The 72,089-nt window shown below is 38.4% G+C and overlaps 1 protein-coding gene and 1 long non-coding RNA gene across 3 annotated transcripts; one reads left to right on the top strand and one right to left on the bottom strand.

Annotated features, from left to right (window-relative positions):
* Window positions 1-20,214: 20,214 nt before the first annotated feature.
* LOC137850882 (uncharacterized) lies at window positions 20,215-46,316 on the bottom strand. The gene is made up of 3 exons (XR_011092879.1): window positions 46,217-46,316; window positions 45,560-45,667; window positions 20,215-20,624 (listed from the first exon to the last, which is right to left on the bottom strand). It is a non-coding gene; the product is annotated as an uncharacterized lncRNA (long non-coding RNA).
* A 161-nt stretch (window positions 46,317-46,477) lies between these two features.
* On the top strand, window positions 46,478-51,623 carry CBLN2 (cerebellin 2 precursor). 2 transcript variants are annotated; one of them, XM_068671374.1, is made up of 3 exons: window positions 46,478-46,858; window positions 48,901-49,020; window positions 49,344-51,623. In XM_068671374.1, the coding sequence occupies exons 1-3, from the start codon at window positions 46,532-46,534 to the stop codon at window positions 49,539-49,541; spliced, it is 645 nt and encodes a 214-aa protein (XP_068527475.1). In that variant the 5' UTR covers window positions 46,478-46,531; the 3' UTR covers window positions 49,542-51,623. The 2 variants fall into 2 exon arrangements, with proteins under 2 accessions (XP_068527475.1, XP_068527476.1); XM_068671375.1 differs by lacking the exon at window positions 48,901-49,020.
* Window positions 51,624-72,089: the final 20,466 nt, after the last annotated feature.

Consider the following 72,089-nt stretch of genomic DNA (forward strand, 5'->3'; position numbering starts at 1 on the left):
TTACTCTGTAAGGGTCTTCTGTGTTTTATCTGTATGTGCATAAATTAATTTATGTGTCCAGTCACATTCCATGCCAAGCCACTGTCTGACCCAAGGTAATGTTATTGACATCTTTTCCACTTTCGAGCAATTAAGTTTCTTCCCGGACAACATTGATAAATCAATTAATTGTCTAGTGATTTAGTTTTAGAAAGGTTAAGAGCTGCAGGTAAACAAATATATTTGTGGTAAGTAGGAAATCTCATTCTTGGCTACTGGGACTGTCAGTAAATAGTTTTTGCCATAACCAAAATGCAGCAATTTTCATATTGCTTGCTGCTGTAAAGCATCTAAGATGTCATTACTTTAACCATGAAATTTATGTTATTTTGACTGTGGTAGGACTTTTTACAGACTTAAACTTAAGCTTATGCCTTTACTGAATCTAGGTCAAAATGATGCTAGGAAGGAGTCTGCATAACTAACACTTTTGTGGCACATTCCCTCTGCCTCCAGCTTCAGGAACTGTCAGGTATTTCTACACAGCTGCCCTTGGTTCACGTTGACCAATCAGAAAGAGGAAATACATTAGAAACGAATAGTCTGCATGTTGGGAAATATTAACTCTTATGTCCCTTTAAAGCACAGTAAGTGCCCATTAGTGAGGAAGTCATCCTCCTTCAGTTGTTCTCAGGAGGAATATATCAACACTCACTGCAGTGTTTGTGTTGCAGATGCTGACCTTGTAATGTGATCCATCCCTCAATTCCTTATGACTCTCTCACTGATCTGGAGCTCATGTGATTGGGAATGTCATCAGAAAGAAAGAGCAGCCCAGATTTGCAGGTGTAGTGAAACACCTACTTTTCCTCATTCTTGATACGTAGGCACAGAATTCCTTCTCAAAAATCTGCCTCTGTCTACTCAAATTATTACTATTCTTCATCAGTTTCAGGCTGCTTCTACTGCACATGGTTATGGCTCATTTTTTACTTATTGTCATTGGCAAGATGTAGGGTTGTTTAGATTGCTAGGAGTGTGGTAGAATGGTTCAGACAGATTGTGGCAGGAAATCACCTGTCTGGGTTTGCATAGCATTCCTGAGACACTGACTGCAGGTTCATTCATGTTACACAAAACTGTGTCTTTGTCTTTAGGGTCTTGGAGACAGTGAAGCCATAAGAAGAGGCTGAGGCAACCACAAATGATTCTTGATGTCAGTGGGGCACGAAGGTGTTCATGAAGATCTTTTAGGGATGGGAAGTGATTTTAAGTAAATCACCTGTTATTTCTGACCTGACAAGAGTGTTTGAAGTGTTATATGGAGGAATTGCAAATTAATTTTGACTGATTTTCAGTTTGGCTGTGGGTGGGATTACACACTGAAAAACATGTCATCCCCCAGTGTTAATGAAATTCTTCATATATTAGTATCCATATGAAATCCTTCAGTATTCGTATCTGACCTTAGTACTTTAAGAAAAGACTGCCCATAATTTGTTAACTCTTTTGTTATTTGTGATGCCTTTTTGCTATAAACAGTACAACTTAATAGGAAGATGCCCATCAGGAGGGATGATATTTAAGACTTTTCCATCTTTATATGTAATTATACATGTATAATGTTAGTTCCTTAAAAACTGGATCAGGCAAAGCCACTTACATGTAAAAGAGGGATTGTTGCCTTTAGTAGCTACAGATCCTGGTCAAATACGGAAGATAGAGGAAATTGAAAGTGGTGGCAGGAACTGTGGTTAATAGTTCAGACAGCAAAATTGCAAGGCTGCTGAAAGGGGTGGGGGAGGCCAATTATAGTGGGGAAGGAAGGGCTTCTCTAAGCAGCTCAGAAAGTTACTGAGTGACTTCCTGCAGCTGAGAAAATTACTGAGTGACTCAAATCAAGTCTGGAAGCCAGACTCATTTATAAGACATTGGGTAAATTGGACATGAACTGAAGCATACATGTTATGCTTGCTCAAGTCACTTTGAATTTTCTAAACTGAAGTTCATGATCTTAGATTACAGACTAATAAAATTGGGCTTTCAGTATTGAAAAGTCTTTCAGTCCTTTTGGAGAACTCTATAGAAGAAGATCTGGATATCTGAACATCCCAGAGCTCTCACCAGCTCAGGCATCCATCACAGGCTTTTAGGACAATTACTGTTTCTGGTCTTTCTCTTTGTATATTTGAACTCTTCCTCTGTATATGTTTTGTCTATGCAGCTTTCATTTCTTCTTCCTTTTTTCCATAAAAACTGGCGGCTAGCAAATGTGACGCCCATCTACAAGAAGGGCTGGAGGGCAGACCCGGGAAACTACAGGCCTGTCAGTTTGACCTCAGTACCAGGGAAGCTCATGGAGCAGATTCTCTTGAGAGTCATCATGCAGCACTTGCAGGGCAAGCAGGCGATCAGGCCCAGTCAGCATGGGTTTATGGAAGGCAGATCCTGCTTGACGAACCTGATCTCCTTCTATGACAAAGTGACGCGCTGGGTGGATGAGGGAAGGGCTGTGGATGTGGTCTACCTTGACTTCAGCAAGGCTTTTGACACCGTCTCCCACAGCATTCTCCTCAAGAAACTGGTTGCTCTTGGCTTGGACTGGCGCACGCTTCGTTGGGTTAGAAACTGGCTGGATAGCCGGGCCCAAAGAGTCGTGGTAAATGGAGTCAAGTCCAGTTGGAGGCCAGTCACTAGTGGCATCCCCCAGGGCTCGGTGCTGGGGCCGGTCCTCTTTAACATCTTCATCAATGATCTGGACGAGGGCATTGAGTGCACCCTCAGTAAGTTTGCAGATGACACCAAGTTAGGTGCATGTGTCGATCTACTTGAGGGTAGGAAAGCTCTGCAGGAGGATCTGGATAGGCTGCACCGATGGGCTGAGGTCAACTGCATGAAATTCAACAAGGCCAAGTGCTGGGTCCTGCACCTGGGGTGCCATAACCCCAAGCAGAGCTACAGGCTGGGAGATGAGTGGTTGGAGAGCTGCCAGGCAGAGAAAGACCTGGGAGTGATGGTGGACAGTTGGCTGAATATGAGCCAGCAGTGTGCTCAAGTGGCCAAGAAGGCCAACGGCATCCTGGCTTGTATCAGAAACAGTGTGGCCAGCAGGGCTAGGGAGGTGATCGTCCCCTTGTACTCGTCTCTGGTGAGGCTGCACCTCGAGTACTGTGTACAGTTTTGGGCCCCTCGCTGAAAGAAGGACATTGAGGTGCTTGAGCGGGTCCGGAGAAGGGCGACGAAGCTGGTGAGGGGCCTGGAAAACAAGTCCTACGAGGAGTGGCTGAAGGAGCCAGACTTGTTCAGCCTGGAGAAGAGGAGGCTCAGGGGCGACCTTATTGCTCTCTACAGATACCTTAAAGGAGGCTGTAGTGAGGTGGGGGTTGGCCTGTTCTCCCACGTGCCTGGTGACAGGACGAGGGGGAATGGGCTTAAGTTGCGCCAGGGGAGTTTTAGGTTAGATGTTAGGAAGAACTTCTTTACTGAAAGGGTTGTTAGGCACTGGAACAGGCTGCCCAGGGAGGTGGTGGAGTCACCATCCCTGGAAGTCTTCAAAAGACGTTTAGATGTAGAGCTTAGGGATATGGTTTAGTGGGGACTGTTAGTGTTAGGTTAGAGGTTGGACTCGATGATCTTGAGGTCTCTTCCAACCTAGAAATTCTGTGATTCTGTGATTCTGTTCTTGTTGATCTTACAGCACAACTGTCAATTACTTTTCAGCATACATCCAGTGGATATCTGTGGAATACAGTGAGATTTCTACATCTAATTTTGTTTTTAACAATCATCAGCACTTTAAACTTAATAACTGAAAGTTATGGTAAGTTGCAAAAACCTAGTCTAATGGAATCTTACTTGTTTCTCTAAAGTATCTATCGAAATGTCTGAAAAAATGAGGAAGACAAAATTCTATATGTAGTTACATTTACTTCTTCTTTATCATTAAGGTCTTCCTTTATCAAAACAAACAAAACAACATATATTAATATGTTAGGGGAAAGATTGAAATGCTACTTTAATCCTGCCATGCAAAATGGGCATAAATTTCCAAGAACCTGAATGACTAAAAATTTTAACTCCATTTTCAAATCCATATTATCTACTTGTCACTTTGTGCCTGAGATACCTACTATGAAATTTTATTCATACTCCTCTCCATGTTTGTAGGCAGTTCTCCATAAAACTTATTTGAATCTACAGAATTTTCCCTCTCTGAAGGTAATTAATCAAAATTTGAATGGAGAAAAATAGGTACAAAGATTAAATATTATTTGACAATTATTTTTACCATTTATTTCAGAATAAAACAATTTATTAAAACCATAAAAACCATATATATATATATATATATATATATAAACTATTTAGTAGGGTTGCAGATTTCATTCTCATCTTCTCTAAAAGTAACTTTAATTATCCAAAAGCCTTGATTTCAGGAAAGGACAATTTAAAGTGGCAAAACCCTGTGTTACATTTTAGGCCAATTGCAAAAAATGTAGCACAAAATGTAAATATATTTACATAATGTTCTCATAAATGATTCAGTGTTTAGACACCAATCTAATTTTGTTTAAACTGTATCACTCGTAGGCTACAAGATTTTGAAATTTGAATTCAACTAATGGGTGACACAGGCATAGCCTGTGGTTGGATTTTTTTTTTCTTGTTTATACATTGTGTTACCTTCATTGTGGAGGAAGAAAAAATAGCTTTTGAAGGAAGAAAAAAATAAAAAGAATAGAGAAAGGTGTTCCTGAGTAAACAGCTTCTCATAAATTTGTCTCCATTTGACAGTATGTCCCCACTTAAAGCAAATGTTCTAGCTTTTTCTTTTGTCTCTCTCCTATACTTAGTATTTTTTTTTTTTTTGGGGGGGGGGGGAGGGGGAGTAGCATTTAGTAAATTCAGCTAAGCTTCTCAAAACACGCTGAAAATAGAAGTGATAATAATGAATATAAATTCTGTGAAAATAAGGTGTATTAATTGCTTTAATTAATGCACTAGCTCTGTGTAGGTGAGTATGATCTGCTGTGTTATGTTCTGTATACTATCCTCAGGGCTGCTCAAGATTTTGAAGGGACACAGTTTTTGCAAGTTTCTTCTTTTGTGGAGTGAAAACCTCTTCCAGAGAGAGAATATCTCCAAAACAGAGGAAGCCAAATGCCTGGATACTTGTCTTTCCTTGTGTAAAAGTAAGTTTCCCATTATGGAAAAAGGTTTCTCATAGCTTAACAAAAAGAAAAAAAATGTTTCACTGAAAAGATATACAGAGGTTTCCCGTCCTTAGAAAGAAATGCACTTCAGAAAATAGAAAGTGCTTCTGGGGACCTATCATTCTTTTGCTTTCAAAGCCACTTGAGTATATATATGCTTTTTAAAAAAGTGTAAAATGCAATTTATTTAATTCATTATGTAAACTTGGTTATTTTTTAGTTTCTAAGAGTCTATCTGTTTCTTGAAATTGTCTCACAACAAGGCTATATTGCTCAACAATATTATTTTTGCTTAATGGACATGTTGGAGAGGTCCATTAAAATGCATTTAATGTGCAAGTTGCATGTGAAGGTTTCCTTCAACTCAATATTCTCTATGTGTTTCTGTTTCCATTGAGCAAAACAGGAGGCTCTGTGTGTAATTGTCCTGAAGAGAATGCTCTGCTACAGCATTCAGTAAAATGATGTCTTCTGCATAATAAAGTCTCAGCAATGGAATATGAATTTACCTTATGTATGAGAAAGTTTAATTAAAATACAGGAAGTGCCATGAAGAAGAACTTTATTTATTTTTTTATTTATTTTAAATTGGCCCTTTAGTCAACTGATAAAAGCACAGAAAAGGTCAAAGGTGGTTCCCATCCAAGTAAAGTCTGTTATTTTTAATTGTTAACATTTTATATTTGTTTTGCAATACTGTCAATGTTTCTGAAGGGGAAGAGAAAATCTCAGCAGGGCTTATTACCTCATCTGCAGGTTCCCTCCATTTAGACAGACATAAAACCTTTTCTTGTAAATTAGGTTGCCTGCAGTGTCTTTCCTCCCAGCTCCTATCCCAGCTTGATATGTGTGCAAATAAGTGTACAGAGTATTTCACTGGAGTTTCCACAAGAGCCTTGTGCAACAGCCATAATGTTTCAGCTCTGAATATTGTATTTTTTTTTTTCATTTTCTTTCCTTTTTCCCTGACTAAAGGAAATGTTTCTTGTGATTTCGGTCATTCAGAAACAAATGACAATGGCTTTGTTGGTCTTTTTTGTATATCCGTTTTTCTGAATTTAGGCTTGAAGCCTTTTAACATCACTTCTGACAGTCTGAAACTTTTCATAAAGGAAAGGTTTTTATCCTTTTACCTTACTGCTATTTTTTTTTTGTGCTCCCAGCATTTTAATTACAGTCTGATTATTACACCTTTTCCTGTTCCACAAAATGAAATCTGTGGGATCCAAAAATAATTGTAAGCATAAATCTCAGAACAAACTAAAACTGAGTATATGATTTTTTTAATTTTTTTTCCTACAAACTCTTAAATCTGACAGACAGCACCTTCAGACATTAACATTTGGCTAGTCTGAGTACTCCTGACATTTGAAGACATCATAAATAACAACTTAACATAACAGGCCATGGAGATTTGAACAACTCCTGAATGAAACTGTAGATGTGTCAAAACTGAATGGATAACATGATGGTTTAACTTTTTTTTTGCTAAAGCTTATTCTATAATATAATCTCATTTTCAACTTCAGACTCAAGATAGGTATTATTTATTAAGAAAAAAATATTAAAGACGTTTTGGTGGGGAGAGGAAGGAGGTCAGCTATTGAAGTGAGAGCATAATGAGTTGAGCATTGTCATTGTAGTGTAACTCCATAATGAGTTGAACATTGCCATTGGAGTTTAATGTGGAGGAATGGTTAAGTGAAGTAGGACATGTGGATGTTGAGCAGTTAGGAGGCAATGGGCTAGTGAAGTACCGTACTCAACTCATATGAGCCTGGGCACGTACGCAGCTGGCTGAGAGCCAATCAGGCTCAAGGACACGATGCCCTTGGGCGATCGGGAAAGTCCCTAAGGCGGGACGGTAGCTAAAAGAAGGAGGAACTGACTGAAAAGCCCGGGAAGTGTAAGCCAATCCTGAGCTTAGTTTCTGCAATATGTATGAGTTGATTATGTTCAAACTAGATAAAAGGCGCCTGAGCTATCCATTAAAGTTGAAGTTCACTGTTCACTCATATTGAGCGTATGTGTCTTCCTTCCGTCGACAACAGTTTAACTCCAGAGATATCTGAGATACCTGGAAAGCTATAGGCTCTGGCAGCTATAGATGACTAGATAAATTAAGTTAGACAGCATTTTATTTAAATTCTTATACAGTTAATATTTTTTGTTTGTTTTTCTTTCAGTTAGTGGTACGTTAATAATTATATGTACAGGGTTAACGAGCCTTGTCATACAGCTGCCTAAAGTCTCACTATACTTGTACCATTATTTAAAAAATATCCTTTCACAATCAAAACAATTGCCTATGAAACAGCAATAAAAGAGGATAGAGAGCATATTTAACAATGTCAGTTTAGGAAAGACATATTTTAATAGAGCTTTATATAGCAAAAGAAATAAACATTATGCATAGAGTCTTTAATACAATAGCTTTTAAGTGTTGATAGTTAGGATTAATGATGTGAAGCTCCATTTTTTTTTTTCTGTCACATGCATAATATGGGGTTTAGATACTGAGCATTTCGATGATGACCTTAATATTCCCCAGAGCAAAATAAAGTATTATGCTGACTCAGACTCCTTCTGTCTTCATGCCTGAATGGCATAGACATTCATTTATATATTTATTTTCATTATATTTACCTAACTTAGTATGTAAATTGCCATTATTTGAAGTTTGTGCTGCTTTCAGCTAAAATATCCTAATGCAGCATTTATAATCATTGCCGAATGTTAGTTCTTTGGCTTAGAGGATAAGAAATAGAAGAGACAAAGGGAAACAAATCATCCCTGTAACTCATGGTAATTAGGTGTTTTATTAAAATAACATAACAATGAGCTCTTAGTACGTTCTGAAGGCAAAAGAGTAAAGTATATGGAACTGCCTTCTTCAAAAGTACTCTAATGATGTCAACCCCTAATGTTCTTCTTATATTCATGTTTCCCTCAAGCACCATAATATTCAGTCTATAAACTCTCATTGTTTCAATCTCATTGAAGACAGAGAAGAGAGGCATTACAGGCTAAAAGTTTGGCTTTCTTGCTTTCAGCACTTTTAAGTATGGTGTGTGAAAGGATAATGGAAGCAAATCCATGTCAGCCTTTCCTAATGTACAACTTTACCCCATGTTATGGCTATGCTGTGAAAACAGCACTAAAGGGTTTGGTCTTGAAGCATACAAGCTTCCACCCTTTTCATAGTATCTGCTCTGAAGATACCAAGTCAGGTTTTGATTGTTAACCACAAAATACGAGGACTAACTCTACAACTTGTAATATTCCTATAGTGAGGTGTTGTGGTAAATCATGGATATCAGTCTCTTTGGTTTCCTTAGTAGCTTAGTCCTAAAATGAAGGAATGCTGTCTTATCCATTGTCTTTGCGTTGCTCTTCTATGTTCTACAATGGTGATTTATAATTCATAAATTATGGAATGTGAACTCTCTGCCCTGATTATTTATAGAACTTACTCTCCATTTTTGATAAGTATTTTAAATTAATAATGTAAAAATCTATTGATTTTATGTAAGGGTTTCATTTAATATACAGGAATATTTGTTGGGGTATTTATGGAATAACAAAAATAACTCACATGGAGAGGTGATGGATTATGTTTAAAGTCTGCTCTGGAGCGGAATTTGGATTGTTGTGACATTAAATTATTCTTGTAACTTTTAATCCTCAAGACAGGGCTACGTACACAGACTATGAAGTACTTTAAAAAGAAGATATGGCAACAGTTTATTCATTCCTTTTAAACTGGTGATTTAGAATTCCCTGAAAAAAAATTCAACCTTACATTATGAAATACAACATCAGAACAAAATGGGTGCTGTTAGCAGTTCTTGCAAATTTATAAGTCCTGTAGTTGTTAGTGTTCTATTGCCTTTATATATTAATTACAAGAACTAAGTGGTCCTTGAATAAAATCAGCACCAGATTTATTTTGAGTTAAAGAGCAGGTGGACATTATTCCATACTCTGAAGAAGGACTGTTTCAGGTGATTTTAAGCAGGTTTATTGTTCTGGCCTCATTGTTTTTTTTTTGGTATGTAAGAGTACCTATTAACCAAAATGATACAACTTTCTTGGCATATTATGATGCATGCTCATCCACTGATACATTTTTCTTGGACCTTATAGGTTGGTATTTCATAAGAGTTAGTATAGCATTATAAATATTTTGGATAGAATTAATTTTAAGCTGTGTTCTTGTTTTCTTTATGTTTTTCATAGTATGCAAGATTAATGATGAATATTTTGCAAGAAATTATTAATTCTAAATCATCCAGATAATCTCTCCAGACAGGTTTGCTGCCAGCCTGGGGCCCACATTCATGATACTACAAAGTGGCTATCCAGACTGGTGGAGCCAAAAGACTACCACCTCTTCCTACTCTTTCATGTAGTAACAAATGAGGCTGCAACAGAGAGACTCTGAAATATCAGAATAGACTTTATGTCCCTTGGAAAGACGTTAAAGGGATCAAGATTCCCACAGTATTCTCCTGAAGAAACTGGCTGCTCAAGGCTTGGACTGGTGTATACTTTCTTGGGTTAAAATCTGGCTGGGTAGCCAGGCCCAAAGAGTCATGGTGAATGGGTTCAAATCCAGTTGGAGGCTGGTCACTAGTGGAGTCCCCCAGGACTCAGTACTAGCACCAGTTCTCTTTAATATCTTTATTGATTATCTAGATAACTGGATTGAGTGCACCCTCAGTAATTTTGAAGACGACACCAAGTTAGGTGCATGTGTCTATCTGCTCAAGGGTAAGAAGATCCTGCAGAAGGATCTGGATAGGTTGGACCGGTGGCCTGAGCCCAACTGGATGAAGTTCAACAAGGCCAAGTGCTGTGTCCTGCACCTGGGGCACAACAACCCCAAGCAGCGCTACAGGCTGGGAGATGAGTGGTTGGAAAGCTGCCTGGCAGAGAAGGACCTAGGAGTATTGGTTGATAGTCAGCTGGATATGAACCAGAAGTGTGCTCAGGTGGCCAAGAAGGCCAACGGCGTCCTGGCTTGCATAACAAACAATGTGGCCAGCAGGACTAAGGAAGTGATTGTCCATACACACCTGTACTCGGCTCTGGTGAGGCTGCACCTTGAGTACTGTGTTCAGTTTTGAGCCCCTCACTACAAGAAGGACATCGAGGTGCTCAAGCAAGTCCAGATAAGGGCAACAAAGCTGGTGAGGGGTATGGAGAACAAGTCTTATGAGGAACGGCTGAGGGAGCTGTTTTTTTTTAGCCTGGAGGAGAGGAGGCTTATGGGTGACCTTATTGCTCTCTACAGATACCTTAAAGGAGGCTGTAGTGAGGTGGGGATTGGTCTGTTCTTGCACATTCCCAGTGATAAGATGAGGGGGGATGGGCTAAAGTTGTGCTAGGGGAGGTTTAGGTTGGATACTAGGAAAATCTTCTTTACTGAAAGAGTTGTAAGCATTGGAATGGGCTGCCCAGGGAAGTGGTGGGGTCACCATCCCTGGAAGTCTTTAAAAGATGTTTAAATGTAGAGCTTAGTGATATGGTTTAGTGGAGGACCTGTTAGTGTTAGGTCAGAGGTTGGACTCAGTGACCTTGGAGGTCTCTTCCAACCTAGACGGTTCTGTGATTCTGTAAAATACAGAGAAGGTCCTAAAAATGCTTCAGTACCAGGGAAAGGATGTAAATGTCTTTTCACTGGCTGTGTTTTTCTCTAGGCTGACAATTTTTTTTTTTTTTTTTTTTTTTTTTTTGGGCATGAGCTGAGATTCTCAAATCACTGAATGTGAAAGAGATGTTAGTGCAAGTAGTTAAAATACACAAACTTATTTTTCAGATTTTAACCATCTAAGATCTCTTGCAAGTCAGACTTCTATCTGGGTGGTATGTATATGTACATGAGCAGAAAGTTCTGTCTTAGTGTGAGTTAGTTCTGTCTTGAGTCTTAGTAGGGTGCAGCCAAAGCTTTTTTGGTAATCAATAAGGTTCCTTTAGAAGGATTCACTTAAAGTATTGTACTAATTTCTTTGGATTCATAAGGTAAAAAAATATTTCTAATTTCCTTTGCTCTTATGACACTGTTTGAAAGGCTCCTTTAATCTTGCAGGAACTAAATATATTACATGGCAATGTCTTGAAAAGCCTACCAAGGAGAGGACTTTCAGTGTTATATGTTTAAACAGAGCATGATGGAACAGAGTTTTTATACTTATTTTTGATACTTACCAGAGAAACAAAGGAAATACTAGTACTTCTAACTTCTCTAATGCTGCATGGTTTGGTCTATATGTGCTTTGTAAATTTTACAAGACAGTATTGTCCTATCATGAATAGTGGAAGTACCAAATCCGATTTCATCCTTTCATATTAATATTGGAGAAGCAACACTAGAGATTTTGTTTCATTTGTATACCATTGCCTAAAGACATTTTCTCTCAAGTCTTAGATTGTTGAATTGATTCTAGGGTAGAAAAAGGTTAATGCAGCATCTCTGAGACCCAGGTATTTTGTGTGCCCCAGGTGGTTTGTGTGCCACTAATCATGGGGAAAAAAAGTCCTTGTTTATACAACAACAACAGAATATTTGTATTGTTAATACTGCTAAATAGCAGGGTTGTTTTTTCTCTTCTCTTCTCTTCTCTTCTCTTCTCTTCTCTTCTCTTCTCTTCTCTTCTCTTCTCTTCTCTTCTCTTCTCTTCTCTTCTCTTCTCTTCTCTTCTCTTCTCTTCTCTTCTCTTCTCTTCTCTTCTCTTCTCTTCTCTTCTCTTCTCTTCTCTTCTCTTTTCTCTTCTCTTCTCTTCTCTTCTCTTCTCTTCTCTTCTCTTCTCTTCTCTTCTCTTCTCTTCTCGTCTCGTCTCGTCTCGTCTCGTCTCGTCTCGTCTCGTCTCGTCTCGTCTCGTCTCGTCTCGTCTCGTCTCGTCTCGTCTCGTCTCGTCTCTTCTCGTCTCTTCTCGTCTCTTCTCGTCTCTTCTCGTCTCTTCTCTTCTCTTCTCCTCTCCTCTCCTCTCCTCTCCTCTCCTCTCCTCTCCTCTCCTCTCCTCTCCTCTCCTCTCCTCTCCTCTCCTCTCCTCTCCTCTCCTCTCCTCTCCTCTCCTCTCCTCTCCTCTCCTCTCCTCTCCTCTCCTCTCCTCTCCTCTCCTCTCCTCTCCTCTCCTCTCCTCTCCTCTCCTCTCCTCTCCTCTCCTCTCCTCTCCTCTCCTCTCCTCTCCTCTCCTCTCCTCTCCTCTCCTCTCGCCTGGGTTGAAAGACTCTAACATTCCAAATGTTAAACTATCAAGAACTATCAAGACAGGCAATTAATTATGTGTTAATTTCATTAGTCAGTTCAGCCTGCCATAGTTCTTAGACTTTGCTTGTTGTCTTGTAGGCAAAACACCTTTCAGAACACCTGTAAATCTTGCTTTACTTTCCTTGTATGTCTCAAATAACTACATCAATTTTTATAAAGAATAAGGCACCCACCTTCTGTATTCTAATTTTATGTATACTCTCTTATTTTGCTACCCATATTTATCGGGGTAAGGATTATAATATATGTATAATTCCTAATGACGTGTTTCAGATTATCTGGTCTTCTCCTGACCTCTTTCCAAGTAGTAATAATAATAATAAAGCTAAAACCAAAATGTTTATTCAAACCTTATAAAAATTGTTTTTCCCTTCCCAATACAGCTATCAGACCATTCATGCTTTTCTGTGATTCTCAGTTAATTTTATCCACTAATTAATGCAGTTTTCTCCACAATTACTCATTTGCCTCTGAGAGGGTACCAAAAGACTTGATTGATTAGGTTTAGTAAAAATAAAGAACTTTGATTGTTAATATTAATTTGTTAATATTAATACAGGAAATCAATGCATTGAGTTTTCTTTGTATTTTCCAGTTCCCACCTTTTTCAGCCAGATGTGGAAGTGCTTCTAATGTGCTTCTCATCTGGGAAAAGTGTTGACAGAGTATCCTTCTCAAGTGGATGCAATATATATTGACAGCTTACTTAATTATGAGGCAGTATAGCAGCCAGAGACCATTATGAAGAGAAAAATCAAAATTCCAACTTGGGATTTCCCTGTGGTTTTCTCAAAACAAACATTGTCAGATAAAATATGCACTATTGTCAGATAGACAGAAAGCTCGCTCAATCTGTTAATTTAATTGGAAGGTAAAAAGAAAGGAAAAACTGAGTTGCACATTTCAGTACCTTCAGGCTCAATGCATGTTCATAATAATGTGTCTTACCTTGCTGTTTGATTTAGAGTGCAAACTAGTAGGATTTGTCTGGAACATTTTCCTTTTGTTGCAGATAGAAAATGTTAAATGAGTCTCAAAAATAACAACTTTTATAGGAAAAAAAGTAAAAAGTCCTAAGATAGCAATACTTAGAGCAGTTGAGGCCAGAGAAAAGTTTGAGCTGAACATTTTAACATTATTTTCATCTTTGTCAGAAACATAAAGCTCTAGCAAGATGGTGAATTTTCACTCCACATAATGTACAGACTTTGTATTAAAAAAAAGGTAAAAAAGGTAAAAAAGGTAAAGGTTGCTCAGGTCTAAAAAGTTACCATATTGCTCAACGGAAGTCATTTAGAACTTGTTCCTGGTAATGTGTAGTATACAGTTGCTGAAGCCATGGCCAGACTCAAAAAGCACATAGGTCACTGGGAACACCAAGTACAGGTTCAAAAAGGGCAAATTATGCTTGGCCAACTTGACTACATCCTGTAATGAGATTATTGGCACTAAAAGGTGAAAGGTCAATGTTGTTGACCTTGATTTCAGGAAGGCTTTTGACATGGCCTCCAGTTAGAGGTTAATTTGTGAGATAATGAATGAATAGATGAATGAGAAGCTTGATGGAAAATTACTGGAACCCTGAATTGAGAGTTGTGATCAGAGTTACACAAGTCGGAGTAAGTTAGTAGATGCATCTCTTAATTTCACACTGTGGCCAATAATTTTCAATGCCATTAATAACAACCTGGATAATGGGGCAGAATGTAATCTCAGGAAACTTTCAGATTATACCAAACTGGAGAGAACAGTCACTACTTCGGAATGCAGAGCTACTCTTCAGAGGGACCTTTACAGGCTGGAGAGGTGGGCTGACAAAAACTTAGAGAAGTTCAACAAAAGGAAATGAGAAATCCCGGTGGGCTGACAAAAACTTAGAGAAGTTCAATAAAAGGAAATGAGAAATCCCATACCTGAGAAGGAATAACCCCATACTACAGTACAGCCAGAGAAAGCAGCTCAGTACAAAATTACTTCAGTATCCTGGTGGTCCACAAGCAGTATGAGACAGCAGTATGCCCTTGTGGTGATGTACAGTTTGGGGCTCCCCAGTACATGAAAAACATGGACATACTGGAGTGGATCCAGCAGAGAGGCACCAAAAAGAACAAGGGAATGCAGCACTTGAAGTGCAAAGAGAGGCTGAGAAAACTGGCTTTATTCAATTCTAAAAAAGAGAAGGTTAAGAGATCTAGCTGCTGCCTTCAAATATATCCTAATAAAAGGTACAGTTGAATATGGAGCCAGTCTGAAAGGTACAGAGACAGGATGAGAGACATTAAAAAAAAATAAAAAATTGTTACAAGTAAAACTCTGATTACATACTAGGTAAAAGTTTTTTATTGTAAGAAAGTACAATATAGGTGATGAGCAGTCTGACCTAAATTGTCCCTGCTCTGAGAAGAAAGGTGAACCAGATAACCTCCAGAGGTCCCTCCAACCTAAATTATTTGGTGGTTATATGCTAAAACATTTTCCCTTTCTGTGTGGATGCTTAACTAATATTCAAGCTCATAAGATAGCTTTCCGTTAGATGTTCACCTGAATATTTTACTAGTACAGATCTGCTTATATAGACAGAACACGCAAAAAGAATATACTCTTTCTTTGAACCCAGCAGGGGCAAATACCAGAAAGCAGTTTCTTTGCTCATGGTTCAGACTTCCTTTTCTATCCAACTATGTTAAAAGAAATACAGAAATTCTCCATCTGCCTCATGGTCACCATGCTACAGATCCTCTTCTGCTGGTTTCTCAACTTTTTTTTTATTTCTTTCAGCACACTCCATGTGACAGTCTACATCTTGCTCTCCCCCAACGTATTTCCAAGAAATAAGAGCTGGCTTGAGCTGGTCCTTATTTCATGAAAGTGTATTTTGTTTTTGTTTTATTCCTTTTTCTTCCTTCCTTCCTTCCTTCCTTCCTTCCTTCCTTCCTTCCTTCCTTCCTTCCTTCCTTCCTTCCTTCCTTCCTTCCTTCCTTCCTTCCTTCCTTCCCTCCTTCCCTCCTTCCTTCCTTCCTTCCTTCCTTCCTTCCTTCCGACAAAAAGGATAGGTGACATTCTTAACACAATTGGCTAATAAATAAATAAATAAATAAATAATAAAAAACACTTTTGAAATTTGGTGGAAGACGTTATCCTGATTTAAAAGAAAATAAATAAATAAATAAATAAAAATAAAAGCCTTAGGAATTAGTAACTGCATGATTTCTTTATGGAAATGTTGACATTCTAAGGAGAAGTGAGAGTAATAAGAACCCATAAGACAGGCAGTTGAGTTACCATTGCATCAGAAGTATATCACAAGATAAGAATCTCATTATGGATGTGTTTTCTTACTGTGATAGGTTGGTTTTAAACCATAAATTCATTCTAAAAGTAACACTTATAAGTTCTTTCAAGGTCTGTAAATGCTCATAGAGGAAAGATGACGTAATTGTGTAAAGTCACCAACAACCTCTATAACATATACTCCATAAACTAGGAGTATATATCTTCTTCAATTGGAAAAATTTTCAGCCTTTTCTAAAGACATTTATAAAATGCCACAGGGTTTCAGAATTCAGTGACATGAAAAGACTACCTAAGAAACATTGAGATAAGTGTTTCTTTCTTAAGATGTAAATAAGCTCTGGATAGACAGAATGTATACAACATGTATGTTAAATAGGGAAAAGTTATATTAATCTGATAGTTTTCTTCCTTTTTTACTGGCACACAAATGTACAATTAAAACAAACAATCAAACAAAAAAACAACAGTGTACTGAAACAATTTTAGATATATACAGTTCTTTAATGAAAAGTTCAGAACTTCCCAACTTGGCAGGTGAATAGCTCCACATTTCAAATAAGATAATCATGTAGAGTATAGTATATTTTAATAGACATAATTTTTTGAGTTCTTTTTAAAAAAATCACTGATGGGTAGCTATGCATTTTCTTTGTGTGTGTATGCTGTTTCAACTTGGATGTCTAATTCATGTTCTGCAATAATTGTGTTGTATAGGAATCCCTGTATATGACAGACTGTAATGATTGGTATAAGTGTTGTATCTCAACCACTTCTATGATATGCATATGTCTGTTGTTGGCCACTTTTGCACTTCAGCACATTGTGACTCCTTCATTGGACTACTAATAGTAAAAAGCCTACCTTAACTTCATTTTTTTTACAATTCCTCCTCTCGCTCAAAGGAGGAGTGCATTCTGACATAAAAATGAAGTATGATTGAAAAGTTCTCAGGTGAATTTTGCCTTTATAGGAAAAATAATTACATTAAACAACTTTATGCACTGACTGTCATACGGAGTGACAGCGGAACATGGCGGAACAGAAACAGGGTGCTGGAGAAAGATTTTTCCAGCAATCCCACATTGTTAATAAATGTTTTGAAGCAAAAAAATACCATTGCTTTTTTTGTTTGTTTGATTGACTTTTTGTTGTTGTTGTTGTTGTTAATTTTAACATCATCTCTGAGAAATACAGATAGATTCAGAATATTTTGAAGGTGCTATGTTTCCACAGACAAGCTATAGCTGGCTTTATATGGTCATCTGGTTTTTACGTTTTCAGTAAAAAGAATAGTAATTTCAGAGTAGAAGATGATCTGGTATTTTTAACTATCACAGGATTGTGTTACAGAGAAATCCTTAGTTTATAGGTAAGAAATACATTTCTGTTACAAGCTTTTGAAAAATATTAATGCAGCTTCAACCCTGATAAAGTGAGTAGAAGATTTTACTTTGGCTGAGACAAAATTTCATATCCAGAGTTAAAATATGAAAGAATGTTCTCAACATCACTACAAAATGCTTTTTCAGAAGAGATTTTTTAAGCTAAGAAGTTTAACTATGCAAATGATATTTCATTTTGAAACAATAAAGGATAAAGTCTGACTCCATCTCCTTGCATTTTCACAGGGAAATAACACTGCTTTCAGGCATGTTATCTATGTTCTCAGTTAGTCTAACAGTGCAGAAGTTTTGCACAGGAATATAGGGCACGAGTGGCCATAGGATAGTTTTCACATATTTCTTGAAGAATAAAATATTTCCTGGTTTCGTATCGTAACTTTCTTTTGATGTGACTTGATATTTATGCAGAATAGAAATTGAAATACATTCAGAAATACTGAAATAAGTATAGAATGGTACTTCCTGGCACAACTTTCTTTATTGCTGAACTAAAAATCATAAGCGTTTTGAAAAACTGCAGTCTCACAAGGTATTAAAAAAAAAACACAACTGTATCTAACCTGCAATATATTTTGTTTTAAACAAAAATATTTGGTATTGAACATCAGGAAGTAGTTGAATACAAATGCATTTCTTATCTTATTGTTTATGAAGTTAAAAAAATCAAAGCCAAAAACCATTTCATCGATTAAAGGACTTATATAAATATGTAAAATGTATAAATGTAAATGCGAGAGTGTGTAAACATGAATGTCTGTATATATCTATATATTTATACATAAAATTATTTGTGTTTTAGTGCCATACATGTGTTTTAGCAAGATAGATTTGAGGGACCATGATAAACCAGATTTCTTAAAACCATTTGTGCACATCCCTGAAGAAAATATGCATTTTTAAATGTAAGTTGTTTTATGTTTAGGAGCAATCTACTTTAATGACCATTATTTTAGCCCACAATGGATTTAAAAGCTATGGATAGTATGGATAGACCTGTTAAGAATTGTTCTTGCCCAGACCATCTCAGCTTTGTGGAAAATACAGAAATAAGCATGTGTGTCTGTGTATACAAGAGAGAATGAATTTCTATAAAATAGTACAGCTTCTTGTTTCACAGCTTATAGTCCTTCAGACTACTTTCACTCTTGAATCAATAAAACTAAATCAGATCTGATCCTTTCATATAGATTAGCCTGGACAACAAACTGAATTCTAGGAAGATGTTGACAAATAGTAAAGTTCAAGCAAAATGGATTTAATTTAATAAAAGTATCCTTAAGATTATTTCAGCACTTCTGAATCAGAATGTTAAAAGAAGAGAAACCATAGACTTGTGGACTACTCTGGTGGATTAGATGTGGTCAGCCTCCCAACCTGGAAGTCTGGGATGAGGAGCAGAAGAACTCCTCCACAGTTCAGATGGAAACAGAGACCTGCTGTTCCACATGGACTGTAACAAATCCATGGTACCAGATGAGATCCACATGAGGGTGCTGAGGGAGTTGGCAGATATGATTGCTGGGCCTCTTTCCATCGTCTGTCAGTGGTCTTGGTCATCTGGAGTGATCCCGGATGTCTGGAGACTTGCTAATGTGATGCCCATCTATAATAGGGTTGCAAGGAGGACCCAGGGAACTACAGGCCTGTCAGCTTGACCTCGGTGCCAGGAAAGGTGGTGGAACAGGTCATCTTGAATGAGATCACACAATTTATGTGGGACCACCAGGGGATCAGGCCCAATCAGCATGGGTTCATGAAAGGCAAGTCCTGCCTGACCTACCTCATCTCCTCCTTCTATGACTGGGTGACCCGTCTGGTGAATGAAGGAAAGCCTGTTGACATAGTCTACCTAGAGTTCAGCAAGGCCTTTGACATGGTCTCTCACAGTCTTCTGGAGAAGCTGGCAGCCCATGGCTTGGACGGGTGCACACTTTGCTGGGTTAAAGACTGGCTGGAGAGCTGGGCTGAGAGAGTGGTGGTGAATGAAATGAAATCCAGCTGGCGACTGGTCACCAGTGGTGTTCCCTGGGGATTGGTGTTAGGGTCCATCCATTTTAATATCTTTATTGATGATTTGGATGAGGTGCACCCTCTGAAAGTTTGCAGACAACACCAAGTTCGGGGAAAGTGTTGATCTGGAGGGTAGAAAGGCCCTGCAGAGGGACACGGACAGGATGGGTTGATTGGCAGAGGCCAATGGGATAAGGTTCAACATGGCTAAGTGGCAGGTCCTGCACTTTGGCCACAACAACCCCATGCAGTGCTATAGGCCTGGGGTACAGAGGAAAAGGATCTGGGTGTGCTGATTGATGCTCATCTGAACATGAGCCAGCAGTGTGCCCAGGTGGCCAAGAGGGCCAACATCATCCTGGCTTGTATCAGGAATAGTGTAACCAGCAGGACCAGGGAGGTGGTTGTACCCCTGTACTCAGCGCTGGTGAGGCTGTACCTTGAGTACTGTGTTCAGCTTTGGGCCCCTCACTGCAAGACAGACATCGAGGCCCTGGAACATGTCCAGAGAAGGGCTGTGAAGCTGGTGAAGGGCCTAGGAAGACAGGTCCTATGAGGATCAGCTGAGGGAACTGGGGTTGTTTAGACTGGAGAAGAGGAGTCTCAGGGGTGACCTTATTGCTCTCTTATAGGTACCTTAAAGGAAATTGTAGGGAGTTGGGCATCTGCCTCTTCTCACAGATAACTAGCGATAGGACTGGAGGGAATGAGCTCAAGTGTCGCCAGGGAAGGTTTAGGTTAGAAATTAGGAGACATTTCTTCTCAGAAAGAGTAGTCAGGCATTGGAATGGGTTGCCCGTGGAAAGGATAGCATCAACATCTCTGGGAGTGTTCAAGGAAAGGTTTGATCTGGTGCTTAGGGATGTGGTTTAGTGAGTGATATTGGTAGTAGGGTGATAATTGGACCAGATGATCTTGAAGGTCTCTTCCAACCTTAATGATTCTATGATTCTAACTTGACCATTAAACTTATAAAAAGATATCTTAGATATGTATATTCTGAAGAGCAGGTCAGGAGATAAGCTATAGATTTTTTGTTGATATTAATAGGGTGCAGACATTCTGATAATTGCAAAAATATATACAACAGGAAAGCAAATTAAATGACAGAGAAGGGCTTATTATTTAAGTTTATAGGGTACAAACAGGTTTCTATGGAGTTTGGTTCTAAGGTTTGCATGTCCTATTCTAGGATATACACTTTTTATACAAAAACAGGCAGCTATTTTTAGATGTGACCCCGGTATTTTGCAGGTAAAAACACAATAAACACATAAATTTTAGGAGTAAGGCATGATAATTTAAAATATTAAAATGTATGTGGTGAACATTTGTCTTCTGTTGTCTATAAAAACATTCATTGTCATGAAAATGTAATGAGTCATGAATGACTTCCTTTTTCTCTCTTCTCTATAATTTCATTTCCATCAGAGAAAAGCAGATGTCAGCTCCCTGTAAGAGAAAACAATGTGTGTTATCATAAATAGTGGCTGTCAAATCAATATATCCCTCAATCTGGCTCAAGCTAAACGTCATATTTGGAGTCTATGAGTGAAGATGATAGGAGAAAATTTTCTTGAATATCCTTTCTGGATCTCTCAGAGGAAGCAGAGTTCTCTTCATTTTCAAACATAGGAATAAAATAAGGTTGTATACTTGTGTTTGAAAGCTGTATTTTATTTTATTTTATTTTATTTTATTTTATTTTATTTTATTTTATTTATGTATTTTTTCAAACTGTTTTGTTTCTCACAGTAGGGCAATCTCAGGAGTATAAGAGCTAGATTTCTTTCAGATGAACTTAACTGGACGATGTGGCCTAGGACCACGTTAAATGCAATCCAATATCTATTGGGAAATTAGGCCTCAGGATCAAATTACAACAAATATAAAGTAAACCTCAACATTATATTAGTGGTGTGGACACTGGATCTTTAACACCATCTGTTTCACCTGGTAGATTCCCTGCTATTGAGCTGCATTACTTGCCTATGCGTATGTAACATTTATATCCATTTGTACATTTACATACATTTATGTCCACTACTCTACAAGATTATTTATTTATTTATTTAGGAATGATTCCATTATCCTTTCATCCATCAAATATTATTAATCTTAATCATTTAATTAATCTAAATTCTGGCATTCCAATACTGAGTCAGGGACAATGCTTCCTGGAACTCCATATTCAAGATCAGCTATTTATTCTGATCTGTATCAGACCAAAGTAGATTCCATCCCTGGGCCATGCAGGGCATGTAAAAGACAAGGAATTTAATAGAAAGTATAGCAGCCCTCTGCAACCCAGCCCCTTGCTGGTAGAGTTTTTAACTACATGGCAAAGTTAAACTCTTGTCTGTTCAGACAAGCAAAAGGTGGTAGATGATTCAGCAGTGGTGTACCTACAGATCAGACCTTGTTAGATAGATGTCCACACTTCATATCTGCATTTGAAAATTGTATCCGTTCTGTTACTAGCAGTTCTTAGCTAACTTAGCATTGCATTTGACTATTCAGAAGATTTAAGTTAAATATGAGTATTCCTACCTATCTAATTCTGGTTTACAGTGTAATATTGATAAGTCATATGACAATCTCTCCTTATAAAAGCTGGAAGGAAGGAAGGAAGGAAGGAAGGAAGCAAGGAAGGAAGGAAGGAAGGAAGGGAGAGAGGGAGAGAGGGAGGGAGGGAGGGAGGAAAGAAGGAAGGGAGGGAGGGAGGGAGGAAGGAAGGAAGGAAGGAACCTAATCACATACTTTTCCTTCCAGGAACGTTTTAAAAAAAGAGTATGCGGGCAGAGTAGTTCATGTACCAAAAGCTGACTCAGTTTCTGGAAACAGTATGGCTGCAAATTAACTTATCCAATATGGAGATCTACTACTGTTACCATTACCTGATTAACTTTTATGAAAGTTCAGTGATTTGCTATTTTTTAAAATCTTTCCCTACTGCTGGCTAAACTGTTTTTGTATACTTCATGTTTTCTCCTTTCTCAAAACCTAAATTATTTATGGTTTATAAGTCCTCATTTATACATTTCTGTACATTTTCCTTAATTTATTTTTCTATAACTTATCCTAGTGCAATATAACATTAACTGTTTTCTTCCTGTCTCACTTTTTGTGTCACTGTTAACTGTTTCAAACCATTTTTTTTTGTTTTTGTTTTTGTTTTCTGTCTTACCAAGCTAAAACCCTCCCTGAAAATGTTGTTTCTGTTTTCTTCCCAGGGATTCATTTCCCTGCTTCCTTACACAGAAAATCCTGGTCTGTCCTGGCCCTTAGTTTTTTGTTCTTTGGTCTGTTTGTTTAATTATTTATTTTATGGTGGTATTTGTTGTTACTTATATACATATATTTATACGTGTATATATACATGTATATTCATATTTCCAACCAGTGAAAACCTTTTAAATCTGATCTGATACACATCCATATTTGGATATGGATGTGTATACTGACATGAATTTAAGGAATTTCAGGCACTGTGATTCCCATTCTGAATTCCTTTGCCAAAATGTCAGTTTTAGAAGGGTAATTTAAGCTTTTGAGTTTTCTGTTGTAGGTGAATGGCCAATAAATCAGATCAGATGAGTATAAAGAACTGAACACAACTCTGTATGATGCCTAAGTACATGCATTTCTGTCAATGGAAAGATGAGCTTCTCTCCCTACTAATCTTTTTTCATTACCATAATCTGACACATTTTTTATAATAATAGTAGGGTAGAGGGAAAAAGAAAGACAAAAACAAACAAACAAAAACAAAACACAAAAAAATAGAGATTGACTTAAAAATGGACTGAGGGCTTTTAAGTGCCATCATTTGCTTCAGCAAAAAAAATATAAAAGTGCCTTTATTCTTTCCTTTATGTGTCAGCTTTCCAGCTGCCTGCTTTGTGGATCTCCAAGGGGTTTATTTTAGAAATGTCAATCCATAGTACTCCTGCAGGATGGGCATACTTTGAGATGAAAAAAAAAAAAAAAAAAGAACAAAAACACTAGAACTGAAAACACCAACAACCTTCCCCTTTTCCCCCCTCCCCCCCTTCTTCCCCCAGTTTTAATCTAAATAGAACTAGAAACAAAAATTTGCCAAACTAAAACTGCTCATTTGTCAGACTGGTATCCTTCCTCTTAGCAGTCACTGGGGGTGTCAGAAGAAGATAACCTTTTGCTTGCGGGGCAGTGATACATTATGAAAACCAATGAGGCAGGAATTCCTTTTCAAACATTTACGAACCATTTCATACCCTGGAGCTGTGCTGTGTTTGTATAGTCTCTATAACAGCAAATATTATGTCTTAAAACTAGCCAGCCATATGCTGTGAAAGACAGGAAAAAACATTGCAGTAAAATATAAAGAATGAGTTGTCCATGATCAGAAATACTATTGTATTTTGCTTTATTAACAACATTCTTAGCAGAGAAGAAGACTTTCAAAATAATTAGGATTCAACATAAAAATTACCTTTTTATCTTTCATTAAATTAAATTAAAGGTACAGATACCTTAAAGGAGGCTGTAGAGAGGTGGGGGTTGGTCTGTTCTCCCACGTGCCTGGTGACAGGACAAGGGGGAATGGGCTAAAGTTGCGCCAGAGGAGTTTTAGGTTGGATGTTAGGAAGAACTTCTTTACTGAAAGGGTTGTTAGGCACTGGAACATGCTGCCCAGGGAGGTGGTGGAGTCACCATCCCTGGAAGTCTCCAAAAGACGTTTAGATGTAGAGCTTAGGGATATGGTTTAGTGGGGACTGTTAGTGTTAGGTTAGAGGTTGGACTCGATGATCTTGAGGTCTCTTCCAACCTAGAAATTCTGTGATTCTGTGATTCTGTGAAATTAGTTCCTTAATACTTTTCCAGCATATTAACCTATACCTGTAGCTTTACCTAAGGTGGGAGCTCAGATTTGCTGCTTCTCAGCATTTACCCTTTAGCATGACTTTTTTTGTTCAGTTGTTGCACTCTGATAATGATCAAAAGATTTATGCGACTCAGAAGGATCCCTCAGCTTATTCCACAAATATCAAGATCTTCATGTGTTGTGATTGGTGGCAGAAACCATGTATTACTGGTGCATGAATGGAAGTGTTACAAAATTACACAAATGTTATCAATATCATTTGATTTCTTAGTGAGCATTGCATGTTAATAAGTACTTCTATATTTAGTTCTGCTTGTCTCTGATGAAGAAAACGTGTATAATATGGTTAATCACAGTACATGCTATGCATACACTATAAGCTAGGAGTGGCCATCACTGCATGGTTAATCACCCCAAGCTGTCTTCTATTCTGACGAGCTCTCAGGGTTTATACCTTGTATTAAAGTACCCTGTACAATTTCGGTATCCCTCATGAATTATACACTGATATTGGCTGGGCTGTTTTTCCCTTTTATTGGAGATCTGTTGTTTGTTTTATTTTTATTTATTTATTAACATTTAAATATCACTGATAAGAAAATTAGTATTTAATCAGCAGTCTTTAATAACTGTTTATTACTGTTTTGAAAAGTGAAATACTATTCTAACTTAACATATGCACAAAAACTACTTAATGAGCTGGATCCGTTATCATTTCTATACTTATTTACAACAGTAAGAATTTTAATTTGGAGGGAATAAACTGTAGGTGAGCAGAGAAGTCAGGTATGTTTCCATGACATAAGACCAATTAGAACAAATAGGAATAACACAATATACATCAGCTAACACATATATAGACATGGCATAGGTTTATCAGTCCTAATGAAAGATCAGTGATTTTTATTTATTTTTAAAGAAATATTGTTTGTCCTTGTTTCCTTTTTATTTAAATTTCTGATCTATTTATATCAAACTGAATCAATGTGAATTTTATTCATTCATAAAACTCATAAGAAGTTTCAGATTTGTGTTTTGCTGTGAGTAATCTTTTGATAACTTCAAGTTAACATAAAAATAAGTTACAAATGTATTGGTTTGAACAAAACTGACTAATTTCATATTTCCGACCCATCAATTTTTTTTTTTTTTTTTTTTTTTTTTTTTTTGTGAGATGGACTTAATACTGCCAAAGAAATAAAAACAAAATTTACAAAAGGCAAACAAACAAACAAACAAAAAACACAACAAGGTTAGTTAATGATTATTCAGATAGTTAAAATAATCTATTAGAAAAAAAAAATATGTTTGTAAGATTTATTTTTTTGTCAGTTTTAATAAGCCTTTCAGTATGCCATACCACATTAATTTGTGTAGGGAGGTTTTGTTTCTTTGTGTTTTGGGGGGTTGTTTTTTATAAGATAAAGCAAAAATTATACTAAATGAAAACTGTTGTGTGCAGTTTTAAAAGTTAATTTGAATGAAAATAAATTTAATATTTCCTGTTAAAGACTTATATTTGACTATAACTAGTCTTTAACTTTGACTATTCCTGTCAAAAATATGATTTAATTAAAACTTTATTTTTGGTTGAGAAAAGTCTGTGTGAACAATTTTGGGGATATTTAACATTTCTTTCTAAATTAAATCAAGAGATCCACATCTTACTCAGAACATGTCTATAAGAAATAAGACTTTCTGATGTTCTCATTGGGAAAAAAAAAAAGTATGTAGATATGTATTTTAAGCAAATGAAAACATTACTGAACATTTTAAACTCAATATCCAAAAACTTTAAGCCAAAAGAAAACTTTTGTGATATCCTTGTCTGTTCTTTTTACTTTGCTTAACTTGGGACACTCAGTAGGGATAGGGCCTATTTTAAAATTCACAGTGAAATTTTCACTACAATCTTGGGGTAAATCCAATTCTGCTGAACCTTTTTTTTTTTTTTTTTTTTTTTTCCCCACCGGTAGAGTACATTTTAAAAGGAATATACCTATATTTTCTTTCAAGCTCTTGACCTAGTATGATAAGATAAAATTGCAGGGGGTAAAAGTGTCAGTGATCGCAAAATGTCAGACAGCCTCTGAGATTTTTACTGCTTTCTGAAGTACCTTAAAGTTTCTAAGCTATCAGTTTTTTTGAATTACTCTATGGAGGAATAGCAGCAGCAGCTAGAGAAAGTAGCATGCTGTTGATCTTACAGTTGCATGATATGGAGTAGGAATGCATAGTTAAAACAATGAGTGAACTGGAAAATTCTCTCTCTTGCTCTCTCAGCATGTTGATAATTATTTATCTGAGAAAGTTTGCCTGGCACAAGTCATTTGGGAAGCAAGCCACTCTTCAACAAGAATGATAACCTTTCTGAGATCATGCTGAAGAAACAGGCCCTTGCTAATCTACAGTCACATTGTGCTGTTATTGCCACTTCTTCCCCCACCCCCTATTGTAACAAGATCACAAAATTGTTCCAGAACCTAACAGCAGGTTCTGTTGCTGATTTTTACATAGTGAAAATCCCTTCCTATGCTAAATAGCTAGATCTGATGGCAATCTCAGAAATGATTGATGACATGCTAAATCTTTTCTTCCAGTCAATACAAAACATAGAGTTATGCCTACAGACAAAGCAATAGCAAATGAACAGACCAACTTAAATGCCTTTTATACCTCTAGTGAAGAATAAAAGAAGTGTCTGTTAAAAAATTCTGGTCTGAAATAGATTGCTTAGAAAGCATTGAATACAACAGTGGTGTTATGTTAATCTATGACTCACTGATGCCTGCCAATTGCCAATTTACTCATGATATACCGTAAGTTAATAAATATTTTATGCACTGTTAATAGATCCAAAATCTGAATTTCCTTTTGTAGAAGTATATTGTGCCAAGTCATCCAGACTTAATAATGAAAAAGCCAAAAAATATATAATAATATTGAGGTAAAGTGCTTTATGATGTTTTCTCAGAGTGTTTTTGTACTACGCATCCCAAGCACTTGGTTGTCAGTAAAAACTACAAATAGAACTTTCACAGTCATTTAATAACAAGCTTGTTGCCCAAATACTCATCGGTATTTCCTAATCATAGCTGCAAAAGTTATTTGAGATTCCATGCTTATTATATCATGTAGGAGTAAGAAAGCAGCTGCCATAAATCTTTGACTCCATTTAGCATAAATCTTTGACTGGTTGATGAGAAGCTCTACATGAGCAGGCAATGTGTTCTTGCTGCCTGGAAAGCCCACCTGGGTTGCATCAAAAGAAGCATGGCCAGCAGGCTGAGGAAGGTGATTCTTTCCCTCTCTCTACTCTGCCCTTCTGAGACCCCACCTGGAGTACTGCGTTCAGCTCTGGGGCGCCCAGCACAAGGACATGGAAATGTTAGAACAAGTCCAGAGGAGGGCCGCAAGGATGGTTACTGGACCTCTCCTATAAAAACAGGCTGAGAGAGTTGCACTGGTTCAGCCTGGAGGAAGGAAGGCTCAAGAGAAACCTTATGACAACCTTCCAATACCTAGAGGGGGCCTACAGGAAAGCTGGGGAGGAACTCTTTGTCAGGGAGTGCAGTGCTAGGACAAGGAGTAATGACTTTAAATTAAATTAGGGTAGATTTAAATTAGATATAAGGAAGAAATTCTTCACTGAGGAACAGGTTGCCCAGAGAAGCTGTAGATGCCCCACCCCTGGAAATGTTTAAGGCCAGGTGGATGGGGCTTTGATTTGGTCTACGGGAAGTTGACCCTGCCCGTAACAGGGGGGTTGGAATTAGATAATCTTTAAGGTCTCTTCTAACCCAAACCATTCTAAGATTCTAGCTGTGCATGCATTGTTAAGGCAAAGAACTACAAGTTTAACTTCTGTTTCGTTCTTCCACTCTTTGTTCCCACACTGTTCCTGTACATTTCAGGCTTTGGGCTTAAATGGTTTGTCCTCTACATTTCCAGAGTTCCTTAAAGAGTCAGTCACAGTCTTTCTTCAAAAGAAGGTGTCTTAGAACCATTTTTCCAAAACAGCAAAATTAGGAATATGCTCAACCATACCATGCATATAGTTCAAATAAGTGTAAGAGTTCTGCAGAAATATGATTCTATTAAAGAAAAATGATTACTGTACATTTCTGCTCAGGCTTCTCTTTCATTTACCAAGTTTCACTTTTGTCTAGAGTTGTAAAAGTTTGGTTTCTAGATCCAATCTAATGTAAAGACAAAAAAAAAAAGCCTTGATAATTCAACATAAGTCAGCACTTTGAATTTAACCACCAACAGCAGCAGGCAAGCAAATAACATACATTATTATACAACTATTAAATCAATTATTAACACTTTTTGTATCTTTTTTAACATAAATAGCTAAAGATTTTTTTTTTCTGCCTAAGTATCATAATGTTTCATTAAAATAAAGATTTTTAAATGAGATCAAATAAATTGACACTTGTTACCTAATTAATTTATGTTGACTTTGATTACCGAGCTTCACCAAGAATGGGAATTAGGTTGCTAATATATAATTACATTCTGTAGGGATTAAAAACTAATTAGTATACTTTACAAACTCTATAGTTTACTGGTAGAAAAGAGATTAAGGATCTACATAAAAAATAACAAATGTGCAAATTTGTGCCTTGTCTAAGGGACTGCAAAAATTACTGCCTTTTAGCCTATGTTTACTACATAAATCATAGATATTTGCTTCTTTCTTCTAGCCATGTTCCAGTTTACTTTATTATTCTTATAGCCTCAAGAGACTTTATTTTCAAGATGACTTTTACCTGTCATGCAAAATAAAATATGTTAGAACTCTAAACAAAATAATGTCAGCTACATCCCTCCATCACTTTGCTCAATTATCCTTAGAAAAGTCAAGCATGTTTGTTAAACTAGAGCTGCTGTCCCTGAATTCTTACTGATCTGGAATTAATGAAAATTGCTCCTTCAAAAGCAACTTTCCTAACCCACAACCTACACCTTAGTTAGATTTAAAGGATTCAGTCTTACAAAGGAAGAGGTGTTTTAAATTACTGAATTCTAAATAAATTTGTAGGCCAATTCTCATAATTATGCCTTTTAATGCCTTTTGAGATTTGTAGTATTTTACATTTTTGCCATGCTACACTAATATCCAAACTAATATCCAAACTTAAACATAAAAATAAAAAAATTGAACACAGTAATTACAATTACAGACTGTCATCACTGAATTATAAAAGAAATAAAAGAAAATCTGAAGGGGGGGAGGGGGAGAAACATAACAAAGCCACAATAAAAAAATAACGATCATCTCAGTCTGAGTGTCTTTTGTAAATCCTTTCATTAGAGAATTTGAAAAATCTCAAAATTTTCATGGAGAAGCTCTCCATCCACAAATTCAGATTCCAAGTGTGTTGCCTAAGTGGGAATTGTAATTTTGACTTTATTACATATACTGTCCAGGTTAAAACCAAAAGAACAACAACAAAAAAAAAGCAACAAACAAAAAAGGAAAACAAAAAAAAAAAAGATAAATAATAAAAAAGAGAGGATCCAAACTGATCTTTGACATACTAGTTGAGACACTACTTGAGCAAGTCCAAGATGAGCTTGCTATTTACGAGGTCTCAGATAAAAGTAAGGTATCAATTATCCAGACAGTAGAATGGAACAGTAAGTTACTTCCATGGATTGTTATAGCAAAGACATTAAAATTGGCAGAACACCTAATGTCACAAACACAAAAAAAAAAGTCATATTAAATTCCTATCAAAGGCTGATTTTAAGGTAATCAGGAGTTATAGGGAATGTGGTATTAGAACATTAATTGTGTGCTTAGGAAAGAAATTTAATATTATTTTAGATCAAAATAACTACAAATTGTTTAAATTAATAGATATTCACTAGGAGATCAGAAGAACTTAAATTCAACTAGGTGAAAACAAAATCGGAAACTCTAATGGCTATTCCAGTTACAAACTTAAAAATGCTTTGTAAATATTTTAATACTCATATCATTCATAGATATGGGTTTGTCCTGTGTTTTGAGAAGCTTCCACACATAATCATTTTTTATTTTTTTTTTAACTAAATGCAATACAAACAAAAATACCTTTATGTTCTTGTAGAATATTTGAAGATGTTTATTGCTGCTACTGACTTCAGACAAAAAAAAAGTTGATCAATACAAGAATATGTAGTTAATCCACCATTTTGCATTTGATTGGTGCTGCATTTGCTCCTCAGTTAGTCTCAATACAGTTAGTACTGTATTGAGAAGAATACTTTCAGTCTTGAGGCTATCATCTGGTTCCTTTCACAAACATTTAATTCAGTTAATTTAGTCACCAACTGCTCTATGTTCATAGGGAAAAAACTTCTTGATACCAATGACGTCACAGACTGAGGCTAGAATGTGTCTTCTACAAAAGGAAAATAATAAAGAAAATGCACTTTACCTAGAACTTGGGGGAAAAAAATACTTTCCTTACCTTATTTACCATTTATTTACCATTCTGTTGCCCCTTATAAAAGTAACAAGAATCATTAATACTGAAAGTTAATGTACAAGACATGCAATATAAATCTCTTGACAGTCATTCTGTATGCTGAGGAAGACAATTGTAAGGCTCAATCCTGAAACTGTAGTGTGTTGTTAAATTTGAATCTCTAGGAAATAAAGGCCACTTGCAAGCTGCAGATTTTACTGGTCTGCAAAAAGCTTGGGGATCATTTATAACCTCATCTATTTAAGGAGAATAGACTAATCAAAACCAAATATGGAGACAAGCTGTAGTACTGAATACTGTAAAACTCTGCATATTTCTGTAAGTAAAGAGTTTGGTTATCAGAGTCTATCTCATTTCCTTTCTGTCAATTTGGTCTTAAATTGCAACAAATATTTACTATAATTGATCATTTTTCTTTTGCTTTATTCAATTTCAGTTGTTGAGAAGCCCAAATATTCTAGCTACTTGTTGTCTATGACATGCGCGCACACACAAGATTGAACAATGAAATAAACAATGCTGTTCTCTGCAGTGGAATTATTCATCCAAAGTACCTAATTTTAAGGAAGAGTTTTATCTTTAACTCATTTCATCTTCAGAATTATTCCTGCTTGTAGAAATTCATTTGAGTAGCAAAGGCCTTGTACTAATCCCATAATGTTGTTTTAGTTCATAAGTATCTGCCTAATGATTTTTTTTATTATTATTTTATTTTTCTGCATGAGATCATGGAGTTCCCAAAAGAGGAATTATTATCTATTAGCTGTGTGGACCAATAGCTGTAACCAGGTTCAGAAAGCCATGAAGATGAGTTTTATCCTGTGTTGCAAGCTGCTTCATAAGACAGATATAACAACTCTACACTATGTTTAGATATATATCATGTTACAAGCAGTATAAGAAAGAGTAAAAATTTAAGAGTAAAACAGATAAATCAATGAAAAAAAAAATCAAGAAACCTCTCAGTGGTTCTTATTTTTATTTCCCATTGCAATAGATAGCCTTTTTACTATTACGAATGTATAAAAGTTGAAACTTAGTGCAACACCAGCTATTCTTCACAAACTATAGCAGTGATATGCAAACTGTGCTCAAAATATTTCTGCTTCTGTAAACATTAAAGCTAAACCCAAGTGATACTTTTTATTATTATTATTATTATTATTATTATTATTATTATTATTATTATTATTATTGTTAATTTTTTTTTCAGAGTTACAGAGGTTACAGTGAAAAAAAAGAGTGTGTGAAATGTTGCTTTTACTCAAGAATAGTCCGTGTGTGTCCATGTCTGTGCATGCAGGAAGGGAGATTCCATAGAGGATCAGCAGCAGAATATGAAAATTCAAATTCTTTCTTCATAGTTAAGGGTTGTAGGTGTGCCAACTATAGGATGGATGGACAGGTGTATGTAAACTGTTAGCACAAAGACCCCTGATTTCAAAACATGCAAGTGAGTGAAGAAGACAAGCCTGAGCAGCCCAGCTCTACTCAGTTATTTTTTTAGTTTATTTCCATTCAAATGAGATTTGCTTATTTGATTAACGTTCAGCATGAAATTAACTGATTAGCTGTGTTTAAACTTAGAATGTATTTTTCTACAATTTTTCATGAATTTTCACATGAATCTACTGTTCTTCATACAACCATTCCTTCTTCCTTCTTTCGTACTGGCACCATGGCTATCCATTTTACATTTTATTTTGTTTACTGAGAAAATATTGATTAAAAGGTGTAGATGCCATCATGGGTCAAGAGGTTTCAGAATGAACTAAAGATTCAAGATGAATTCAGAATGAAATTAATTCAATGAATTGGAATTCAATTGTGCATTTTTCTGCTTAGTTTTATAAAATGCTAACATAGCAACATAACTTACCTTTTTTTTTTTTTTTTTTTTCTGGGAGAAACCATGGGATATAAACCGTGAATAAAGTTAAGTGTGAGGTAACTTACCTGATTATAGCTGAGGAAAATCTTATGAACAGAGGATGATACAAACTGTCAGAATGAACAGTAAGAGAGTGACTATGACTGGAAGCAATTATGCTTCAGGTGGAAAATGTGTATAATGGAGAAAAAGGAGACAAAGCACTTCTGGATTTGAAAATCAGTACAGGCTTAGGTGCATTTTCATAGAATTTCTAGCCCTTATTTGAAAAACAAGACAAAACCAAGACCAACTAAACAAAAACAGTGGGGAAGTCATAGGGAGTCATTATTCAGCCCAATTGTTACTAGGAAGTAACCTGTGTTTGATTTTTAGCATTTACTGCTTATAACTTAAGTTATAACTAAAAGACAGTAAGGAGAAGAAAAGAACAATCATATTGTGTAAGCAGACAGCCATCAACTGAATTGTGACTATTTTCAATGAGTTCATAATTTTTGACAAATCAAGAAGTATTTCTTTAAAAAAAAAAACAAAAAACAAAACTAATAGAGATACATTATTTTCAGTTATTCTGATCTTAGAGTCTGCTTTTATACAATTTTGGATCCCAGGAATCAACTATTTACATGTTGGTTTTTTTGGACTAAATAGTTTATGGCTTTTTTTATTTTTTTTCCCTTAAGTTTCAAGTTAAAAGGTGAAATCTCTGCCTCCTATCTGGAACTCACAAGTTTGGCAGCACTGTCCTCTACTTCCTGGCACAGCCAGCTGGCATTACTCTGACTAGAGTGTTTCTAGGCCTAAATACTAGGGAGCAGGCAAATCCCTAAATAATAGCAACTGAACAGTATAGATGGGAAGCGGACTCAAGAGTGGCCTTAGACCTCATCTGAATGCACAATATTGAGGTAGCCTTAAATTCCATATTCATGAAATCCTACACATTGTAAACTATAAAATGTCATCAAGTTCTTGTAAAGCAGGAAAAAGAAAAGCTACTGAGAGAAAAAAATATAATATATATATATATATACTGTATGCATACATAGTGCATGGAGAGACACTGCCTTTGTCACTGCCTGTAGTGCTCTTCCATGAACAACCCTGCTCATTTTCATCATACTTGGAATGTTTTTGGAGATAATCTCTTTGCCAGTAGCCATGAGGAAGCTGAACGTGGTGATTTTGGTAGAGTGAAGGTTTGTCATGGCCCCTGTGCCACTGGGACACTGGAAAGGGGTTACAGTCAGGCCCAGTACTTTACTTAGTGCTGGTATGTCACTACACATGACCTGGATCTCTGTCTTCTCTTTGAAAACTAATTACCTCAAGTCTGGATGAATGGCTCAATCATGCCTCCCCTTCTCTTCTTGAAGACAGAAATAGCCATTTTGTTTGGTCTTTGGTGGAAACTACTAGGTTAAATGTTGGAGTAGATTATCTTAGAGATCTTTTCCAACTGAATGATTCTGTGATTCTATGATCCTACCCAAATAAAAGGATGTAATAGTTTATATGTATCTGCCATTATCACGTTACATTTAAGAATAGCTGTAAAAGAAATCAACAAACTTTGCTTTGTCTTGAAAAGAGGCAGTTACAGAGATGCCAGCTGCTTTGAAGTCCTTGCAAAAAAAAAACTATCTCCAGAATCAGTTTCTCCCTTGAGATAGAATAGAGCTGATATCTGAGAGAGATGTCTGGCACAAGAGACTCTACAGAGCTGCACCAAAATTGTTTTTGTCATCACACTGACAGCACATAATAAAGTAATAATAATACTGATTCAAGAGCATCACAAGCACAAAGTCATGAAAATAAATACTTATTTCTTTCGGTACTTTTCACGCCTATGCTATGGCTTGAGGTCTACAAAGGTTTAAATACATAAACAGTGAAGCTCAGTGGGAATGTTCCTGTACCTCAGTTAAAACACAGACTAAATTGTTGTAGACCTGAGACCTTCAGTTCGGCCTATCTATACATTAAGTTCCCTTTCAAGTATGTAATGCATACTATATGTAACACACACACATTACATAATAAACATAATACATATATAAAAATTGCTATTTGAAGCAATGGTTAGTAATGTACAATTCATTTGATTTTAAAACACATTTTGTCCTTGCATGTGGCAAAAGTACATCACATTTCTGTAATTTTTCTTTAATTTAAAGTCATCGCATTTAGTGTCGTTCAGTCTAATGCATTCAAAAAACTTCAGTTGTGAAATCCCTCATCAAGGCCTCAATAGTAGAATTGGAAATGCTAAGTCTGCCTTAAGGTCCCTAATGTAAATGTCTAAAATTTTACAGTTGTTTTCTTGTACTGAGTATTTCAGCAATTCCCTGGAAGAAAAAGTGTGAAGTGATTGGAATGACTTTTTCCATATCACCTCTTTTTGTCTGTGTCTTCAGGTGTCACAATTTTTCTATGTAGCCATATGCAATAGAATATATTGAATGCTCAGTGTTTGGGACAAGCACAGATCAAGCTATATGAGCCCCTTTACTGTTAAAGATTGCCTGGGTCTACCACTCAGAGTTCTGCTTGAATCAAGGGATGTGACCAGATGTGTATGTCATTTCTCAGAGAAATGGCGCAAACACAAGTAAAGATCCTTCAAAACGGATCAAGAAGTTACTTTATAAAAACATCTCTCTCACCTTTAACAACACTACATAAGAAAAAAAAAGGAATGACTAAACAGAAATATATGACAAAGGTTCAAATTGGGTCAGAAAATTAATTTTCAGTTCTTCTTCCTTCATAGGAAATATGAAGCTGGTAGAAGTAAAGCCTATATAACTATTCCAGGCACAATAACTTATACTACTCAGGCCCCTGCACTTGGCTCTCTAATACTTTGGCATCAAATATACTAGATTTTCTTCAGTGGCTTCTCCTGTTTATTTCTTTGAGGACCTCAGACCTTTACTGGACTCTGGTTTCAAGGAAAGACAAACACTGGTGCTCTTAGATGCCCTTATCCAGCCCAAATGATTCACAGTGTATTGTAGAAATGTTCAACAGGTAATGTTGTATTGGCTTTATGTGGCAAGGTCTTGATAGCTGGGGAGGGCTGAAAGGGTGGCCTCCGTGAGAAGAATCCAGCAGCTGCTGGATGTCAGATCAGAGCCAGCTCCAGCCAGCTCCAAAGGCATCTGCTGCTGGCAACAGCCAACCTAGTGAGAGATGCTGGTTGGGCCTCTGTGAGAGCATATTTAAGGAAGGGAAAATCTGCAGAAGCAGCTGGGAGAGAGAAATGAGAAAATGTAGACGAACAATTTTTTAGACAACAAGATCAGCGAAGAAGGAGAATGCTGGAGCACAAGTTCCCTGCGGCCTGTGGAGAGGCCCCTGGTGGAGCAGGCTGTCCCCCTGCAGCCCATGGGTCCCACTTGGAGAAGATCTCCACGCTGCAGCCCGCGGAGGAGCCCCCGGTGGAGCAGGTGGATGTGGCCTGGAGGAGGCTGCAGCCCATGGAGAGCCCCCACAGGAGCAGGGGGCCTGGAGGGAGCTGCTGCCCATGAGGGACGTGTGCTGGAGCAGTTTGCTCCTGATGGATGGACCCCATGATACAGAGCCATGTGGGAGCAGTTCTTGAAAAGCTGCTGCCTGTGGGAAGCCCCCACAGGCTCAGTTTGGGAAGGACAGCATCCCATGGGAGTGGGCCCGCATGGAGCAGGGGCAGAGAGTAACAGTGAAGGAGCAGTGGAGATGAAGCTTTAGGGATTGACCACAGCCCCCATTCCCCGTTTCCCTGAACCTCACAGGGGGAAGAGGTAGGACAGAATGGATTTGGGGAAGGTGTTTTTAGTTTTCTTCTAGCTCTCACTTCTCTAGTCAGTTATCAACAGATAGTAAATTACATTAATCTCCCTTATGCTAAGTCTGTTTTGACCATGATGATAATTGGTGAGCAATCTCCCTGTCCTTACTGCAACCCATGAGCTTTTTTCATCTTATTTTCTCTACCTGTTCTCTTGAGGACAGAGAGTGAGAGAGGGGCATGGTGGAGCTTAGCTGCCTAGCTGTGTTAAACTAACACAAATGTTTCATTTCCTTTCCTACCTGCTTTGATGAGGACTGAAAGAAGTGGCATGTAATGAGTGTTTTCAGAGATATCCAATTTAGCACCCACTAAGATGAATAGGATAGGTCATACCTCAAAACACAATGTTTAAAGTAGCAGAGAGTTACCATCGCATCTATTGCCATGGTTTGTGAGGCTATCTCTATCGCCATAACAGCTTAAACCTTTTTTTTTGATAAAAGGTTTAGATTCTGGAAGAGAACAATGTAATGCTGGACGGATGCACAATGACTGGATTTGGACTGGCTATACATTTCCTGATGCTTTCAAAGGAGACAAAGATTGCTATTCAGAACAACTTCTAATGAGGTAAGAACATAAGTCTTCGCAGACCTGCCAAAGCAAAAGAAGTAAGAAATTTTGTCGTAAGTGTTGGAGCTGAAACACACAGCAGCACAGATCTGAATTGAGGTATATCTAATTCACATCAGGGATGTGAACTCCATGGATGGACACAAATCTTCCTGCATCCTAGAGGACAGATGTGGATTGACCTTTTCTGGCTTTCTGGTGCCCACTGTACTGCTCTCTCACTCCCCCTCCTCAGCAAGATGGTTTGGGGGGGGGGGGGGTGCGGAAATAAGATAAAAAAGCTCATGGGTCAAGATAAGAAGAAGGGTGTTGCTTGCCACTTATCATCATTGGCAAAATGAACTCAACTTGGGGAAGATTAATTTAATTTGTTGTTGGTTGATAACAGAGTAAGGCAGTAAGTCATAAAAACAAAACTAAAAACACCTTCCCCCCACTCCTCCTCCTTCCTTCACTCCTGAGTCTTCCACTTTTTTCCTGCTGAGTAATATGCAGGATGGGGAAAGGGGGAGCCAGAACAGCTCCTCTGCTGCTCCTTCTTCCACATACTCTTCCCCTGCTCCAGTGAGGGATCTTGCCTGTGAGCTGCAGTCCTTCATGAACTACCCCTATATGGGTTCTTCCCACAGGCTGTAGTTCTTCAAGAACTGTTTCAGCATGGGCACTTTCCATGAGATACAATCAACCAAGAACAGAGTGCTCCAGCATGGGTCCTCCACGGGCTGCAGTTCCTGACTCCACGGTGGGCTATCCATGACCTGCAGTTTCCTCCAGGGCACATCCACTTGATGGATTGTGAGGTGTGCCGTGGTTTGTAGGAGCAGCCTTCTTCAACATGGTCTCTGTTCTGGCACCTGGAGCACTTCTCCTCCTTCCTTCTTTTCTGACATTGCTATCTACAGGGCTGTGTGTCTCACTTTTTTTTTTTTCTTTTTTTTTTTTTTTCCCACTCTTCATTGTCGTAGCTGCTGCACAGTGTTTTTTTATCCTTTCTTAAATATGTTACCATAGATATATCACCAGCTTGGCTGATAGACTCAGCTTTGGGCAGTAGTAAGTCCATTTTGGAGTTGGCTGAAACCAGATCTGTCTAATGTGGGGGCAGCCCCAGGTCTCTTCTTACAGACACAATCCCTGCAGTCCCTCCATTACCAAAACCTTGCCACATGAACTAAATACCTTCATAATACCTTGTAATACCCATGCAAACCAAATACTTCTCCTCTCATGGCAGCCAAGAGGGCAAATCACATTTTGGGGTGCATTAAGCATAGCATAAACAGACAGTGAAAAGAGGTGATTCTCCTGTTATATTGTTGCAACCTCACCTGGATTGTTGTCTGCAGTTCTGAGCTCCCCTATCAAAATAAATAAATAAATAAATAAATAAATAAATAAATAAATAAATAAATAAATAAAATGTTGAGATACATGAAAGAGTCCATAGAAGGACAACAAAGCTGGTAAAAGGGGTGGAAGGCATATCCTATGAGGAGAGACTGAGGACACTTAGGTTGTCTAGTCTGGTGAATAGAAGACTCCAAGGTGATCTCATTGCTCTCTATAACTTCCTGAGGAAGGGACATGGAGAGGGAGTTGCTGGTCTCTTCTCCCTGGGAACCAAAGACAGGACACCCAGGAATAGCACAAATCTGCACCAGGGAAGGGTCAGATTGGACATCAGGAAAAAATTATTTACTGTGAGGATGTTCAAATACTGGAAAAGGCTTCCTAGAGAAGTGGTTGATACACTGGTGGCCTGGAACACAAGGCCATCAGAGATACAGTGGTGGCCTGGCTGAGAGAACTGGGGTTTTTTAGTCTGGAGAAGAGGAGGCTCAGGGGAGACTTTGTTGCTCTCTACAACTACCTGAAAGGAAGTTGTGGGGAGCTGGGGGTCGGCGTCTTCTCACACATAGTGATAGGACTAGAGGTAATGGCCTCAAGTTGCACCAGGGGAGGTTCAGATCAGAAATTAGGAGACATTTCTTCTCAGAAAGAGTAGTCAGGCATTGGAACGGGTTGCCCAGGGAGGTGGTGGAGTCACCATCCCTGGGGGTGTTTAAGGAAAGGTTGGATGTGGTGCTCAGGGATACTCTTTAGTGGGTGACATTGGTGATAGAGGGATGGTTGGACCAGATGATCCTGGAGGTCTTTTTCAACCTTAATGATTCTATGATTCTACAATGCATTATGCCTGTCAGAGTTCAAGATGCATTTGACCAATGCTTTCACTGAAATGCTTTGAATTTTTGTTAGCCATGTAGTGATCAGACAGTTGGACTTGACAATCTTTGTAGGATCCCTTACAACTGATCTACTGTTCATTCTATTCTAAATACAACCTCATTTTGACAGCCACCAGCTACTTTGGATTTCACGACAGCCGTTGTAGTAACTTGAGAAATGCTACAGTCCTGTAATGTGTGTAACTTTATGTCTACATTTGGATATATTAGTTTAATTATCAGAGAAAATAATGAACTCATGCGGAGGAAAAGTGAAAAAGCATGGCATAACAAGTTAGAAGAAATGCTCATGAATAAGTCATTGACAGGGATCTTTTTCATTACACAGTGAGGAAAGCTTAGAGACTCAAATCTTTTGGGTCTCTCAAATGTCATCAGAGCATTCTCAACAGCCCCTGTGCTGAGGTGGAATGAGCATGTAGAGGTGACCAGTACATCTGTTTTAATTTTCTAAAGCTATAATTAGTCTCTTGGCTGAATCACAGTTCTATTTGATGAATTTTACACAGACTGAACCTAGCTAGTTTTGCTCTGTTTCAGAATGGTTATAGCTCTATATAACAGATAAGGTTTCTAAAACAAGTAGTTTTTTTTTTTTGTTTGTTTTTTTTTTTTTGGTTGGTTGGTTGGTATTATTGCTTTATAAATGCAACTTGAGACAGTATACAGAGGCCTCTTTACAGAGCAGTTGCTTTCTCAGAAAAGGTTTTCCTCTTTCAAGCAGAATCAAAAACTGAAGTAACAACAACAATAAAAATTATATTAACAAAAGAGTTATAGATTTTCTTCCATGTATGTCATTAGGCAGTCTTCTACAGCATTGCTTTTCAAAACTGACTTTGTATTCTGAAAGGCTGAACTGAGAGGTAACTAAATAAAATAGTTAATGGTGTTGTCTTTTATCTGCGCTATTTTTATTTCTCTGGATTGTTCTCAGAAATGTTACAGTTATCCCTGATAAAGCAAATTATCATGCATTAGTAGAAACATGAAATTTGGTGTAACTCTTTTCAAATAGAACTGGAAGACCCACTTTAAAATCTAGATGAATGAACTATAGAAACCAAGTAATGCAATTGAAGGCTGTGTCATCTCTTTGCTGTATATCAAAGCCCAGTTTTCAGAATCTTACAAAAATAAATAGTCCGTATCTCAGTTGTAAAATTAGCATCTGTGTGACAATATATAGCCACATCTCACCTGTAGCAAGCAAGTCAATGCAAAAGCTATTTTTAAAAAACATAAGTCCTTCATGAATCTCACATGGAACTAATACATAGTATAAATACCTAATAATAAATACCTAATAATATAAGTACCTAATATATACCTATGCTATCTGTTTATCTATCTATCTGTCCATCTAACATACATTCACTTCAAATAACTTTGTATATATTGGTTCTGATTCTGAAGGGATTTCCTGAAAGGAAATTCACAAATGTGATATGTTTATAGCAACTTTTTGATTAAAATTTTCATTTAAAGTTTTCAGTCTCTGAATTCTTTTGGGAGTCTCAGAGGGAAGATATTAGGTACACACATACATTTTTGCAGGTGCAATAGTATAGATGAAATCTTAAGTTCTGTTAGTGTAGAGATACATTTAAAAAATATGCTTCCCTAATTTAAAACATCAAATTGTAATTTGGTATGACTGGAAGGTGCAGACACAAAGCTTAGGCACACAGGCAGTGCCGAGCATTGCATATAAAAGAAGTAAGTATTGCTACTAGTCTAATGTGATAAACATTTACCCCAACTGTTTTCTCTTTTTATATTAAAACAAACAAACAAACAAACAAAAATCACACCCTGAAACATTAGGGGACACTGGGTTGCTCTCTTTTGTTATCAAGTTAAAAACTGATATTTTGGAAAGAATGATCTCAGGCAATAGAAAAAAAGTGCTCAACATCATTGTTAAAGTTTGTTCTGAGGACATGACCAAACCATGACTGAATTTAAGTGTTGAATGCACGGACTCTACAGGATACTGCATGCACATTGCCTGAACATTTCTGATTTTTCTGATTAGAAAAATAAAAATATCTGCACTATTTTTCAAATTATTTGACATCTGCATTTCTAAATTATCTCAAGCACACCAGAACGGCCTAAAAATTTGTTGGTCAAGGAGGATGGTGATAGAGTCAGAATGTTATATTAGAAAAAAAGAATAACTTTCATTTTAGAAACTATTAATCCCCTCTCCTCCTGGAGCTCAAATTCTATGAAATGAGAGAGATTAAACAGAGTAGAGCAGCATATTGCTAAGTACAAATGATTCCACTGCGGGGACTATTTATTGAACATATCTGGTATAGTATGTAAGGTAGCAGCATCACAAATTTGTCTTAGAAGAATGTATTTAAATATCACAGCACAGCTCTGGTACCACCACAGTTACACAGTATTTCATGTGCATTTCATCTCCATGGGATGTACAAGACTCTATTCAACAACATTTTAATAAAAGAATTGCCACATTAAAATTTTACTGAAGAAAAGCTTTGATAATATTTCAGTAAGTTTGTACATCTGAAGAAAAAGTATTATCCAAGTAATTTTGAATGTTAAAATGCAATGACATTCAGAGATCTAATCTGATATTAAATGGTATTAAATCAAATTATTAGGAAATAGAGTTATTTTATGGAGAAAATTTCATATATCAAAACAGACTGCTGTCTTGGATTGTTTTGACATTTTTATGAGAGCAAATAATGTATTCTTGAGAATTACACATATTTCTTTCAATGTACAAAACCTTATGCAAATATTTCTGAAATTATATCAGACATCATATTCCATATGAGGATGTGTCATGCAAAAGTCGTGACCTTCCTATGAAAGAAGTACTTCTGCAATTAAGAACTGACACCTCAGAAACACTCATGATAAATCTTCCTCTGCAGGAGAAAATATAACATAACTGCCTTGGTTGATGTGTGAGGAATTAAGGCTCAGGAGAAAAGAAACCTAAACATCTCTGTGAACAAATTCTAATTTATTATGTTTGTTGTTTTGTTTGTTTTGTTTTTCCTGTGTTGTGTACACTTGAAAATATTGTGCATGTTATCATCAGAAAGTTATATAATCTTTGCCATAGTTGGTAGGTATAATGCCATAGCTGGTAGATCTAAAACAATTTGCGGATAGGTATTACCTTAATTAACCACAATTTGTGGTTAATATTTTCTCTACCAGTAGCTGTTTGCAAAGAAAACAAGAATCAGATTTATTAAATTCTATTTGTTTATGTTTTACAGTACAAATTTTTGAAGGATATAATTCATGAAGACAATGTTTAACAAGTGAAATGGTAGTCTATTTACCATTAGTCTGTATCCTGGATGATCAAAAAAAAAAATAAAATATATATATATATATATATATATATATATATATATATATATATTCCACAAACATACTAATATTATGGGAAGACAAAAGTGTGTTTCACACTGAGTGAACATTCCTCCTTTTTCTGTGTTTTATTCATCTATTTATATATGTAACATCCAGGTATATACAAATATCTGTGAACTAATCTGAGGAACGGATATGTATGTGCTTTCTTGGGGAAAGAAGTGTTCCATTTTGTTAGGCATTAATGTAAATAATGTATGCAAAACAGTTGGACTTACCAAAATACCTTTCTGCTGATTTAGTAGTTAAGACAAAGTTTTTCCCCTTGAAGCCATTGGCTTAAATGAGTTCAAGGTGAATGCTAACCCCAAAGAAGTGAACAGCTTCGTTTCTTGTAGAAGTTCCATGCCATCAGGTGTCCCTGGTAGAAATGTTTATATTCCTAGCAGTCGTAACAAAGTGATTAGAAATGGCACGAGCTTGATAACATGCAGTTCTTTTCTGACATAAAGCAATTCTTTGGGCTTAAAAAAATGGACTGTATTTACCTTATCTATTTTCTTTAAAAGTTGCACTTTCTGAAGTCACATCATAACTGAGTGAACTGCAACTAGTAATTCCAAATGTTGCGTTTTCAGCCTAGCAAAAAGAAAGGAAAATGCAAACATAATTCTTATGGCAACATAGCTTCAAGAAAGCTGCAGATTTATCCCTTAAGGATGGCATTTAATTAGAAATAATAAGTGGAGAATTTTATTTTATTTTTTAATAAACACTCTAATGTACATATAATTATGTATTTGTTTAGAAATAAATATTCTTATTGTTATTTCTTCTTTCCATTCATGCTTTACTGACAGTTCTTTTACTATCTATAGAGAAGAGGGATTCAGTAAGTGTGGGATTCATTCCTTGTATTAAAAGAGAAGCAAGATTTCATGTTTATTTATTTATGTATTTATGTATTTATTTATTTATTCTGTAGATGAACAGTAGATTCAAGGGCCTTCCAATTGCCTTTAGTTTTTATGCTCATCTTTCTTGAAAGCAGCATAAAGAAGTGATGATGTGCCATCACTCCCTCACCACTGGGCCTTATGTTGCAAGTCACATAAAAGAAGGAACAAATCTTTTGGCTCTGCTTTCATCCCTTGTTTACACAACAGAGTAATAATCAATGACTAGTCTGATCTAAAGAGAAATAATAGCAGCTCCCCAGTGTACTAGACCTATGTGAGATTGAGTGTAGATGTCTTCTGGAGGAATTTCTGTGGTCCTTTTCATGGCATTGCAGAATAGGTGCTTCCTTACAGCCACAGACTGATTCCTGCTCTGATTTCTCATATTTGTTAATGCACCACACTTTTCAGCTTTCTACTGTCATCACTCCATGCTTGAACTCAGAAAAAAGACCATCAAACACAAGTATTTCAGGCTTAGTATAAAATTCTCATTTGAAATAAAGAGCTATAGGTTTGGAATTCCCTGCACACTGCTTAGCCGTGCTTTCAGGGCATGATTAATTTCTCAGTGCAAATCATCAGGCAGACACCCGCAGGGGTTCCTTACTGGTGGTTAAAGCAGAAGATTGAAACAGGAGTGCTCATTCATAGATGAGATCGTAATTTTACTATGGAGATACACCTGCAATTTTTTCTCCAGCTAAAGAGCGTTAGGGCTACCATTTAGATTTATATGCAGTTTTCTGACAAGTTACTTTCAGACGCTGAAATCTGCTATCAGGATGTACAGGAAAACGCCATATGCATCCAGAAAACCAATTTACAACAGAGAAATGCATTGAAAGGTGATGCTTTTTTTTTCACAAAACTTCACTGCCAGACCTTCCCCTCCGTCTCAGCAGCCGAGACGCATGAAACATTTGCAGCCGGCGGTAGCGGATGCTGACATCGGCGGCCACATGCAGCACCACGACCTCCCTGCGAGGCCGGAGGGCCCCGCAAGCCCAACTCTCCCTGGCCCCGCGGGCAGCGGGAGGGGGCGGCCACCCCCATTCCTCGGCGCTTCGGGAGTTTCCCTCCCTCCCAAACTCCCGGTCCCGCCGCCGCCAGGTGGCGCCGCCCGCCCGCGCTTAGCGCCGAGCCGCGGGCGGTGCGGGTGCGGTGCGGGTGCGGGGCTGGAAGCGGGTGCGGGTGCGGGTCCTGGCCCGGGAGCGGAGCCGGGAGCCGGGATAGAAATGCTTGGCTGTAGGGGGAGACGCCGCTGAGCGGGGTCCGCCCGGGAAACCCATCGGGGCGTCGTGGGCAGCCTTTGGGATTGGCGCGCCCCAAACGAGGCGTCCACCTGAACGATTCCTATCGTCACTATTATCGGCGGTTAAAGTCTGTGAATCCGAGCAGCTTCCAGCTCGCCGTGCTGCGCCGTGTCGCCGCAGCGGCTGCCAGTACGCGCTAACGCCTCGGTGGCGTGTTCGCACCGCGGCGTTTCAACTCGACGGGTTGAACTGCCCGGAACGGGGGGACGGAGCCGGCACGGCTCTTCCCAGCTGCCGGCGACGAGCTGCAGCTGGGAGACCGCCCCGGTAGGAGCCCCGAGCCCTGCCGCTGCTGCCCGCGGTGCCGGAGCGGGAGGTGCCGGAGCTCCGCTGCCGGCACCCGGATCCCTGCCAGGGGCGAGCGAGTGTGCGTGTGTCCGTGTGTCAATGTGTGTGTGTGTGCGTGTGTGGTGAGGGGAGGAGGGATGAAGTGGGGTGGTGGTGCCGGCCGGGGTGGGGGGGGGGGAGGTGGATTATTGGCGATGGGCGGGAGAGAAAAAAGGCGACTCCTGTTTCCTTTTCTTTCTGCCAGCGCGATCTCGGCTCATTTTCTCTAAGCAATACAAGTTCACGGACGCGCTACCTAGCCAGCCCTCTTCTCCCGTCATGGACCTCCCAGGTAAAAAGGCCGTTCCCCTCCATGCCGGCCGTTCCCTTTGCAAAATACGATTTTAAATATTAGCAGTGATAAGGTGCGGAGTAAGGTGAGTGGCAGAGATACCTCGGGGGAAGCGTAGGGGGGATCTGCCTGCAGCGAGAGCACAGTGTGTTCTGCTGAGCGGAGAAAACTGAGATGCAACTTCCCAGGGAGACTCCGGGTGAGGTTTTGCCACTTACGATGTGTTCTGCATGCTGGGGCGGGAGCCGCGGGATGCCTGAGCCGGCCGTTTCCTTCCCTAGAGTTTAGGGAGCCCCAGGGATCGGCGGCAACGACGGTAGCCTGGCCTGGGGACAAAGGGTTGGGAAGTATGAGAGATCCCCAAGTGCAGCAGCCCCCGGGCGGGGAGGAAGGAGGGCGGCGGCTGCCGGAGCCCGGCGAGGGCAGCGCTGCGGAGGGGCGCGGGCTCCGGGGTGCCCGGTGTCCTGCGAGCCCCAGGGATGAAGGGGCAGCACAAGGCAGGGCGAGAGGGGGCATAAAAATCTGTTTAGAGAATCTTCCCTAGTGGCTGGGGCGTTAGGTGATCGAGGTAAAAATAAATACATAAATTAATAATAATAACGGGGCTGCGGGAACTAGTGGGGTGCTGGAGCTCCTCTCTCGGTGTGGGGCCGGGAGGGGACCGCCCGCCGCGCCCCCGGGGTGCTCGGCAGTAGGGTCGGAGGCGACCTCTGCCTCCCTGCCGCCTCCGAGTGCCGCTGGGGCTGCACGGGGGAAAGAGTAGAGCTGAGGAGGGGAGGCGCCGGGCAGCGCGGCGTCTCCCAAACCTGTTGTGCCGTCTGGGGGAGGGTGCGGGTGGGGAACCGCCACCGGTGCCCGTCTCCCCCCTGCCTCACCGCCGTCTTTTGCCCTTGCCAGGCTGCGCGCCACCCGCCCTCTGAGGAGGCTCCTTCGCCCCGCGCGGAGGAAGAGGAGGAGGAGGAGGAGGAGGCGGAGGATAAGGATAAGGGAGGAAGGCGCGGCCCCAGCCGCCGCCGCCCAGCCGCCGTCCCGCAGAGCGCTGGCCGCGGGGCGCCGCGGCGGCAGCAGGCGCGCAGCCCCCTCCGCTTCCCCGCGCCCGCCCGCCCGCGGCGGCGGCGGCGGCGGCAGCGGCTCGGGGCGCCCGCACGGCGACGGCGAGCCCAAGCGGCGGCGGCGTCCCGGCGCTGGGCATGGGGCGGCGGCGGCGGCGGGGGGCGCTGGCGGAGCCGGCGGGCGGCGGGTGCTGCTGCTGCCTGGCGGCGGCGCTGCCGCTGCTGCTGCTGCTGCTGCCCGCCGGGTGCCCGGTGCGGGCGCAGAACGACACGGAGCCCATCGTCCTGGAGGGGAAGTGCCTGGTGGTGTGCGACTCCAGCCCCTCGGCCGACGGCGCCATCACCTCCTCCCTGGGGATCTCGGTGCGCTCGGGAAGCGCCAAGGTGGCCTTCTCGGCCACCCGCAGCACCAACCACGAGCCCTCCGAGATGAGCAACCGCACCATGACCATCTACTTCGACCAGGTCAGACGCTGCCCGCTTTGCCTTCGCTGCCCCCCAGTATTACACGCCTGATTTCTTTCTCGCTCCCCCGCCGCCTGCTAATGCCGACCCACCCGCTCCGTAACCACTTCACAGCTCCCCAGGAGGAGTTTGGGAAGTTCTCGTAGGTGGCAGCCGGGCTTTCCTGGGGCAGCGTGGGGGGGCTGAACGGTCCTGTCCCATCGCTAACACGTACAGAGAGGACCCCTGCCCTGGGACCCCGTGCCTCGGACTCTGGCGGGGGCGTCCCACAGCAGAGGATTGCCCTGGGCAGTCAGGGGTGACCCCGCGGAGAGGGAGCGCATCCTCTTTTGGGGGACAAAGGGAGGAAAGCCGCTCGCTGATGGGCAGTCGCCAGATCTGCCGCTTCCGAGCGTGTCTGGCAGTGTCACGGCACCTCCCGGGGGATGGGAGGGCAGGGGAAGAAGAGGGTGTTCCCCGTGTACAACACCCACGTTATCAGACGAGGCGGGCGGTGGCCCCGGTGGGTTAGGAGCGGGGTTATCCGTCACAGTTTATGCCGGACAGATGGACAGAGCATCAAGCATCCCGAACTGGTCGCTCTGCCCTTTCCCCGTCGTCTTGCCTGCCTCCCGGAGTCCATGCCCCGTCGTTACGCTTGATTTTTTTTGCGATTAAGTGTACTTGTTTTGTTTTGTTTTGTTTTACTGTTCCCGATGCCTGAAGTGGTATTTCAGGGTCAGACAAAATGTGAACACACACAGTTTTCTCTCTATCGTTTTTTTTTCTTTTTCTTTTTTTTTTTTTTTCCAATCTGTCTGTCCACCTGTCATTCATCTGTCTGTCTGTTCCGCCTAATGAGTTTCCAATGAGTTTCCACAGTTATTCCTCGTGTACAAGATCCCATAATGTCAGACCAGCAGAGGAAAAAAAAAAAGTTTCTTCATGTATTGCGTATTTTATATATGCTTTACCCGACAATGCTCAGTTCTCGGGAGTTTGAAGGCGTTGTTCCCTCGGTTCGCACAATAACGGATTAAATTTTCCCCCTTTCTTCGAAACAATGGGGTTTTGCCCCTCGTGGTGCCTCTCTCTCTCTTTTTTTTTTTTCCTGCATTTTATTTTTCTTCATTAATACCGAGATCGCAGACTGCAAAACTGAGTGAAGCTGCGCAGGAAACAGTGACAGCCGCCGGGCCAGGCGGGAGCGGGGATGCAGCCAAGACCCGTGGGGGCAAGCACAGCGGAGCAGACAGCAGGGGCTCACCCCACGGGAGCACCGCAGGAACGTGTTATTTATTTATATATTCTTTATTATTATTATTATTATTATTATTTTCTGTTGCAACTTCTGCCAGAGGGCTCAGCTCTTTTTTTTTTCTTTTAATTTAATATTTATTTATTCTTTTTATTTTTTTATTTTGTTTTGATTTAAGAACCGTTGAAATATATGGCAAACTGAGACTGTTGTCGGGAAAGAGGTGTAGGTTCTTGCCAGCCACCTGAGGAGGTTGCGCGCCAGCCGACACAGCCGTCCAGAGGGATGGAGAGGCATGGGAGGCAGATGCTGGTGCTGAGGATCTTTTTCTTGGTTCCTCTCAGATGAAAAATATCATGGTCCGATTTTATTTGTATATTCTATTAAACTCGAGGACAAGTCTGTTTTCAGTAGTGCTAGCTGAAAATGTACTTTTGCTGATAAGTTCTGGGTTTGTATTTTTGCTTCACTCCTCACCACCACCACCCCTTGCAACCTTTGCTTCATTGACAGCGCTGTGTGGACATTTGCACTTCATCCTACAGGGTTTGGAGATCATCATTGTGTAACTGAATCATTTATGATCTGTGGTGCATTTTAAATACCTCTGTAACTTGTCTCCTTTCTCCTGCAGTGCACTTTTAATTGCACTGAAAATGCCATTTGGAGTACACTTTATATTGGTCATGGAACTTGTGTCTGATTTTCACAGTCACTTTGCTAAGGCGGGGTCTAATCTTTCTTTCTTTCTGTGTCTCTCCTCCACATCCCCCCCTCTTTTTTTCCCCCTTTGTTTACTTTCCAGGTATTAGTTAATATTGGCAACCATTTTGATCTTGCTTCCAGTATATTTGTAGCACCAAGAAAAGGGATATATAGTTTCAGTTTCCACGTGGTCAAGGTCTATAACAGACAAACCATCCAGGTGGGTTGTGATCTAAAGAAAATGGTATCTTGCCTTTTTCAAATGTTCATCTCTAGACTGTTTTTTTTTTTTGTTGTTTGTTTGTTTGTTTGTTTTTGTGTGTGTCTTTTTTTTTTTGTTTTGTTATTTAACAAACCCAGAAAGTAAAGAATGAGGCTGTAGGTTATTAATTAAAGGGGTGTTCGTGCATGACAAAAATCATGCATTGCCTTAGTTTAATTCATCCGTTTCTAACCTGTGCAAAAGTTTAATGACATGCACAGGACAAACAAGTCACCGAGAGCATTGACGAAACTTAGATTCTCTCTCTTTGCACTTTTTAGGTAAGTTTAATGCAAAACGGCTACCCAGTGATTTCAGCTTTTGCAGGGGATCAGGACGTCACCAGAGAAGCAGCCAGCAATGGGGTCTTGCTCCTCATGGAAAGAGAAGACAAAGTGCATCTCAAACTGGAAAGGGGTAACCTCATGGGAGGGTGGAAATATTCAACCTTTTCTGGCTTCTTAGTCTTTCCACTATAAAAGAAGGCCAAATAGGAGACAGATTCATGAGCTGGAGCAAGGATTCGGTCGTTAACAACATCCTGAACTTGACAACACATGACAATATTTCCGGTCACCCTGTCAGACTGCCGCAGTAGAAGAATGATAACCTTCTAAACTCCAATATTTACTTTGAATATTGACAATTCCTCGGGAACCTGCGCCTCTAATTAGTTTTAGACGACAGTGATCTTTAGGAGAAATGAAATTATCGACCTGAGCAATTTGTACCTGTGATTGTAAAGTCAATTTTGGATTTTATTGTTGGGATCATTGACTTTCTTCTTCCAATATTTTTTCCCTCTCTTTAATTTTTTCCTCTTTTCTTTCTCTTCTTGGTGTCCCAATAAGACAAATAACTCGGACCACACAATTGCTTTGTCAAAGGCTCACACCAGAGCCAGAAGAATGAAGTGTTCAACTCAATGAGGTGTTCTTTCCATGCTTTATTTCTTTGTGTTGTATAGCCTTATGGGAAAAAAAAAAAAAAAAAAAAGGAAAAAAAAAAGAAAAAAAAAGAAAAAAAAAAGAATGGCTTCAGTCTCAATCCTGTATTTTTATGGGGGAGGGGGATTCTGAACATTACTGTGTCAAGAAGTGCTTTATCCAGTGAAGCAAAATTTGCACGATTGGAACTTTATTTGTTTTGTGTTGTTCGTGTTTTTTCATCAACTTTTTTTTTTTCTGATTTTTGTTTGTGTGCGCTAAAGATGTAAGCTAGATTGATCAATAAGGCAAAACAAAGCACATATATACCCTGTAGCTCTAAGTAAAGCTAACCAGTGAACAATTCTGTCTGCACTTTCTAGCTGATCTTTATAGACCTACTTAGAGAAAGAGAGAAAAAGAGCAAAAGAGCTACATGATTCTTCAATTACAATCTGGAAACCAGTAAAGGAACTGACATTTCTGAATTGTCCTGACATTTCTAGAAGCAACAATGGAGGCTTTGAATATCTTACTTGAACGTGCCCTAAGATATCCTTTACCAACCATGTTTTGGGTGCTTTTAGTTTATATTTGATGTGTTTGTTCACTAATGCCTGTGTACACATTGTGGGAGCCCGGAAAGATGGTGGAGTAAATTTTTCCTCTTCCAAATTAACTAAAATCATCTCCAATTGACCTGTCCATGGCAAGTATCTGAGGAGCTGCCCTTAACATCTTTGACAGCATTTGGGAGAGAGGCTTCAGAGGATCAGCACATGCACCTGAAGTTACGCAAATGCCGTGTATTTATTAGTCATGTGTATTCTTCTCAATACAAATAGTCTCAGAATTGCAGGGTTGGAATGTGATCAGTATTGGTGGTTATGAAAAGTTATAACTCCAATTGACAACAGGTAAAATACCAGGCCAACATCAAATACATACTTTTACCTCATTTTCATTAAATAAACCTTATTTATTCACTTATTTATGACAGTGTGCTGCGGAAATTCTTGCATGAGGAGGTCCAGAAAGAACGTTTGCATTTTTCCATATGATTTTAACTTCATTAATTTAATTTAAAATACTTCATCTTGCTATCCCACTAGGGTGGATGTGTATAAGAATTTATTTTTGTCAGATTTACTCCTCTGCCACAAAAAAAATAAAATAAAAAGGCATTTCCAGCAAATCAATGGTAGCTAATGTATTTCAGAATTATGGTGGACATGTCATTTTCATTGTAAATTTATCATCAAAGGGATAAAATCAATTAAAGTCATATATTCTTAAAAAAATATTATCTGTGTTGGTTATGATAATTCAGATGACTAAAGCCAATTTTATATTTAATATTTTGGTATATTTTCATGGTTGGTATTTATTCGCTTCGGCATTTCACTTACCTGGTTACTGAATGAATGAGTTTCAGGTTTTGTTTTTTCTCTGGGTTGCATTTTCTGGTTCTTGTGCATTGGCATGATTGTAATGTTTCTACTTGCCGAATATCACAGGGCTATGTTTAAATAGAAGAAATAAAACCTGAGTGAACAACAACCTTTTTTTGTTCAAACACAAAAATAATTATGAAAATAGTTGTTCCAATGGTAAACTATAAACTGTAAAACTATTTTTAAGTCTAGGTTTTTGTGTTTAAAATTTGCTTTAATCTCTCAAGAAAATATACACTGATTTTTGTTCACAGTCCCAAGTTTTCAGTTTCTATTACATTCCCTCAGTGTTATTTCGGAATTATGACTACCATAATCATATTCAGTTTTCCCATTTATCTTGGTTGATCTGCCTTAAATGAGACAGTGATGTCTTAGCTCTAGCTCTCTCCTGAGCCAAACAAGGCTAATGACAAGGTTTTCTTTGGACATATTCTTGGATTTTTCTTAAGATAATGAAGCTGCAAAATCTGAATATCCCATTTCATAAATTAAAGTTCAGTAATTTTGGCCATGTTTATGTTATAAAGCTAAATATGTTTATATGATTACCAACCTCCTGAACATGAAGCAAGGTCTCTAATATACCACTGTTACATTAAATGGAAACAGGGTAGTAAATTCTTATGGTACACTAATTAGAAACATGGCTACATGGCTTTTTTGGAGTCTTTTGTTGTTGTTGTTGTTGGGGGAGCATATTTGTTCTTTTTCCCCTGTCACTTTATTTTGTACCTGAGTCTGAGTAGGTGCATTTGTCTGTCACTAGCAACAGTAGACATTTTGATATACATATAAGGAGTAAAGACATCCTTATATGTATTAGGGAAGGTATACATACATTAGCAGCATTGTAGAATGCAACAAGAAATAACATGTGAAGCTGCTTGAAGGAGCCTCCTGGCACATAAAGAAAAGGATCATCTAAAGTAATTTATAAAAATAAATTGATTGGGTATCATTAAGAGTTGGTGCAAAGTTCATGTTGAGAGTCACTACAAGACTTAGTAATTGTAAAACACATCATAAGGAAGCAGGCCAGTGGCACAAGACAGCTCTGCTTCCTGTGGGAGTAATAACACAACATTCCTTCCAACAACTTTCAAACTTTCTCATAAATTGCTGTGTAACCCTGTCATAAATTATTCCTCTGAGAACACTGTTAGTTTCCCTTCCAGGGACCAGCTGTGTCCTTCTCACCTGGGTGTATTTGGAAACTATTGTTTTATTGTTCCTTCAGTGTACATTTGTCAGACTAGAAGCCAGACGTAGATCAAGAATTATAAATACTCATCATACACTTCATTGTCTTCCTCTAGATCTTCAACTTTTATATCCATAGATTGAACATGGTCTTTCAAAAATCTGTGTGCCCTTACCTTCTTCTGATTCAGTGGGTGTGATGGATGTGCCGTGTCTCTCATTACTGGTCAGCATCTTGGAAGCTGGATCAGTTTATACTGATGGTAGGAGGAAAAAGACAGACAGGGTGACACTATGGAGATGTTTAGCAGTTATATTTTGCTTGTTGACTGTGACATTTTTAACTTCTAAAAAGAACATTTTGTTTTTATTGACCAAATTTCTATTTCACAAGCTGTCAAAGTAGAAAATATGCTAAAAGGGCCTGTTTACTGATGAAGTTATTCAGAAATAGCTGAAAGTGGATTCATATCTTTGCACTGTGACATTCATTTCTGGAATAGGCAGGGTCACAGGTAGAGTTGATTAAAAATAATTCTTATAATTAATAATTTTATTTAAATCCAGGATATATTCGTAGTATTAACAAGCACCCAAAGATCAGTATCACTATGATATTTATGATTTTCATCGGTAATGACTTGTCATCTCAAAGCCCATTGAAATTATATATAAATAAATAATAGAAAAAAAGATTCACCTGTTTTTCACCATTTTTTTTTATACTATTGCAACACCAGGGAAGGTCTCTGGGTCATTGCATGATTCCTAGTTTTTGAACTTCACGCTGTCTTATAAAATTGTTCCAGTACCATCTTTGATCAGATGAATTATGTCCATTTTTAATAATGGTGTTAAATAATGATACTTCATTGTAAAATAACCACCATTTTAATGGAGCAGATTCTTTTGTCTGGCTTGACTTCACTTGTCAGAATGTTCAAAACAAATTTATGATTACTAATTGTCTTTTAACTCAATCATATTAACAGGTTATAAACTCCGTAGAATTATCGATATCTATCATGACTGTAGTTAGACACAGATTAGGTAGTTTTCCAGATGATGAAGCTGTTGATCAGCTGCTTATATAATCAATTATCAGCAAAATTCCAGCATACCATAGTAAAATAAATACTATGTCTTTTGAATGAAGAGGCTAATTCTGCTTGTTTTACTTCTGTATAGTCTATTCCTCTATAAGAGATCTTATGAAAGGTATCAGTAGTGTTGGGCCTGAATTGTAGGGCCTGGATTTCAGTTATGTTTACTTTAAAAAAGAGTGATAATAATCACTGCAAAGCCTTAATTAACATGAAAAATATTTTTCAGTTTAAATTTATTTCAATTCTAGTCATAAACCTGATAGTGTAACCAAAATCCTACAAATATCTTATGAACTCGTGTTATAAATCCGTTTTCAAAACATCAGTGTTCCCAGTGTTTCACATAGCTGATCTTTTCCTTGTTAGCCAGTATTAGTAAAATGCAAAGACCACTAATTGTATTTTATACTATCTGAATGTAATCATGAAAATGCACTTTACATAGCAAGTAACATGTAGCATATCACTTTTCTTTCCAAGTAATATACACTGAGTATTTAACCCTCTCAGCTCTTCATCAGCAATATAAAGGTGGCTAACTTGCTGGGTCTCTGCAGATTACGTGCCATAGATAATATAAATAATGGCTTAGCAAGACAATGAGAAGTAATTGAGTACTATAATTAATTCTGTAAGTAATAAATAAGCAAGGAAATAAAAGTAAAAAAAATCAATGTATCAATGATATCAAGGTGGTAGAGAATCATGCTCCAAAACTCAGGAAATATTAAAGTAGATGGACAGAGAGATGACTTTTTCTGATATTGTTTGGCCTTCCTTTTTCTGAAACATTAACTAAACAACTTGTTATTTCATTTATTGTCATTCTAAACATAAAACTGTTTATCTCTGCTTACATCCAAAAGTACAAAAAAATAATAGCTAGTGACCTTATATATTTAAGCACTGAGAACTGCCATAGTTCAGGTAATATTAAGGTAAAATGAAGCAGAGTTATTAATAAAAGACTTCATTGCCTCAAGTTCTGAATGTTATGTTAAGCTTCATAACAGTTAAGCTTCTGTTATGAGTGAACCTCTAGTGTTGTGTAATGCATTGTGGGAACTGTTTCAGAATATCAGAAAGAGATGTTAAAGGGTGGAGATTCAGTCTGTCCTTCTATTGACAATTAATAGGAAATCCACAAAACATATTTAAACTGAAAGTGAAAATATGTCCGTTATATTTACTTGTTTATCAGGAATAATTTTTATATGCTGACTTAATTTAGATTGTGCAAACATTTTCTGTATGATGCATTATATTGAATGAGTCATGTAGAGTCCTATGGTGACTTCAGTGAAGAAAGGATAAAGAGTTTTCCAATTTCATATATGTTCTCTAAGAGAAATAATCTAGCACAGAACTCATGTTGCTGCTACATTTTTTTTCCCTTTTTTTTTTTTTTCCAGAGAAAATATATAAGAACTTAATTCAGAAAGTGTCTTGTATCTTTTGAATTTTATTAAATTATTTATTGTTACCAGCAGCAGAATTTTCTAGGCCCTTTCCATAATAGTAAAACTATTTTAGGATGTAGTTTAAATGGATGTAGATAGACTCCAGCAGCTTGCTCCTCTCACCTAACTTTTGTGGAGAGGCATGTGTTTTCAGTTAAATCTTATAATCTCTCTAGATACAACTGTCCCTGAATCCTGACCCTAATTACTTTACCTGGATGGAGAAAGCATCCATTTTTTTCTTCTTCTTTACAGTGGTTTCTTTTGTTTTCCTACACTTCATGTGTTAAAACTATCCAGTAGAGAAAAGATTTCATTCATACTTGTGTAAGCAACACTTTCATTTCTTTCTCTCCTCTCTTACTCTTTAATTCATATTCGAAAGTCTAATGTTGATTTTCTAAGAGCATTTTTTAAAATAATGCTTTTCCATTCAACTTGTCATTCATAACTATCTAATACATCCTTCATGCAAAATGATGACAGCTTTAGTTGGTTGCTCACAAGTTGTCTGATCCCGCATCTCATCACCCAAAACTCTCAGTTAAGAGAACTCACCCTAGTTAATGAAGAAATAGAAATCTATTAAAGAAAAACAAAAACAAACAAGCAAACAAAATGAAATTGTTATGTATATAAATCAGTGACTTCTAGTAAATATTTTGAACAATTTCAGTTTGTTTTCTCAGAAAGCACAATTTACATAACTAAGTGACTTGGCATCTCTTGATTCTCCTAAATCCCCATAAAATATTCTACCAATAGAGATGCTAGGATTTATTTATTTATTTATTTATTTTCTCTAATGGGGTGTTTACAAAATACAGACCTTCTTGTCTACGTGTTAGGGCATTGGTCAAGAATGAGAAACCAGATTTTTAAGTACCCAGTTTGATTGAGCACTTTATGAGAAAGAGAGAACAATGTGCAGGAATTAGAGGGGAAGGGAAGAAACGCTGTTAACACAGTATTAAGGTAGCTAACTGTTCTTGCATATATGCCAAACTCAAAAGTGTATGGGTAGATACACACACACATTTCATTTTATGAAAGTGTTTATAAAGTATAGTGGCTCAATACAGATCTATTACACAGTGTACCCCACTTGTGCATGGAATGCCTCACTGTATAACAAATATATAAGCCATCCCCAAGCAAACTTTACAAAATTATCTTTACAGTGCTATAGGAGCCAGAGATAAAATGGCAGATAACACATTTCAGACCAATGGTCATTTTATAAAAAGTGAGATAAATGTTTTGGCATTTTTCTCTTCCCCTCAGTCAAGAAATAGTTTACCACCTGAAAGCAAAAATGTAGCCCACATGCATTATATAACATGATCTAATTTTTAATGAAAAATTCATTTTTTTTTCTTAAAAAAATATATATTTTTTAAATTAATTAATTTCCATTAATTTTAATGGAAAGAGACTGACTTATTTGGCTTCATGTCCAGATCCTCTCTAGTGTTTTTGCCTGTAGCATGCTTTTCACCTGTACATAAATGTTTTTCAGGTCTTCATAGGTCATGTCTGAAGTAACTGATTAGAGGCTGTTTTGCAAGTGTACTTTAACATATTAAACCCATGAGAAACAGGCTCTCTTACCACACTGCTGATTGTCAGATTTATTGGAAATAAAGCTTAAAGTATCTACATCATGCTTGGAAATAACTAGGCTCATACATTTCAGATAGGAGTTGAGTTGCTGTGGGCTCTATCAATGCACAGGGCAGCCTGGTGTAGCGCAAGACAACTTGGAGCAACATTTAATTGGCATGACAAAGTTTAGGCTTAGTATTTCAAGAGTGCTCTTGTGCTGGACTTAAGATTGGAAATTAGCATATGCTTTCTTGTAACAGTACAGATGGTAAATTAATCTGGACTTGAAAAGAAGTTCCCAGTCATATTTAATTCCCCAATAACATAGATTTAATGATCTCTTGGGAAACAAGCAAACAAACATAAAATCTCATGTAGGCTCCCATTTTGATATTCCTCTGCTTGACTGTCTCCTCAGTGTCATTGCTTTCCTGTATGGGGAAACCAATACTGGACACAACACTCCAGGTGGGATTACAAGTGTCAAAGATAGAGAAACAAGCATTTTCTTTGTACTGCTGACTATGCTTTTGCTAATATACCCAACCATGCAATAAACCTTCATTGCTTTGAGTTTGCACTGCTGGGGGTTTTACTTATTACCCCAGAAACTCCATTTTTTATTTTATTTTTTTTTCCCTGCAAAGTTTCTGTCTGTCCAGTTTGCCCCAGACAGTAAATGCTGCATGCAGATATTTCATTGTAGGTGCAGGACTTCCTACTTTGCTGTACTACACGAATTTCTGTCAGCCCAGCTCTCTAGTTAAAGTACTGCCAGTACTGTTAAAGTACCACTGAACAGTAATCCTCATATTTAGCATAATCGTTTCTTTCTCTAAACTTGGTGTCCACAGACTAGTTGTATTGCCTTGTAATCAGGTGGCTAATGAAGAAAATGGTGTGAGCCTTAGTACTGATCTGTGAGGAAAGCCATTTGTAACCATCTGGCAAAATGTATTTCAAATTGTTGCTCATAACCATTATTACATCTTGTTTTTACTGCTGACATGCAGTGAAGTTCATATCATCCAACTTGAATGCAAAGAGGAGACCATGCTGACAGCCATGATAAATTCAAGGTAACCATCATCCTCTGTCCATCAAACCAATCATCAGAGAGGGCAATCAGCCCCATCAGGCATAATTGTCCATTTTAAAATCCATTCTGTCTGTTCCTATTTGACTGGTCATTCACCACTGTCTATGGATGACTTTCATATGATGCTATTCTCTGTGATCTTCAGGAGACTGAGGTGAGACTGAGCAGCCTGTAGTGTCCCATATCCTCTTTTCTCTCTTTCTGTTCTTGAAGAGGAATACATGTACGACACTTCCCATTCTCTAGTCACTACAGACCTCTCCTGATCACCTAGTTTTGCAAGATGACTTTGGCCAGATCCCTCATTGACTTCAGATATATCTCATGTGGTCTCATGAACTGCCATGTATCCACTTTGCTCAACTGATCTTTAACTCATCTCTGCATACGCCAGGCAATGCCACTAAGCACAGAGACCTGGAAAACCTAAGGACATATGTTAGCAGTAAACACTTTGGCAAACAAAGCTTTGAGCACTAGAGTCATTTCCATATCTTTATCACAAGATCCCCTAGTCTTCCTCTGCCATATTTACATAGGTAAACTTTTGCCTTTTACCTTCCTTGCCTCTGCACCTCTGGTAAATTTTTGCCATTTACCTCTCTTGCCTCTGCAACTACTTTCACCTCCCTTTTTGCCATTCACCTTCCTTGCCAACTGCAATTGCAGCAGAATTTTGACTTTCCTAAATTCTATGCCCAATCAATATTTTTAATCTTCTTCCTGATTGCAAGGCTTCTTTCAGTCATCTAAAGAAGGATTCTTCTTTTTTTTTTTTTTTTTTTTTTCCTCTTGATAGGAAGGTCTGTAGCAGAAACCTATCACAGCAGCATTTTCATTACCCTCCCTTTGATCCTGACCTATAAACTCTCAGCTGGCTAGTGAACCATTACATTGCAAAACCCCATGATCTCAAGCTACTCTTCTGCATAGAGTATAACTTCTATTTCTTCTGTTCCCAACCTGTACTTCCTAAAGAGCCTGTAGCCAGAAACTGCAGTGCAGTCATGTGAGCAGTGTTTCAGTTATTCTGCAACTGCTCATAACTTCTAATTCCTCTATTTTTATTTTTTCTCATGCTGGAGGAGTTTGTGTGAGGTGAGATAGGTCCCCATGCTGCCTTCTTAGGGAATATATGGGAACCTTCTTTATCATCTTGTCACCCAGACATTTACCTTTTTGCCTCCTATTCCACTTCTCTCAGTCTTTCATCTTCATTCCTTGAAACCAAAGCCAAAACCAAGCAACCAAACAAGATACCAAGAGCAAATTACTTTAAAGCTTTTGCCATTAGGCTGGCAATCTTGTTTGCAAAAACTGCTTTTGCTCCACTTTGTCAGATGGAACCAACCATTGCTTGTTCCTATGCGTTCCTATGGGCATGCCAAAACCTTGCATGGGATACCAGCCCACAGGCAGGTACTGACACACAAGACACTTCTGTGTTTACCTGAGCCTTTTCCTTTCACTAGAAAGACTGAGGAGTCTCTCAAAACATAGTCTCTCAAAATCTTCAGGGTTGTCCCCCCTTGATAAACTTATTTTCTCTTGGCTGTTTGAATTCACGTGGATGAGTAGCAAGGAATTATATAATTCAGAGACTGGCTGAGCCTTTGTAATATTCCTACAGATTCCTAGATTCCTATATATGCCCTCCAGATCTGCTTAGAAATAGGCAATGAATGAAGAGATAAGGATGTGGAGCTGGCACCTCCAATACTAATTCTTTGAGGCTTGTTGCGAGCAGAGGAAAATTTATGATTACACTCTGTGACATTTAGACACTACCGAAATGCTTCAGCATCAGCTAATTTGACAATAGGAACAATAATGTACTTTATTCATTCATATTTTTACCATTGTGTGTCTTTAAAGCACCTTAAAGTCAGGTAAATATGAAGAGACAGAAACAAGCATATTCCAGAAGAGATAAGATGAAATGAAATGAATGACATGTTGAAGAATATGGAAGACAATAGAACGGTATCAAATGAAATGCAGGGATCCTGTTTGGAGGGGGCTGTTAGTAGGACTGAAAATAAATTAGTGAAATGATAGATGGGACATGGGGGGGGGCGGGAGATAAATTATGTGTAAAAAATGGGGCATATCTTGAAATACTAGAATAAGAATCAGAGACTAGTATTTTTTATCAAAGAGTTGAAAAGAAAGATTTACAGAATGAGAGTCTCAAGGCAAAAGTTGTAACAAAATGCAGGGAAAGAGAAAAAAATACAGACTGAGCAAGGGAACAAATAAATTGGGTTTCAAGGTCTGTAATGCATCTGGTCAGACTGCAATGAGAATGAGTATAGGAAAGAGAGAGTGAAAGAAGCTGTGAATTATACAATACCAAAAATATGTGGTAAGACAAAGCAACATAGAGATGTACAGTCTGATGCAACAGTGGTGGAGCATGAAAGAAGGGACATAGCTTTTACAGATTGTTTCCAAGTTAGAAGGAAAAAATCAATTCACAAAAATAGGTGAAATATTTAAGGTTTTGTGTGTTTGCCTCAAAAATGCAGCAAATGGATGGAATTCTGAGCACTTCTTTATTTTTATTTTCTCACTACTGTTTGTTTCAAGGGTTTTTGTTCCCTCTTGTTTCTTTTTAACAACCTCTCCATTTATGTTAGTTCCTTTCATTCTCTTCAAATGACTCATCAGTACTACCAACTGTTGAAAATATAGCCAGTATGAGTAGCTCCTGCCTGCCAATGCCAGTGGGAAGCAAAGCTTGTGTTCATAAAAATGGGTTTCTTCTGCTAGCCCATTAAAAGACACCATCAGACTAATTTAGGGCCAGATAGTCTTCCTCTTCCCCATTGTTTCCCTTTGGTGGTCTCTGTGTGTCTCTGGCAAGAATGACGCTCTTCCAGAGGGGTGCTTGTTCTTCACTCTTCTTTGCCAAGTCCATATGAAGTGGATGGGTCTGGTTAGCCACAATTCTTCTGGTCCCAAAAAGCTGACTGAAAACAACAGAAAAAAATAATTGATGCATGTTTTGAGTTTATAATTTTGCCTCAATTTTTAAAATCTGCTGTAGATTTAGTTGAAATATTTCAGTTCTCAATTTGGGGAGGGGGGTTATAATGGAAAATATATATATTAAATACGCTTTCATGGATTTTATTTTTATCTCTTTTTGATTAAAGTCTGTGAATTGTGTGACCAGATAAACACAGTGAATATAAACACTTAAAAAAGAAGAATACACTTAGGAGGAGCAATCCTAACACTCTGCCATGGCCCTTAGGCATTGCCAGTCCTGACTGTCCCTGCAGGGCTGACCCCCTGGGCTCTGATACCCTGCCCATGACCCAGGACCCCACATTGCCCCTGGAGGCCATCGGCCCCCACAGCAAGACTGCAGCAGGGCCGGTTTACAGCTCCTCACAGTCCAGCCCTGACAGGCCACAGGCCTTGCCCATCTGGGTTCATCTGCAGGCTCACATCCAGGCCTGACCACAGGCTTTTCTTTTCACCTGGAGGTTCCTGCTGTCCAGGCTACCCCAGTGCCTCCAGCTGCCCTGCTTCTTGTAGGGTGGTGAAATGGGGCCTGGCTTCCAGGCCCTGTCCTGATGTCCCATTGGGAGCCTCCCACATTTGAGATGTCCTAGCACCCTGGAGTTACCAGCTTCTGTGGTGCCTTGACACACACACTGTTGGGCTATGGAAAAATGTCCAACATCTTGTATGCTGTTTGTGTAATGTATGTGCAATTCACACTAAAACAAGCCGGAAGCCACATCCCCACTTGGACTACTATACTTTTTCATGAGAAATTACATCTTGCTCTAGGGAAAAGTGAATTTTGTAAGTGCAGTATTTCCCCTGTACAATTTACATGGATCCCTCTACAGTTTGGAACACTATATAATAATAATAATAATAATAATAATAATAATAATAATAATAATAATAATAATAATAATAATAATAATAATTATTATTATTATTATTATTATTATTATTATTATTATTATTATTGTTGTTGTTGTTGTTTTGTTGTTGTTGTTTTGTTGTAGTTGTTGTTGTTACTTTGTAGTTGTTATATTATTGTTGTTTGTTGTTTTGTTGTTATATTATTATTATTAATGTAGCAATTAAGAGTTTATTATTCACTCTTACTAACTTGAAATAGTAATTGATTCCATTCTCATTCAATTCATCTGGGATTTATTTTCCTTTGATTAGAGTGAGGCAGGCTGAGGTATAGTGAGTTGGTATTTGTCTGTTCACTATTGCTGAAATGTCACCATTCCTTTGATTGGATTTATGTATATATTAAAGTCATTTGATCATCTTGCCAGGCTGTACAGAGTAGTTTACAGTTTTATCTGGTTAGGAACTTCATTTATCCAGTGATACAGTTACTGAGATAATAATTTGTCTATGAGTTAAAGTAAATCTTCCAGAAAAGCATATAATGATCTCTTCAGTAGATGGCAGTGCTGGGATTAAAACTGTTGCTTGACTAATATGCAAATTCCTGCCTGCTGGGATTTAGGTGTACAAAGGCTTTTCAGGGCATTCTCATTTTTAAATTGGGGCTCTAGTTTTCTCTGAATGCTGAAACTGTGGGGAGATGTATTTCTATTGGCTCAGAAAATATATAAAAAAACAAACAGATCAAATACCACAAGTATGATCAGTTTGCTCCAGAGAGCTGATGCACACATGATCAAGCTAAAACTGTGGAAAACATATAAAACTCCAAAAGTGCTAGTTTGTCTACTCCATAACAACAACACTTTTGCTCTTCTCTGAATTGTTGCTAGTTCAAATGTCATAGGTTCTGAATACACAGCTTCTGTACGGAAATATTATAATTTTAACTTTCTTAATCAGAATCAGTAATCAGTAATCATAAGTCATCAATAATTCATCAATAATCCCTATATTATGGAGAATTTCTCTCTATGTGACATCAGAAAGGACTCCATTACTGGGTTCTTGTGACTTCATAAACCATTCCTTAAATTATAATGAAGAACATTTTCCTACCAGCATAAAAAAATAAGTTAGGAAGTTTTGATTCCTTATAAGGTTGAAAATAGAGATTTATGTCCCTACATGATTTATTTATTTATTTTTTTAACAGGATCATTTCACAAAAGATGGTTTGACAGAAATCTCTTTAAAGGTCATTTATCTTAATGTCATGTATTAGGTGGTTCACAGAAAACTTCTCTGGAGTACAGAATAAACAGCAATAATTTCCTGCATCATTAGGGCTTAAGGACATAATGAAGGTCTCTCTTGGATTAGAGTTGTCTTGTATCCTGTGTGGATAGCGAAGGATGGTTTATTGTGGCAATTTCAATGCGTGGTGGCAGCATATCATCTGTTCAGAAAGCAGGCTAAGGAGAAACATCACAACTACACATAAAGCAATGCTGAGTAATGTATTCCAGATCACATACTGAAGGTAATAATACTAAATCTGCGAGCAGCTAGGAATTCTCAGTTATATTGATGATACGTGTATTGACACAGTACCTCAGAAAGGCTATGGAGATAATGCCTAGATCTTTCTACTCTTCTCAGCCCCAGAAAAAGAGAATTTGGTGTTTTCTAGTAGTAGTAGCATGTCTATGGGAGATCCACAAGTTAGATCTAATGGGGCAAACTATTATACTTTAGAATAAAACAAACAAACAAACAAACAAACAACAACAAAACCAACAAAAAAACTGCTAGCATTTTTCTACATCAAAAGAGTGGAGATAATTCGTCCACGGTCTATGAGGGACAAAAAACTTGTGAACTTTTTTAACAGAAAATTGAAAATATGTTATATTTAATAAAATGATGTTGGCATTTATAGTGGCTTATTTTCCAGAAATTCTGTTTATTAGGAAAGTATAAAATCTGAAAAAAAATAAAAAAATTAAAAAAAGTTTTATATGTAATTTAAACATTTCCAAAGGAAAGGAAAATATCTTCAAACACAACGAGATTTAGAAAACAGCATATTTGGTAGTAACAGAAATATATATTCTGAAACTTTGAACCTAAATTGTCAATGTTGTGTTTCAGTGGGACTTGAAGATTGAGGACTCCTGGGTATTCTACAGAGATGCCTTTCTTAAGCCCAAGATCTTAGGAGTTTGGAGGTCAGAATCAATAAGCCAATTTATAAGAGGCTTCCCTAATGCTGTGGAGTCTGCTAATTCTTCAAGTCCATAGATTAAGCAAACTCTACAGCAAAGATATAGCAATTGTGATAATAATAATAATAACAATAATAATTATTATTGCTATTATTATTGTTACTATTGTTACTATTGTTAATATTGTGATTATTATTTTGTGAAACTGGGTGTTTTAATCTGTGTAAAATAGTAGCATTGACTTGCAGTACTCAGAATCTGTCTTGTTTTGTTTTAGCTGAGACTTTTCTTTTAGAAACTAAACTTCACATCAACAACATGCATATGCATGGTTACCCACTGTTTATAATTATTAAATAGAGACACAGAAAGTCACTTTTGCAGAATTGTAGAAATATATAAAGAAATAAAGTATCATTACCTTTGTCTACTTTATTATTATTATTATTACTATATTCACCAGTAGATTCACCATTCATCTCTCTGGAAACAATTCCTGGACTATGTAATCTCATAACTAAATCAGTGTAAGGAGCTTGATCTCAATTTATTGGAAGATTATAAAATAATGTGAACTGGAGAATTTACTATCCACTTTATACTCATATTCTGCATAGAACTACAAACCACAAAGTAATGGAATACAGAACTCTTCTTGCAAAGAATATGCTAACTTTATCTAAGACAAGAGATGTCACTTTGAGCTTGAGAAATATTAGAGTTCTCTTGAAGGAATAAAATAGCCTTCTTAATCCTGTTTTTAAAATGAAAAAAAAAAAAAAAGTAGCTAAAATAGTTTTCATTGGCTGGAATAAAATTCTTGTTCTTTTCAATATTAGCAGTGGTTTCAGATCTGCTGGTACATAGGTCATCTGTCTACTGCTACAGCAGGCTAAGATGCTGTGAGAAGCAAAACCTGATCCTTCTGAAGCATTTTTACTTTATCTTGCAGTGAAGGAATATGATATGCCTTCTGGCAATAGTATGTCCCTCTCAGCTCACGGATGACCTGAGATCTTTTGAGGCATAGATATCATTGTAGAGTTACAGCTTCTCTGCAGCATCCCCTAAGCAGCTAGTCCTAATGGCAAATCCACTGCCTCAGAAGCCTAGAGTGATCCTACCTAAATCCCTCTTCAAGTGCTTCCTGAAGCCAAAGAGAGAGTCTGTGCATGTTAATGTTGATATTTTCAATATCAATTTAGCAGCAGAATAACCCTGTTGATTTTCTGGAGAGATGATGTTTATTAATTGTGATTCCATATGCTGTGCTGTAGGTGCCTTATAGAAATATATGAAGACAAGGTCCCAACCTGAAGAATTTACAAACTGAACAGGAATAAAATAAAATAAAATAAAATAAAATAAAATAAAATAAAATAAAATAAAATAAAATAAAATAAAATAAAATAAAATAAAATAAAATAAAATAAAATAAAATAAAATCAACAACCAACTAACCAACCAACCAAACAAAAACAATAAACAAGGGAAACAAAGGATAGTCTGTCAGAACATATTTGTCAAACAGATAGATTTGGAATTACTTTTTGTTCTTGCTTTTAAATCTTGTAATTTTCCTAACTATAGTTGCCCTTAGCCACAAAATTCCATGGAAGCTTTAGCAATCTGGGAACTGAACTTTCATGAAAATAAAATTTTAAGAGACAGTAGTCCTTCCCTAAAATACATAATTTTTATTTTTCCTGCCTCCAGTTGTAAGGAATTCTAACCTATTTTGAGGAGGTTAAAAGAACTTCTCTAATGCTGTGTTGAGAAAATATAGTTTGTTGGGTTTATGTGGCAAGGGGGGGAAAGGGGAGGGGAAGGGGCGGTAGGGGCTGCAGGGGTGACCCTTGTAAGAAGAGTCTAGAAGTTGCCCCATTCCAGCTTCAGCCAACTCCAAAAGGGATCTGCTCTTGGCTAAAGCTGAGCCAATGAGTGATGCTGATTGCATCTTGGTGAGAACATATTTAAGAAAGGGAAAAATCTCTGTGCAACAGCTGTGAGAGCAAGGAGTGAGAAAATGTGATAAAAAAAGCAATTAGACACCAAAGTCAGCGAAGAAGGAGCTGGAGGAGATTCCCCTGCATCTTGTGGAGAAGACCATGGTGAAGCAAGTTTTTCCCTTGCAGCCCATGGAGGACCACATTTGAGCAGATATCTACTCTGCAGCCCATTGAGGGCCTGACACTGGAGCAAGTGGACGTTCCCTGCAGCCCATGGAGAGCCCATGCAGGAACAGGCTCTAGGCAGAGCTGCAGTGTGCAGAGACAATCCTGCGCTGTAACTGCAGCCCGTGGGGGACTCATGCTGAAGCAGTCTGTTCCTGAAGGACTGCATCCTGTGTGAAGGACCTATGTTGAGTATTTCTTGAGTAAGTGCATTCTGTGGGAAGGACCTACACTGGAACATCCATGAAGGACTGTATCCCATAGGAGGGACCCCATACTGGAGCAGGGGAAGAGCATGAGGAGGAAAAAGTGGAAGAGACTTCATTATGGACTTTAGTATGGCAATCCCTATTCTCCATCACCCCGTGCCACTCAGTGGGGAAGGAGGTAGAATAGATTGAAGTTAAGTCTGGGAACAAAAAGGGTGAGGGGAAAGTGGATTTAGTTTTACTTATTTATATTGCATTATTTTTTATTTCTCATTGCCCTACTTTGTTATTAATTGACAATAGAATTAATCTCCTCCAAACTGAGTTTAGACTTAGTGAGTGATTTCCCTGTTCTTATTTCAATTCATGATTTTTTTCATCCTATTTTCTCCCCCTGCCTTGCTGAGGAGGGGGGATGAGACTGCAGTTTGATAGGTATCTGGTGGCCATGCCAAGGCTAACCTACCAGCATAGAAAGAAATGTAGAAATGTGCTCTTGAACTGTCCTGAGAAGCACATATTAATTTAGCTGTTAAGAAAAGGTCTCTCTTTTCCTAAATAGGTATAGAATTATTTAATGAATCTTGAAATATAGTTTTATTCCCTTTTTTTAGTCTTCCCTGGCAGATGAGTAGAGCACTAGCAAAAGGGGAGCAAAGGAGGGAAAAAAAAAAATATATATATATATATTAAGCATGAGCTTGAAGGAAATGAGAATAATTTCAAAAGATATTTCCATATTTCTTCCTCTTTCATGTTTTTTTTTTTTTTTCTTCTTTTCTATCTTCCTATTAACACAATGTGCCAAAATAATAATGCATATCATTGAATGAACAACCCTCCAGGTATCTGTTTTGATCTGAGTTATATTCCTAAATAACAACAGTGAAAAGTCTGAGATCCTTCCTTCCTGGCATTTGGTTTTATGTATTCAAAAGGGCAATATTTTATTCTGTTAGAAACTTTTTTACTCTCAACTACTTTCAAGCTACTCAGTGTGGTTTTATATATCAAATGCCAAAACCACTTTAACCAAAATCTGTGATACATCCCTTGCCTAAAAGAACTGCATGATTTTAAGACCATAATTGTATCACAGAATGATATTGTTCACTGAGCTGGTCAGAATTGACTAGGGAATAGAGGGAAAGCTGAAATCTCAGCTGAAACTGAGATTTTACCCAGTCCCTGAAATAAATCCATACAGGTGATGTGGAGCTGGTAGATCTGCAGGCTGCTAAAGTCTGTTATCTAGCTAGTACAGTAAAACTCGAGGACAGTGAAATGGGATGCTTAATCTCAATGTTTTCATTGCTGAAACATCTTAAATGAATGAATTACATCTGTCTGGAGTGGTTCATTTTAAAGCAGGATCTGCAGAAGTTGTGGAGAGTACTAAGAGAAAGGGAAGAAAATAGATTGGTTCTGTGTTTTGTTGGTGATAGCATTTGATGACAGGAAAAAACAGGTGGATTTTATAGTCATAATTCAGTAAAATCAAAGGACCTTAAATTTAACATGTCATAGGCTTCTTTAGTTTTTATTAAGCTAAACATTTGTGTGCTTTGGATTTTAGTAGAGGGAACACTGATAGTTGTATGAATCAGGCTGTAGATATGCCTTTAGGAACTGGATATAGGTTGAGGGTTGCCCTGGATAGGTTGCCCTTCTTAAGTCATGGCAGTCAACTGTTGTGGATCAAATGAGTTTTACAGAGCATCTTTAGAGGTAAATTTCAGAAGATAAACTGTTTCCTTTTTTTCTCTCTTAGAAGATGTTATGGAGGAGATAGAAGTAAAGAAAAAGATCTGTGTGTCATATGTTGGTCAGGAAAGCAGTTTTGCTTTGTTGTTTAATTTGTATTTGTTTGCATATGGAAATCAACTGGATAGGCAAATCTCAACAATGACTCAAATGTGCATCACTTCGTTTGTTAAGCCTGCATGAATTACACAACAACATCTGAACAGATTATGAAAACAACATGGCACCCTATGTTATAAAGAAAAAGGTAACTTAATATTCCAGCTTTAATTTATGTGATGAGACCGGTGCTCATTATTCCATGCCTGGATCCTGGTGTACATGTGTGTCAACTGTGAAATTTCCTCAACATTACATTAACAGTCATTCTATCATTTCCTTAACAGGAAAACCTAGCGATAGCCAGAAGATGCATACAGGGAAGTGCACATGTCCCAGTGCAGCGTATGATAAGGACAGAAGTTACTTAATACACATTGGCCAAAAACATTATATTTTTTGATATGGCTGCTATTATATAATACATGTACCATCTTCAATCATTGAATCATTGAATCATTAAGGTTGGAAAAGACCTCCAAGATCATCTGGTCCAACCATCACCCTACTAACACTGTCACCCACTAAACCACGTCCCTAAGCATCACTTCCAACCTTTCCTTAAACACCCCTGGGGACAGTGATTCCACCACTGCCCTGGGTAACCCATTCCAATGCCTAACCACTCTTACTTGAGAATAAATTTCTCCTAATTTCCAACCTGAACCTCCCCTGGTGCAACTTTGAATCCATTCTGTCTAGTTCTATGTCTACTAATCTGCAAGAAGAGGCTGACCCCCAGCTCCACACGCCTTCCTTTCAGGTAGTTGTAGAGAGCAATAAGGTCTCCCTTGAGCCACTTCTCCAGACTAAACAACCCCAGTTCCCTCAGCCAGGCCACCACTGTGTCTCTGATCCTCATAGAACCTGGGTTCCAAGCTCTTCACCAGCTTCACAACCTTTCTCTGAACACGCTTCAAGGCCTTAATGTCTTTCTTGTAGTGAGGAGCCCAAACCTGAACACAGTAAATAATAATGTATTGTAATGTGAAATTATGAAAATAATGTATTGTAATGTGAAATTATGAAAATACATACATAGTGAAAATATCTGGGACTATGCAGCATGTTCTATCTTTGTTACATTTGACTACATCCTTGAGTCTGGTTGTAGTGGTATTTTCCTGCTTGTTGGCTGCACTCAGTAGATCATCAAAATGTACTACAGTCAAATAAAAGGGGTTGTATAGCAAATAATATTGTCAGCAGTTGCAGTTTTTTCACTTGATTGATAGATACACTGTATCTAGCAGAGTTCCCCTATCTAAAAGGCACACATAGTGCAGTCATAGAAATAAAAAATGGCTGTTTATTTATTTTAAAAAAATATATTAAAATACCAGTACTTATTACAGGCCTGGGGCCTGATCCTGTCCCATGGGCCGCATGGATCCACTCTCCACGGGCCGCAGCCTCCTCCAGGACACATCCACGTGCTCCACAGGGGGCTCCTCCACGGGCTGCAGTGTGGAGATCTGCTCCATGTGGGACCCATGGGCTGCAGGGGGACAGCCTGCTCCACCAGGGGCCTCTCCATAGGCCACAGGGAACTTGTGCTCCAGCACTTGGAGCACCTCCTGCTCTCCTTGTACACTGACCTTGGGGGCTGCAGGGCTGGTTCTCACTCCTTTCTCTCCCAGATGCTGTTGTGCAGCATTTTTATTTATTTATTTATTTATTTATTTATTTATTTATTTATTTATTTTTTATTTTTTATTTATTTACTTTTCATTTTTATTTTTTATTTCAATTTCTTTAATCTGCTCTTTCAGAGGCCCAACCAGCATTGCTAACAAGCTTGTCTCTGGCCAGTGGCACTCCCTTTTGGAGCTGGCTGGAACAGACTCTAATCTAACATGGAGCAACTTCTGGACTCTTCTGATAGAAGCCACCCCTGCAGCCCCTCCAGCTACCAAAACCTTGCCACCTGAACTCATTATATATACAGTGTGTATACACACACACACATACATGTATATGAAACGTTCTCCCTCCCTCTCTCTATATATACAGTACTGATAGAGGTGAATGATAGTGAGATGTAAGAGAGATTCATAGTAAACAAAGAACAATAGCAGCAGACTAATGAAAATTATCTAACAATCTTATCACCATCAGTGATATGAGAAACCATTCCACCTTAGCACCAAAATCCAGGCAAACCTAATAGCTCCTTGGCCTTCTAGAGGAGTGGCTCAGATCACAGAATGATGAATCTTGCCTTCCTATTTTACAATATCTTGTTGGAACATCCCTAATGTGCTGCTGTGCAATATTGTTCACTCAACATCTGTTTGTCTGAAGAAGAATTTATAAATGAAGATTAGGTTAAGCTATTTGTGATTTTACCTAAACTATAGGACTGATGACTGCACTTCTCAACACTGGGTTAATCCTAGTACTCCCAATACTTATTTGCTGAATTCCAGTTCCATGCAGAACTAAAAACTAGATATGGATCAATCCTTGCATCCCTATGCTCTGGCTTCTTAGGGAAAGACATCTAGGCACATAACAATGTTCAAGAAGTGTTTGGACAACGTTCAGAAATCTGGATTGATTTTTTGGGTGTTCTTGTGTGGAGTCAGGAGCTATCTTCCTGGAGTGGTAGGTTTTGGCATAGAAGCAGTGACAAACAGGTTTGCACTCTCACTGGTGTAGAATCAAATGACTGACAACAGATTATTTGGCTCAACTGAGGTCATATATTGACTTTGCAGGGACAAAATTAGAAAGGCCAAAGCTCATCTGGAGCTCAATCTGGCTACTGCCATTAAAGATAATAAAAAATGTTTTTATAAATACATCAACACAAAAAGAAGGACTAAGGAGAATCTCCATCCTTTACTGGATGCGGGGGGAAACTTAGTTACAAGAGATGAGGAAAAGGTGGAGGTGCTTAATGCCTTCTTCGCCTCAGTCTTTAGCGGCAATACCGGTTGTTCTCTGGATACCCAGTACCCTGAGCTGGTGGAAGGGGATGGGGAGCAGGATGTGGCCCTCACTATCCGTGAAGAACTGGTTGGTGACCTGGTACGGCACTTGGATGTGCACAAGTCGATGGGGCCAGATGGGATCCACCCAAGGGTACTGAGAGAACTGGCAGAGGAGCTGGCCAAGCCCCTATCCATCATTTATCAGCAGTCCTGGCTATCGGGGGAGGTCCCAGTTGACTGGCAGCTAGCAAACGTGATGCCCACCTACAAGAAGGGCCGGAGGACTGACGCGGGAAACTACAGGCCTGTTAGTTTGACCTCAGTGCCAGGGAAGCTCATGGAGCAGATCCTCTTGAGAGTCATCACGCAGCACTTGCAGGGCAAGCAGGCAATCAGGCCCAGTCAGCATGGGTTTATGAAAGGCAGGTCCTGCTTGACAAACCTGATCTCCTTCTATGACAAAGTGACACACTGGGTGGATGAGGGAAGGGCTGTGGATGTGGTCTACCTTGACTTCAGCAAGGCTTTTGACACCGTCTCCCACAGCATTCTCCTCAAGAAACTGGCTGCTTTTGGTTTGGACTGGCGCACGCTTCGTTGTGTTAGAAACTGGCTGGATAGCCAGGCCCAAAGAGTCGTGGTAAATGGAGTCAAGTCCAGTTGGAGGCCAGTCACTAGTGGCATTCCCCAGGGCTCAGTGCTGGGGCCGGTCCTCTTTAATATCTTCATTGATGATCTGAACGAGGGCATTGAGTGCACCCTCAGTGAGTCACCCTCACAGATGACACCAAGTTAGGTGCATGTGTCGATCTGATTGAGGGTAGGAAGGCTCTGCAGGAGGATCTGGATAGGCTGCACCGATGGGCTGAGGTC

This window comes from Anas acuta, chromosome 2, assembly GCF_963932015.1.
Source record: "Anas acuta chromosome 2, bAnaAcu1.1, whole genome shotgun sequence".
Lineage (NCBI taxonomy): Eukaryota > Metazoa > Chordata > Aves > Anseriformes > Anatidae > Anas > Anas acuta.

Coding starts and splice junctions, on each gene's coding strand:
- CBLN2 (XM_068671374.1), top strand. CDS start 46,532: ATGGGGCGGCGGCGGCGGCGGGGGGCGCTGGCGGAGCCGGCGGGCGGC. Junction 46,859..48,900: donor TGACCATCTACTTCGACCAG/GTCAGACGCTGC, acceptor TTTACTTTCCAG/GTATTAGTTAATATTGGCAA. Junction 49,021..49,343: donor ATAACAGACAAACCATCCAG/GTGGGTTGTGAT, acceptor TGCACTTTTTAG/GTAAGTTTAATGCAAAACGG.